The sequence below is a fragment of the Numenius arquata genome, chromosome 10 (assembly GCF_964106895.1).
Source record: "Numenius arquata chromosome 10, bNumArq3.hap1.1, whole genome shotgun sequence".
In the NCBI taxonomy this organism is placed as follows: Eukaryota; Metazoa; Chordata; class Aves; order Charadriiformes; family Scolopacidae; genus Numenius; species Numenius arquata.
In genome coordinates this window covers 51,526,226-51,597,939 of record NC_133585.1, presented here as the reverse complement: position 1 = coordinate 51,597,939, position 71,714 = coordinate 51,526,226, and the positions used below count along the sequence as shown (strand labels likewise).

Here is a 71,714-nt window from a genome sequence, read left to right as displayed (position 1 = left end):
ATTCTATGAAAAGGGGATGTCTGGTGTGGGACCCGAGCAAGATTCTTGTTAATGTTACATCGCCTCCATATGGATTTATTGAGGTCCCTGGCAGAGAAACTGCTGCTGGGGATTACTCATAGCCACAAGAAGCTCCTTCTGGGGTAACTGTGGAAATTGCCTTTTCACCCCTGTGCTACTGGGGATATTGGGGCAGGAGCAATGGTGGCAGCTCATGGTTTGAGGTGCATTTTTAGCCTGTCAGCAGTGAGGGTTTAAATCGCTGCCAGCGGAGGGGAGGCTGCACCGCCTGCCTTGCTGCTGCCCCCATGGTAGCAGAGGTGCAAGAAAAAGGGCTGGTAACTAAAATCAGTGCAGAGAGACCAGCTAGCATTAATTTTCCAGAGCCCTTGGTAATTCATGGCACATTCATTTTGTTTATATTCTGTTCTGTAAAACTAAATAGTTCCTCTCTCTTGGTGGCTTTATACTCCCTAAATAGCTCCAGCACATTTCCCATCCCTAGTTTTACATTTGCTTGCTTGTTTCTCAAGCCAGTTCTTCCAGTGTCTCTTAAATCGTGTCTTCTGTTGTTTGAACCCCTTCCAGTTTCTTGCCATCTGTTCAATGCCAAAGTGAACAAAATGTTCATGGGTTGTAGCGATACCCACTACGACACAGAAACAGGAGACTTGTTTCGGGCCTCCCCAACCACATAACATCAAGATTATTGCATTGATCTTCGTGTCTCTAGTGACCGCACCTTTCTTCTTACGCTTTTAACTTACAAGTACGTAGGATCTCCTCTCCTCTTCTCCCTCTCCTCTCCCTCTCCTCTCTTAGCTTGTCACCTTTTGTGCCATTTCTGATCTCTGCAGAGATCACTTATTTGGATATGCTCTGCTCCTCTTCACGGCATCAGGCAAGTCAGAGATCAGTCCTGACTTCTATGGCTCAAAAACTCCAGGTGGATCTTTCAGTTGCTCTGGACTCAGCTGAGGTCCTGGTTTGTTGCGTCTGATCTTTATTTCGTTTTCAGAATCCCAAGAGAAGCTGTGGTCCTTACGAAATCTTGAGCAAGCCGCTCTTTTGATGGGTCTTCAATCACGTTTTGGTCTTCCCAGATGTTAATAATATAATGTTCACAAAAACCCAAGCCAGCTGATCTCACCATTCACCATTAATTCCTGGAAATCAGGAAAAATCACATAGTTCCTTTAATCCAAGAGGTCCTCTGCCCAGTCACATCTCCCAATATGCGTCAAGGGACCTTCTTCACACCCAGAGCAGCACAGTCTGTTATCCCTGAAGCACCTTTTCAGGAGGATGAAACCCAAGCCTTCAGAGGTGGCTTCTCTTACCTCAGTCAGCTGGGTAATCTTCTCAGCTGCAGGTGAAGCTCCTCAACCAGACTGACTTTCCCACTGCAGAGCCAGCTTTTGTCTCACCTTGCGTCAGGGCAAGGCTGACCCATCAGAGACAGCAGCTTGGAGCAGTCCCAACACCAAGCAGAAGCTCCAGATTTTGCTTTTCTGATAGTCATGGGTTTCATAGCTGTTGTAGGGCCAGGCAGAAGCCTCTGTAAATGCTACGTACCATTAGATCTAATTTATTTGACAGCAAACGAAAGCCCGAATGATAATTATCCCTTCCCTCAGAGGGCAATGCTGATTCTTAAGCCTTTCCTTCACTTTGCCAAGACTTTTCCCCCTTTGCTGTATGATACGTGGCATTTTTCTCTGAGGTAGGTCACTTTACAGCTCTGTTGGCTAACCTTGGTGAAAACCTTTTCCCAGAAAAGTTTAATCATGATTCACTGGCGTCATCCAGAGCCCAGATCCTCCTGTTCAAGCAGCTCATACGACGCTGTCAGCAGCGTGTCTGAACACCCCAAAATTGCCGGGTGATGACAAGCCCGAGAAGGGCTGGTGGGATGTGTTGGCAGGGCAAAGGGTTTTCCTGTCATGTTGAGGTTACGGAGGCTTTGATCTATCTGCTCCGGATGCACAGCTGGAGATCTCCTCATGAAGTGCCTTTTCCCCCCAGTTAGATCATCCTAAACAAGAAATATGGATCAGAATAATGGTGAGAAGGTCAAAGCGGGGCGTCGGAAGAAGTCTCAAGTGAACGTCTGCACTGGCGTTCAAGGTCCTGCAGCCTTCTGCTTTTGTTTCCTCCTGTCCTCAGCTCGGCGAGTGGAAGTGAGGGTTGACAAGGTTCAGTGCAAACATCAGACGCTCTGTACCAGATATAGCCTCTGCGTGTAGGTGGGGAAGGGGCCGGGGCTGAGCTGCTTCTCTCTCCCCGTCTCTATGAACAGCCTGAGCACCTCCTCACAGCTGTCAGGGGCGCCGACTGTAGCATCTCATAGACCTTCTGCAAACCTTGACCTGCGGGTGAATACGGAAGGCACAGAGAACAGGCGGCGTCGGCCAGTTGTGCTCGTTACACCCTCTGACTCAAGCCAACGCCTGCTGCAAACTGGGGTTTGTCTGACCCTACGCCCGTTTTGGTGTATGTCAGCCGATCGTTGGGTAGTCTCACACCCATGTGGCGAAAAATAAGGGCTTGAAGATTAGTTCCCCTTGAGGCCACGCGTTATAAGAGTGATCTCACACAGCCTACCAGGTTACCCTGGGAAATCCTCGGGCTACGGGCTGATAAATCAGGTTTTCTGCGAAAGCCGAGCATCACGACCTGAAATCTTAGAAACGGTAAAAACAATTTGTTGTGGAGGGGGGAATGCAAGTGCCCCCATGGATGCGCGATGGAAGAACCCCCGCGGTGGCTACTTACTGACCGCTCACAGAGAAGCCACGGGAGGATGGAGGGCTGGGATCGGGGTGCCCTGCCACCCCCTGCCACCTCCTGCTCCATCACCTCTGAGTTTTCACGGCACGGTGCTGACACCCAGACTTTCAGAGCCTGCCCGGGAGCAGGTTTTTCACTTTCTGAGGCGTGCAGTGACTTTTCAGCAAGCTTTTCAGCGTGGTTTATGCTTTCTAAGAAGTGAGCTGAAGCGAAGCCCGACAGCCAGCCAGCCACGCTGCTTACCTGCCCTGGGGACACCATGCACTACGTACACGTGGGGTAACAATCCCCATCAAACCACCCAAGAGAGGGAGTTAGAAATTTTTCTTTACAAGAACAACTTGGATGAGATCTCTTTTAAACTTCGCCTAACCCATGATAAGCTGGGTCCGGACATCAGGAAATATCAATCACAAGAGATTTGGGGTCAATCTTCCCATGAGATCCACAAGGGAAAAAATTATAGTTGTTTTTTAATATGAAACTTTATAAATTCGTAAAAAGATGAAGTGGCAGCATGCTTGGGAAGCTAAGGGAAAGGGTCAGGAAAGGTCTTATCCAGGCCTACAATGGGTGTGGAGCCCACTAGAAAGACAGACAAGGACATGGGGGACAGGTTACCATGGACTTAGCTCTACTCTGGTCGTGACTACATTTTTGTAGGGAAAGACCAGGTTATGGAGAAATTATAGCAGATAGTTAGAAACTTTAAACAAGGAAAGGGATCTATGGCTGGCCACAGAGCAGCCAGGTGATGCCTGTCATCTCCACCCGGGCCTTTGCCTAGGGAGCAGGGGTTGGGAGCAAAAGATTTGACTTAATGCCCTCGGTGGCTTCTGGAGCATGTTTCCACCAGGAGCCACCCTCTTCTCCAAGGTGACATGAGCCACATGAGGCAGAAGGGCCATTCACTTCTAGATTAAGGCTTGGACATGTCTTCATGGCTTGATGCCATGAAGTGTAGAGCTCTAACGGCACACAGAGCTGTATTTCAGCCGAGCCATCTACCAACAGTGGCTACACCGGTGTCTTTCAGCTGTGTTGCATCTTCCCGATTTTTTAGTTCATGCTTGGGCTGGTGGGTTTTTCTTTTTATTTGTTTGTTTTAATTTGTTTTAGTTTCTCTTTAAGCAGATGGGGTGAAAGAAGGTGGGACTGTGTGGGAAAGGAAGCCGTTCCTCACCAGAAAGGGATGAAAGAAAAATTGTGAGTCACTCTCATCCAGCCTCAGCCTGTCACTTCCAGAGCTGGATGAAGCACCTTTTATTTTAATTTCTGCCCTGTGCTTTGCTGTGCCCTGGCACCGTGCATGGTGACACTTGCTGAGACATGGCTATCAGATCAATCTCAGAAAGCCATGCCCTGCAAGGGGGGTATTGTCCATACCCTCTGCAAATTAAAACACAGCTCCAAATTCAAGGCATCACCAATTATTTCCATGGGAAGAAGAAATCCATGACGGAGGCTGGAGCACCACCGTGCAACCTTGTTGTGGTGTGTTTTTTTTTTTTAAATACTTCTTGTAAAACCTGTTGCCCACGGGCAAGCAGTTTGTACTCATCCATAACGGCAGCCTCCGAGGTTAGATTTCCCCCTTCTGCAGGTTGTTTCCCTGCCGCCGCCGCTTCCATCACAACAGAAAGGGTTCGGCAGCTCATCACCCTGCACTGAAATGCAGCAGGATGTGGGATCCCTGGCCCTGTCAAATTTAAATAATTAATTGTGCTAGTGGTCAGAGAATTCATTTCAGATGCCACCATGCCCTGCAAGATTGCACCTGGCTCTGCCAGACAGTTACATATAGTGGCAAATCCTGTAATTTTTTTTTCCCCTATTTACTACACACTCAGTGTAACACAAGTACAGCTAATGAGTTGGTTTAGTACTATTTGGACGTTTTCCAGTCCTTATTTCAGCAGACAGGGGGTAACTCAGGGATTTTAGAACAAGTCGTCCAGGAACCTTTTACAGCCTGTGATAAAATACAACATGTGGCAGGGAATTAAACTTACAGCCGTCTCCGGGAAAGAACAGCATGTGACGTCCTCATCTGAACCAGCAGCCTCCCAGTCCAGCCCATTAACACCAGTGCCACCAGCACCCGCTCACTCCGCACAGCGGTGCCTGTTCTGATAAGCCAATATCCTTCCAAGCGCAAAGTGACATATTTATTGCACAACACAAGAGAATTTTCATCAGTCTGAGGACATGCTGAAGTGATTTGGTGGACTGGGACGAAGTTTAGTGGAAGGCAGATAAAATGCTTTAGTTTAATCAATGGTGTTTTTTAACAGGCAGCTTGGCAATTATATATTATGGCTTCATTCATCTTTCAGTAGCGAGTAGCTAATTTAAAAGCTTTGCTCTGTTTTTCAGTTTCTTTTTTTTACACTAGACCACATAAGCGGAGAGAAGATTTAAGTGGTTTTAGTTCCTGTATAAAGACACTGTAGCTGACCTTGCTTAATATAGAACTAATCATAAATTAGAGGATTTGCACGGACATACTCTAGTGTCTGTACCAGCTAAGAAGGAAGAGCACCAGGATAATACCTAGCCCTGGTGAAAATAAATTAACACCATTTTTCACACATACTTTCATTTAAACATGACGAAAATTTGAATTTATATATATTTATATAATTTGAATTTGTGAAAATACATATGTTTTTATATATATATTTAAAGCAACATCAGTCTTTGCATTTTTTTACTCGATTTCAACTTACATCTCTTCACAAATGACTTCTAATTCAAGAAGAGGAAAGTAGACCTATCCTTTCTTTCTCTGAAATACCATCCTGGACATGCCACCGTCACCTTGCGTTCAACAGGCCTAATACCGAACACGTGAGATTTCAAAGTCTTTCTCATACCCGTTATTCTGCAACTCTTTTGGCTGCAAGGACATCATTTTTGGAAGGATGTGGCTGGGATTTGGCCTCCTTATAGTCATCGGGGGGGCAGGACTGCCATGGCTCTCACAGGGGCACCATCACCCCTGCCGTGCTTGGCCCGTGTCTCCCTGTGTTCCCGTGGTCACATTTCCATTTATATTTACCTGCAAGCCTGATCTTCCCAGAGTTTTAGCACGCTTGGTTTTGACAGATAATTGCTACGGTCCCGTAATATGTTTTACTCGGAGTTTATTAATCTGCTCCCAGCTGTAATTCCATCTTAGCCTAGTTTTGGCCAAGGAATATGAAATGTTCTCTTATTCCCCGAGCAACAGATGCAGATACCGTCCGGAGGATGGGAAGTTTATCAAACGCCCAATACAATACTTTCCACTGGTGATTCAAAAAATGTTTTGTCCCTCGTTTCTTTGAGAGGAGACGCTGCTTTCTGACCCCTGGATCACACTGAAGTTTTACCTTATGGAAGCTGCAGGGGAGCAAGTCATAGTTTTTATTTATTTTCCTAAAGAAACTGTAGCTCAGAGCATCTCTTTATGGATTAGTCATATACACTACAGAACAATGCTTGGGTTTATCCCCCTTTTTTCCCTTTTGCAATCTGCAAACAGGGTTTTCTTTTGTGATTAAATTTGGTTTTGACCGTACCTGGGCGATGCAGCGATGACACCAGAGTTAACTTCAGGATCCCTTTCCCACCAGAGCAGAGTCGGCGAGTGCCCGGTGATACCTCCCAGGCCACAGGTACCTGCTAGCAGGTTCTCTTCCCAGAGCTTTAACAAGGATTTCAGGCCAGATTTGCATTACAGTTGATGCCAAAAACTTCCTCAGTCTCTACCGCCCACCCGCTTCTGAAAGCCACGCGGGGCGTGAGCTTTTGCTGCGCTGCCATCAGCTCTCATAAGCAAAAACGATAGGAACTATTCATATGAAAATCAGGCCCACGTCGCTATCGAGTCAGGTGTCTCCGAGGGAAATTTCAGTTGCAAAGTGTGATTTCACAACCGTAAGCTTGGCATTTTTTTTTTTTTTTTTCCCTCTTTCTTTTCCTTTTGGTTTCTTTTTCTGACCTCTAATGCAGACGTGGAAAAATAAAGTGGTATTTCTTTTCAGGCTGAGAGAAGTTTGTGATTTGTCATACTAACCACAGCGGGTGTACAAAGCTGCACCTTCTTTCCTGTGATGCTTTACTAATAAGTCAGAAGCTGAGGCTTAAGCAGTTTTCTTTGGCTAAACTTCACTCCAGAGGTAGTTTGAGACTTCCCTGCACATGGCGAGATACCGAGGGAATGTTTCATATCATAGAATGGTCCAGGTTGGAAGGGACCTTAAAGATCATCCAGTTCTAACCCCCCTGCCATGGGCAGGGACACCTCCCACCAGACCAGGTTGCTCAAAGCCCCATCCAGCCTGGCCTTGAACCCCTCCAGGGAAGATATAACACCAGCTGATATTTAATACAGATTAGTAATTGGAAATAAGGGGTTGAAATTGTTGCACTGAATCCAACCATTCCTCCACAGACCACAGCATGGGAACTGCTCACTGCAAAGTTAGCAAGTTCCTAAAAACAGTCCTTTTTATTTAAATTTCACTTCTTCTCTCGGTTTTGGGATGACACAATTCCAAAAAGAAGTTCCCGTTTCTTTTCTTTGCTCCCTTCCGTCTAGCGGGGCCATGCAAAGCCCGTTCCCCTGCCCATCATACACCAAGATGTTGCAGGGTGATTGCTTTCTACTGAAGGCAGACCAAAACCGATGCCTGGAGCACCTCCTGCCCACGCACAGAGCGAGATGTACCAGCACGAACAAGGAAGATGCCCAAGAACTTGCATGACTCTTCATTGCATGGGGCTTAAGGGAAGTGATAAAGCCTCATGGGGTGCTCTTACCCACTCCTGAAGCGCAAGGAAAGCGCGTGCTTCTCCCTTAGACAGGTAAGCCAGGCTTGAAAACAGGCGATTTAATGCACATCAGAGACTGCTGTGCATCAGACTCCTGTCTCAGCACTGGCCTGGTAAAGTAGGGATGACATCTGATATACGTACCATGTTCTGTTGCGTTTGGAAATTGCCTCTCTGCTGCTGGAAAAAAAAATAATAAATCAATTCAGGCCTCAGCATACGCTCACCAGCTCTGGATCCATGGCACGGCAAGGCAAGAATAAGGGACAAGCTCAGGGTAGGGAGACTCCTGGGGAAACCATCGCCACCGCAGTGCTCCTGCACACCCATCCCTCTGCCTTCATCCTGGAGCATCCGACGATGAACAACAGTCTGTCTCCATTTGGTGCCCCGATGACCTGGTAAAAGTAGTTTTTGTGGGTCTCTGCTGGGTTCCCGCAGAGGTGGGACTGGTTACCTGTGCCCAGGGAGTGTCACCGAAGACTCCCCCTTGCTCACGCATTTGTCCAGGTAACGGAGATTTAACGTATGCCCAAACCATGTGCACGATTTGGGGGAATCTGAGCACATATGGCACGTTTTCACTTCCCCAGCCTGTATGTCTGACAAAATCAGAATTTTTTTTTTTAATCATTATCAGGCAATTGCTCTGAAGTAGCTGAAGAGCAGTACTTACTCACACAACATGTAGCCGGACAGAGAAACTCATTGCCAGGGGATACTGGAATGGCTAAACAGCATCGACATGGTCAAAAAGGAATTAGGCACATTTGTGCAAGGCATCTCCATCACAACTATTAAATACAGTCATTCACATGCAACCTCCAGCTCATAAACTCTCCGAATTGCTGATTAGTAAACACTGGGAACACTTACCAAGGAAAACTTCACTCTAAACTGACCCTGGCTCCGATAATCTTCTCCGAAATACCTGTTCCAAGTCATGGCTGGAGACAGGATACTGGTCCAGTCGGGCCAGTGATCTGACGCACATCCCCGGCCTCCTGTTGTAAAAACTACCGCGTGGCTGAAATAATTAATCAGCTGGAACCGGTCCAAACCCAAAGAACAATGCCACGGCCCTCGGCACATATTGACTCAGTCAGGGGAAGCAACGAGAAAACAGAGTTTTTGCTCCAAGTGGAGCAGAAACATCCACCAGAGACAGACAGAAGCGGGGGGTGAGGGCAGTCCCTGCGGAAGGCACGGTCAGAATTCCCCAAAACTGCTGCCCAAAGTCGTGACGAAAATGGAGCTGAGCCCAGTGCTCTCGGGCAGTGCTGCCCATCTGATAGCATTTGCAGGAGACACACAGTTTAGCAGGATTTTAAATGGAAATGGGGCCAGAGAGGAATGATCTTTAATTAAAAAAAAAAAACCAACAAAAGGTTTATAAATTATTTATACTGTTTTTTTGTAAGCATGAAGGTAAGCAGCTTGGAAACAAAGGGGGTCAGGCTCTGCCCTGGATCTTGGAAAGCAGCGATGATGTGCAGTGTGGGGTTCCTGGTGGAGAAAGTATCAGGGGTGAGTCTCCGGGGCAGCGCTGCGGCAAAAACACCTCCTGGTAATTTTGTGATGCGTAAGGAGAGGTGCAGACTGACGGATGAAGGAGAGGACTGACTGACTGACTGACTCTTAACTCTGTGAAAGGGGCTACTGCTAGAATAAGGGGCATGTAAATGACCTTCAGACCAAGCTGAAGGCCAGAGGACGCTGCTAAGAGGAAGGTCTTCACCAGCTTGGATTCTGCCAACAATCCAGGACAACTGGCCTCAGCCAATGGAGATAAATTTTACCATGCAGATAAAATTCTGGGCATAAACTGGGCACAGATTTTTTTACCCAAGAGCATGATTTACCCTTCCGAGATAGAGGGTCCCTCTTCTTTTCAAGCCAAGACAGAGCATGCAGACAGGGGACCCGGCTGGTTTGTCACCGGGAGAGGTGTCTGGGCAAAATGCAACTGGCTTGTGAGCTACAGCGGTTCCCACCAGCCTGAGCCATCAGGGTATGGCCAGAGGTACCCTGGGCACCAGCACAGCTGGTGTGAGTAGTGGTCCTGGAGGTCCTAGAGGAGAGTGTTGCTAACTAGCTCTGTCCTAACGAGGAGCTTGGGGGGTTACTTAGCGCAGGCTTTAGGGATATACCACGGGAGCTGTTATATCTCTAAGGGACAAGCCACGTTCTTCTCCAGATCAACCAAAGCCATTCAAAAAAAGCAGAGGAGGTGCTGGGCAGGATGTCCTTCCCCAGACCTCATGGCAGCACTTCTCTAGAAACCCTCAACAGCACCTTCCTCCATTCTTAATCTCCAGCAGTGTCCAGGTCCACTTCTGGGCTTCAGAGCCCAACCTCATCCCTGACGGCCTCCCCACTTCCACTGGAGGCAACCAGCCCCGGGGTGGGCAGCTTCAGATCACTCTTTAAAACCGAAGCCTACCCTCCTAACAACTTCCCTGAAGTCAGCACGCGAAGAAACATCCAAAGGATGACAAAAATAAACCAGGCAGCTGCACCCCTGCCGAGCCCAGGCTTTTCTTTGTAAGGCAATCGAGCTGCCCGGCGCCCCACGTCATTTAGCACGGAGGGGGGAAAAAAAATAATAAATAAAACTCTTGTTTGGAGGGTGCCAGCCACCACCACTGATGGACAGAGTGCATCTGGCCACGGTGACCGGCTCCTGGCCGGGCACTGGGGCTGTTTGTGCTGCTGCCGAGGGAAGGGAAGTCACCGCATATCCTGTTGGCTTTACCTGGGGTGACCCAGCGGGGAGGCTGTTCGAGCTTGGCTGGTTTACGCTGTTTACGTGCGAGAGAGGGAGTCTTCATTAGGTCACGATCCTAACGAAGCAGCCAGGGATGCGGCCATCCCGCGCCTGAACGTCCTCCATCCCCTGGAGCAGCGAGAAGCTGCTTACACAAGGAGATGGTGTTTGGTTAATTAAAGCATCTAAATAAAAATATCACCCCTCTGACCCACCAGGAAGGATGCTCCTTTAGCCAATTCCCTTTTTTTCCCCCCCTTTCATCAAGGCTACTTTACCTCAAATTAGCATTTTCTGCAGACAGTCAGAGCGGATCTGTGGGATGGGGTGACTTGTTCCCACAGCTAAGCCGGCAGTGAACTCGATTTAGCATCACCTGTCTGCTTGTAAAGACCTTATTCAGATGGAAACCTCACAGATTTAAGTAAAACTATTTGGAACCTGGTTAACCAGATTTCTGTAAATAAAGGTGGATTTGCCGTAAATGCAATTCCTCGCTGTCTATCCTGCTGCTCTGGTTTTGCTTCTCTTCCATCCCATCTGGAACCTGAAACTGCATAAAACCATGAAAAACAACAGGCTGTAGTGACGGTAACTTCAGCAGAGGTGGCCACAAGGGCTGAAGCAAAGGAAGACTTGCCGTTAGAGTGCCCTGAGTGCCCCCCCAGCTCACATTTACCAGTCGTTGTGCCGGTGGGAAGCACGACTCTCCAGCTGCTGCAGGAGCTGGTTGGGATGCTCGGCTGCATCCTGGTTCCCAAGGGAGGATGCGCTCAGCCTGGCACGGGGCGTGCGGTCCCCAGGAGAGAGGAGCAGGGTAGGCATGGCAGAGTGGGTCCTTTATCTCTAGGTAAGTGATCCTAAAATGATTTTTGGGTTTTTTTCACAAAGTTCGCAGTGAATTTTGATTCATTTTTGGAGAGCCCTTTGAAACGCTCATGACGAGGTCTCGTATCAGCTTTGCTCATGCTCGTTCACCTTTTCCCTTTAAATCTTCCAAACGAAGATGCTCACAAATCCTCTCCGTAGTACCAAGAAACTTGTGTTTCCAAACCCTGCCATGGCACTGTAAGGCCTTCAGGCAAAACAGGAATCATCTCATTTTCTCCAGCAAACTATGGCAAGCACAAAAGGAAGCTGCAGAAAGCCCAAACAGAAGGATGAGTCACGCCGCGGGTGCCAGGGCAGCGGAAACCTTCAGGGAAACAGCTTTCAGGGAAAGGCGCCTCCATGAGTATTGTTTGCAGAGCCCTGCCCTCGTGCCGGCGGTGGTGTGGCTGCGTGGAGCGGGGTACCACAGCACCCCACGGGGTGGGTGCAGCATCCCAGGTAGTCATCGGGGCTGCGTGGGTGCGTGTGTACCCCCACCAAGGCAGGGCTGCTCAAGCTGTGCTCCCCGCTTTGTGTTGGGAGGAGAGAGGCGGTGTTCTGGGGCAGAGAATCATAGAATGGCTTGGGTTAGAAGGGACCTTCAAAGGCCATCTAGACCAACCAGCCCTGCCATGAGCAGGGACATCTTCAACTAGATCAGGTTGCTCGGAGCCCCGACCAACCTGACCTGGAATGTTTCCAGGGATGGGGCATCTACCACCTCTCTGGGCAACCTGGGCCAGTGTCTCACCACCCTCATCATAAAAAAATTCTTCCTTATATCTAGTCTGAATCTTCCCTCTTTCAGTTTAAAACCATTACCCCTTATCCTATCACAATAGGCCTTGCTAAAAAGTTTGCCCCTATCTTTCTTATAAGCCCCCTTTAAGTACTGAAAAGCTGCAATAAGGTCTCCCCGGAGCCTTCTCTTCTCCAGGCTGAGCCCCCCCAACTCTCTCAGCCTGTCCTCACAGCAGAGGGGCTCCAGCCCTCGCAGCATCTTTGTGGGCTCCTCTGGCCCTGCTCCAACAGCTCCATGTCCTTCTTATGTTGGCGGCCCCAGAGCTGGAGGCAGCACTGCAGGGGGGTCTGCCCAGGGCAAAGTAGAGAGGCAGAATCTGTCCCCCCTCACCCTGCTGGCCATGTCTGGTGTTAATAATTGTTGCTGAGCTCTCAAGACCTTTTCTGCTCCTCAAACCACCCCACCAGTGAGCAGGCTGGGGGGGCACAAGGAGTTGAGAGGGGACACAGCTGGGACAGCTGACCCCAACTGACCACAGGGACATTCCATGCCATAGGATGCCATGCTCAGTGTATAAAGCTGGGGGAAGAAGAAGGAAGGGGGGGATGAATGGAGTGATGGCGTTTGTCTTCCCAAGTCACCTTTACCCGTGATGGACCCTGCTTTCCTGGAGATGCTGAACACCTGCCTGCCCATGGGAAGCAGGGAGTGAATCCCTTGATTTGCTTCGTTTGCGTGCACAGCTTTTGCTCTACCTATTAAATTGTCTTTGTCTCAACGCACAAGTTTTTTCTCACTTTTACTCTTCTGATTCTCTCTCCCATCCCAACTTGGGGGGGGGGGGGGGGGGGGGTTGAGCGAGTGGCTGCGTGGTCCCAGTTGCTGGCTGGGGTTAAACCATGACACCTACAGACACCCCGAGCACTGCTGGAAGCTACTTACGAGAAGGTGAAAGCACCAAGCCATTTCATTTACTAACTGGAGAAAATCAGGAGCTGGGGAGGGTCGGTGGGGCCACGCAAACTGGTGGGAGGGCGTGCAGGGGAAGGTGACCGGGGAGGGATAAAGAGGGAGCAGACCCAAAGGGGGATGAAGCCGGCTCCAGCTGCTGGAGTTGCTCCACGCACGTGTGAAACGGTTAAAACCCAGCCAAAGAAAGCAAAAGGAGAGGGGAAGCGAAATGGAAAACAAAAACAAATGCTGGAGGAGGTTGGGCAAAGCGGAAAGGGCAGCTCGGGACAGCCTGCCCCCGGGGGGGTGTGTGTGTGTGTGTGTGAGAGACTGACCCCACCACCAGAGCATTAAACAGGGTTTAACACCCTTTAGCTCCCTGGGAAACAAACCCGCACCCCTGTTTATGCGTCCGTGTTTTCGTGCCCATACGAGATCTGCGTTCAGAAAGGCATCCCGGCTGCTGCGCCCCACAGACCCGCACCCCATCACACGTGACAGGAACAAAATAAAACGGCATTTTAAATGTTACAGTGGGTCAAGCGGCATTACTTTTTTTTTTTTTTTTAGTTCTTTGAAAAAAAGAAAAGAAAAAAAAAAAACAACAAACCAACCTCAACTAATTTGCCTGAGAGTAAAAATACTACCGAAAACTGAAACTTGACAGCATTGACTGTGAGAGATAACGTCTTTAAACGGGCACACGCGGAAAGCAAGTGCTACAGCGAACAAGTCCTCAGCACCCGCCTGGTTTCCTGCTGCTCCCCCCCACCCCTGGTTTCAAGGCAGAAACGTTGAGGGGTTAATAACACAGCACCCTGGCAACCCCACCTACACACACACACACCCCCCCCCCAGGCTGCTGCCCAGCTTTGAATGCCTTAAAAGCTCACCTTCGTCTAAGAAAGAGTCTGGAAAAACATATGCAAAGGTAGGGGGTTCAAAGGGCAGGATGAGGTGTATAAATCAGCTGAGAACCCCTACATCAAAGAAGCAGAGAGAAGGAAGGCAGAGCTATCAGGTATCCTCCGGAGAGGAGCTAAAGCACCAAGGGTCTGAAAGCCATAGTCCTTAAAAAATTAAAATAAAACCAGTGTCTCGGATTCCTCTCCACCATCCCTACCCCAACAGGATCCTGTACAGAACAAGGAGCCGTTTCCCCTGATGTTTCACCCCCTGGTGCCCATCCAAACGGGCAGTGCTGGGAGCTGCAGCTACGGGGCAGCTCAACTGCACACCTTTCAGCCGCTGCTGAATTATTGACTCCACAGGCGCGTAACTGAGAGCAGAACCGGCCCAAAGGAGCCACCCATCACCGGCTGCTCATCAAAAAATAACACCCTGAACTCGGACAGGGCCTCCTCTGCCTCCGCTGATTTATTTAGAGCTGCCACACACAGAGAAAAGCTCACTCAAGGAGCTATAGCATCCAGCGGCTGAAGTTCATGCATCCCAAGCCTTATTGCAACCACCGTCACCTCCTCAGAAAGCCCAGGGTCCTGGACCAAGCGCCGTCCGTGGCAGCAGTCGCTGTTGGCCCCCGTGGTTTCCTTCCTCCCCACCACTATTTTCATTATTGTTGACAGAAAAATCCTGCACCTGCTGCTCTTAGCACAGAGGAGGAAACCCTCCGCCAAGCTGAAAAGGTCACCAGGCTGCTTCTTCTGCCGCAGCATCGGCAGGGAACGGAGTTAAACCCAGTTGGTGGCCGGTCACAAGTGGTGTCCCTCAGGGCTCAGCACTGGAGCCGGTTCTCTTTAGTATCTTTATCAACAAGCTGGACGAGGGGATTGAGTGCACCCCCAGTAGTTTTGCAGGTGACACCAAGTTGGGTGGGAGCGTGGATCTGCTGGAGGGCTCTGCAGAGGGGTCTGGACAGCTTGGATCGACGAACCAATGGTATGATGTTCAACAAGGCCAAGTGCAGGGTCCTGCACCTGGGTGGGGGCAACCCCCGGTATCAGCACAGACCGGGGATGGAGAGCAGCCCTGCTGAGAAGGACTTGGGGGTGCTGATGGGTGAAAAGCTGGACAATGTGTGCTCACAGCCCAGATAGCCCCCCGCATCCTGGGCTGCACCCCCAGCCGCGTGGCCAGCAGGGTGAGGGGAGGGATTCTGCCCCTCTGCTCCGCTCTGGGGAGACCCCCTGCAGTGCTGCACTTGGCCTTGTTGAACCTCATGAGGTTCACATGTGCCCACCTCTCCAGCCTGTCCAGGTCCCTCTGGATGGCATCCCGTCCCTCAGGCCTGTCACGGCACCACTCCGCTGGGTGTTGCTGGCAATCTTGCCAAGGGTGTGCTCGATCCCACTGTACACCCTTCCAAGGCCACCATCGCACGGCCCCATCCCACGGCCACCTCCAGGCTCCCCTGACACAGCCAGCAGTGAGGGAGAGGCTGGAGTAGCACTGATTCCTCATCTCTGGGGGAAGCCCCAGCTGCAAACAGGGTGGGAGAGAATGAGAAGAGAAAGAAGGTGAGATGGACACAAGGGAGGGATGGAGGGGGATGACCAGGTGGTTGCACACAACCGGGAACCGAGGCCATCGCTACAGGCTGGGGGGAAAAAAACAAGGGCCTGATCCTGGTGAATTCTGAGGTGACTCACCCATCGTCATCTTGAACAGGATTGAGCAGCTTTGTGTGTGAGGATCTTGCCAGGCTCCGGGAGGACGTCAGGAATGGCACCCCCAGACAGCAGCGGGAACCTGGGTGACTCATAAGCACACCTGGATAAATTTGATGCTTGGGGCCATTATTTCATTATTTTTTTTTTTCAAGTTTGCCTTCTTTTTTTCCATTATTTCAGCTGAGTTACAGAAAGGATGATCTTGCCTTCGCAGGAGTCCTCCAGCAGCTCTATGGGCCCCTTCCAAACCCAAGAAACAAACAAAAAAAAAAAATCACTTACGTTCGTTTATTAACTTTCCTGCAAAAAAATGGACATTCCTGAACTTAGCTTTCCTGGGCAAGGGAAAAGATCCCCTCCAAGGAGATCTGATCCAGCTTCCCTTAACTCCTTTGTCTGTAAACTCATCTCCTGCACGCAGGTATATATATTCACCCCATGGAAATACCGTCTACCCGCAGGAAGGTACAAGGCCTCCGACACGCTTCCTCAACGCTGCGGGTGAGGAGCAGGGAGCTCAAACCGCTGCTACGAAGGAGGAAAACCTGGCTCCGGCAGTGCATAGTGCACAGGACACGGCCGCCTTCCTGGAGGCCGACGTTCGTGCCAACACGAGCGGCGAGGAGAGAGCAGGCCATCGCGGAGGTAAACAGCGGCCCTGCTTTCGGAGAAGCAAAAAGCCTCGAGTCAGCTCTGTTTACTTTGGAAGATGCTTTCCAGCCCCCACACAACCCTATCTCCAGGCTTTCTCTCAGCCTTAACTCTTCACGCCAAACCCAGGCTGAGCCAGAAGCAAAAGCCTTTCTCCATCCACAGACTAAATACTCCTTGGAGGAGAAGACGAGCGCCAGCACTCAGTTTACATTGCACGATGCTTTCCAGCCCCACGTGACCAGGTTTTCCCTTCCCCTCAGCCCTCACCCTCGCCCAAGGCTCAGTCTCAGCCACAGCGCTGCAGCCCTTTCCTTTCACACAGAATGACAGGAGATGGAAGGGACCTCTGGAGACCATCTAGTTCAACCCCCCTGCCAAAGCAGGGTCAGCCAGAGCAGGTCACACAGGAACGCATCCAGGTGGGTTTTGAGTTATCTCCAGAGAAGGAGACTCCACACCCTCCCTGGGCAGCCTCTTCCAGGGCTCTGCCACCCTCAAAGTAAAGAAGTTCTTCCTCATGTTGAGATGGATCTTCCTGTGTTCCAGTTTGTGCCCGTTGCCCCTTGTCCTGTCACTGGGCACCACTGAGAACAGCCTGACCCCATCCTCTTGACACCCGCCCTTTAGATATTGATAAGCATTGATGATGTTCCCTCTCAGTCTTCTCTTTTCCAGGCTGAAGAGTCCCGGGTCTCTCAGCCTCTCCTCATCAGAGAGGTGCTCCATTGCCCTGACCACCTTTGTAGCCTCCCCTGGACTCTCTCCAGGAGTTCCCTGTCCTTCTTGAACTGGGGAGCCCAGAACTGGACAACTGGAACTTTCCCAAAACAAGTCTTCCCATGAGGACTCAAGCATCAGCGCTCCACCGAGTTTGGCAGCCTCTTCCCAGCCCCAGTACAACTGCAGCTCTGGGCTTTCTCTTCTACCAAACCCAACTCTTCCTTCCCCACAATAAAAATACATCAGGAGATGACTCTTCTCCCCGGACAGCCCCTCTCCAGCCATTCTCCACCTGCAGCTTCCAGCCCCAGCCACATCCCTACCCTGAGGACCAATCGCAGGCCAGAGAACTTGCCACACCAAGAAAGGCTAGAAGAAAGGGATTCATGAAGCCTAGAAGAGAATTTCCTCACTGGAAGTATTCAAGGCTTGGTTTGACACGGTCCTGGATAACCTGCTCTAAGGTCCTGCTTTTAATGAAGGTTGGACCCAATGTGTCCCAGGAGTCCCCCTCCAGTTCCATCTCTTCTGTGAGCCTAAGAGGTCCCCCCCTAACAAACAAGAGCCCGTCATCTTAAAAGGGGCTAAGAGATGCTACAGAGCAACTTCCAAACTTCAGCTGGGAAGTGAGGAAAGCTTCCAAAAACCAAAGCAGACCATGTTAAGAAAATATAAAAATAATTCCAAGTGAGCCTCAAAACCAAGGAAAAAGAAACCCGCCATGAACCTCATAACCCTGCTGGCAAAGGGCCTGGGATGACAAAGGCTCACTGTAACATCACACACACAGAGCGTCTCCTTCAGGAAGACCAAACCTTGTGACTCTGGACCCAGAGGACCACTGGAAGACTAAACGCAAAACCAAATGAAACGGACAAAGACCAGAAAGTTTAGATACGACGATCATAACCATTACGGAGTTTCCAGCCTCATCTCAGTGGGTTGGTAAGACAAAATTGCAAGTTTCACACGAACTTTTGATGAAATTAGGAACAGTGGCATCAGGTTAAGAACAGAGCAAAATCCTACTGTTTGCTTTCCCTTTTCAGTAGCCAGCGAGCGCATCTCCCTGCGGTACAGCCATTTCTGTGCATGTTACTGCTCATCAGCCCCACATACAGGCCACTCGGCTCAGCTACCCCTTGGGTTGGTATCAGAACAATCACCTGAAGGACACCCCGTGTATTTTACATACATCAATCCATTCAACTTCCCACAGCTTGAAAAACTGCAAGAGGGTAAGTGCTCCCCAACTTCTCCCCTGCTAGTGACAGCCCAAAGCGTACAGGACTTCAGAGTCAATGGCATGGCTCATCCTTCACCACCACTGTGAACCCTTATTTAGATACTCAGCAGCTTCCCTCAAAAGACCCAGAGGAATCAGAACTTGCCATCGCATGCTAGATGTTGAAAGCTTCAAGGAACGTTTATTTGACTTCAGATTCATTCAGTTATTGCTTGAAACTCTGCAAAAAGAGATTTTTCTGGACAAGAAACCGCAAGCAAGCTAAAGACAGATCTGCCAGGAATGGGGCAAGCACAGCTGAGCCCCTGCATTGGGCGAGGGATGGACTTTCACAAGATCTCTTCCATGAGGCGACTTGCTCAAAGCCCAACCACAGAATAACAGCGGAAGGGGTGCCCCCCCCAACTCCCCACCTCTGCACGTGAGGCCACCTTTAAGCTTTAGTTCCTCTTTCCACCTCGAGCTGCCTCAAGGACGGTACTTCCCATCCTCTTAGATGGGTACTCCAGAAATTAGCAGCTCACGCTAATTGCTCACTCCAAGAGGTCACATTCACCTATCAAACCCATGCCATCTGGGGCTTCTGAAAGATGAAAAAAAAATAAAAAGAGAGACAAACAAGAGGATTATTAAAAATTTAACTATATACCATATTTATTATCAATCCACAGGATAATCTGATTGCTACATAAGCTCATAAAAGCTATTTCACCTTTACAAAATTAAAAAAAAAAAAAAAATGTGCCACAAGGATGTAATAACTGCTGATAACCAAGGACTGAATCTTAAAATTATAAATTTGCTGTAGAAAAGATTAAAAAAAATTATATTCACTTTAGAATTTTACTTTGAATAAAATATTCCCCTGTATAAAAAATAAAAAAGCTTGCTCTGGTTAGAATTAGAGTATTTTTCTTCTTCTTTTAAATCTGGGAATTTGCATAATATCTCTGTAATAGGTTTCTTTTTTTTTTTTTTTCCTATTGTACCACGCGGCATTCAAGCATAGCAGATTAGAAACAAACATGAGAAAAGCAGTCTTAAAACGTATGAAATCCACATGGGAAGTTTTAACTTCCCTTCCTTTCCTCTATTCTTTAAAGACACATTAGCAAGAATAGCCTTGGAAAAGAATTCAGGTGGGGAGGGACCTTCAATGTGCCATTAAGTAGAGCAAGGTAATAAAAGGCCTTTCGTAAGTGCTTTCTTAATAAGGTGCAGAAGCAGACTGCAACGTTGCTAGTACTGCACTATGTACAATATTCACAATAGATTTTTTTTTTCTTTATTTAAAAATATTCCAGCTAGTTCACATTTTCTCTTCCATTCCGAGGCTTTCAGTTCCATCACAGCCTTGACAGCAAGAAGCGCAGCAGCACCACTTCCCTTGTGGTCGGTTGGTCCTCTTATGAAACACTGGAACCTGCGAGTGGGCCAAAGTTCTTGGGGTTGTTTTTCCCTACACAGCAACCTTGGAAATCCTCCTGGGTTCAGGTGTTCGTACTGACGGCTGGAGTCCTGAGTTAAAAAACACTCCCGGCACCGGAGTCGGACACAGCAATGTTTTTTTATATTGCCAAGGTTTTTACCTTAGATTTGTCTCGTGTGCGTCAAGGGATGAACCTCTCCTAGAGAAACGTAAAAATACAAACCCAAACAAAACAAAGCTAAAAAAAAAACCAAAACCACACCGTCAAAAGGCTTAGCAGCTCTTGACTCTCGACTGGGTGATGTCTGACGTTTTCTTGATGACGCTGGCCCGTGTCTCGCGGTCCGGCCGGCTGCTGCTCGTGGAGGCTGTGGACGCTACTTGTGGCAGAGGGATGTCTGGGAAAGGGGGCCAGGAGCTGTTGTAAGGCAGTGGGCAGCTTTCCTCTTTGATGGTGACTTGGAGGTCAGGCTTGTTGGCTACAAAAGTTGCCATGCTGGGAAGCATATGAGAAGTGTTCCTCATTCCCAGATTGCTGAGATACTGTTTGCCTTCAATGTTTTTCTTCTGCCAGTGAAGTCGTCCCTAGAAAAGGGGAGAAAAAAAAAAGGAGAGAAGACCATAATGAGCAAACACGACTTTGCGAAGTGCTCTGAGTAACTCCAATATTACCCCATCTCCAAAAGCCCGAGCCTCTAGCTGCTGGCTTTGAATGTCTTTGCTCTCAGCCATGTCTCCCTTTCTGAAGTCGTGTGCCTAAACTTTGGGGGCTCTCCAGCACTCAAGTGGCTCTGCCCACTCTTCTGACGGAAAATAAAGGCCTTATTCCCAGTATGCGGGGGACAAAAGTGGACAAGGATGACCAAACGCTCAGAGCTCCAACTGGAAGCGTCTCCTCTGTTACCAGAGAGGCAGTGTTAGGTTGATGGTGGGACTCGAAGACCTTAAAGGTCCCTTCCAACCTAGAAGATTCTATGATTTTATGATCCTCCTGCCACCAGGCAGGCACAGAGACCCAAGACCTCTCAAACAGCACCACCCAAACCGTCAACACAGGTGAGGCTGCTGGGAAAACCACTGTCACTCAATGGTGTTTCCCCCATTCCAGAGAGGAGGTTCACCAAGGAAAGATGAGCATCCGGTCTCTTCCCCATCACACGCGCCACAATGGCATGTTCTGTTAAAGGAGGTTTGAGGCGTCATTACTGGTAGTCTACGTACGGGCTTGTCCCTAACCAAGGCACGAGCGACAAACCCAAGAGGGTTCTCCATGCTGTTATACAGCTGCACAACCTGCAGTTCTCCAAGGAGGAGGATTCAGAGGGCTTTCTAGGGGGCACAGCAGGAGAGAGAGATTTGCAAGAGGCCGCCTTTGAAAAAGCAGTTGGAGCATCTAAGTGCTCTTCCACTGGTACTCATGGAGATCGGTAGGTTTGGTCACTTGATGGCAGCCCCAAAAGCAAAGGCAAGCGCTGGTTTTGCATAGGTGCAGCTCAGGAAACCTTCATGGGGTGGGTATTTTCTCCACGGAGTCCTTTCACCTGGCAATACCCAACTAACTGCTTGGGAAAGTTTTTTGCCTCACACACCTCAAACATTCAAGTTACATTTCTGTCATACGTGAAAGCATTTCCTCCAATTGTATGAGTTCAGGTGCCATTTAAGGAAAACAAAGCGCGCTTTCAACCAAGATAAAAATACTCACTACCCAGCAATGTCAATGCATCATATTAACAAACTAGCTGGCACTGCTGATGGCTCGCTAGAACATCTTATCACGCAAATTAATCTCCTTGTAGTCTGGAGAGATGAGGAGGAAAGAACTTGTAGAGATATCCATTCTGTGACAATCCTCCAAAAGTCTGTCTTCCTTGAGAGAGAGATATTCTCCCTTTGTTTTTATCCCCCAGCTGTTATTAAAATGAATACTCCACTGGTAGACGGAGTTGCAAACAGAGAAGAGGGAATGTCCTCAGGACATTGTTCTTGAGACCTTGCTCCAAAATGCTAAAAATCCAGAAAACACTCACCTCTGCATTTTCTTCATCGCTTGGAACGCTGTCAGTCGTTTCACTTTCTGCCAAACAAAACAGAAGCAAAAATGAAACTCACTCTTCCATCTACGGTAGCAAAATCCAGCTCAAGAGGCCTGACCCACTTCCAGCAAGTGGGAGCAAAGAGTCAAGCCAAATACCCAGTAAACAACAGAGAAGCATGGACCCCTTGCCACAGCAATCCAAGTGCTATACAGCACAGCTGCACCGAACAACTGGAGTAAATTCACATGGTTATCACAGTTAACATGGCTACAGCCTGGAGAAGACAGCAGCAGAGGGGCAAGAAGTAAGTTTTCTGGGCAGAGGGAAGAGCCTCCCACAAGCTGGGGATGCCCCTCTCCCTTGCCCTCTTTTGGCAGCTCCAGGCCTGGCAAAGAGCAAAGTTCTGTCCAAATCCTAAGTTTTATCTCCCTGCAAAACCAGCAACAACTCCACCCCAGAGAAGATAAGTGTGGTTTTGTTTCACGAACTGTTATCTCAGCCTGCCGCCTCAAGGGCTTGTTGTCACTTCTGGTGCTTTATTACTGCTGTTATACTTTGCTCTCGTTTCGCTTTTGCCACCCGTGCCCAGCCTCCCCCCCTCAGCCTCTCTCTCAACCCTTCACTCACTGCTTGAGCGCGTAGAAATGCTGCTATCTCCAGCCCCATCACCTTCCTCCGCTGCAGATGGCCTCCCTCACCCTCATCACTTCAACCAGGGTGCAAAGGCAGGGGCACAGCTCCAGCAGGATGGCCAACCTCCTGCAGCTGCATCCCTCCATTTGCAAAAGAGCCTGAAATCCAGGTATTTTGACCGTTTTCAAGCAAGCGTGTCTGAATGCAGGTCTCCCAGTATCTGAGAGTCAGGATCCTGGCCCATGGGCTGGTTGGGAGCTCTGTGCCTCAGATACATCCCAGATGGGGCACAAACCCCTCTTTTCAGGACTGCTTCATGCCTTCCTGTCTCCTGGGAGGACAACCCCAGGCATCCAGTATCTAAAGGGGCTACGGGAGAGACGGGGAGGGACTCTTGATCAGGGAGGGGAGCAATAGGACGAAAGGGAATGGTTTTAAACTGAAAGAGGGGAGATTTAGGTTAGTTCTTAGGAAGAAATTCTTTGCTGTGAGGGTGGTGAGACACTGGCCCAGGTTGCCCAGAGAAGCTGTGGCTGCCCCATCCCTGGAAGGGTTCAAGGCCAGGCTGGATGGAGCTTTGAGCAACCTGGTCTAGTGGGAGGTGTCCCTGCCCATGGCAGGGGGGTTGGAACTGGATGATCTTTAAGGTCCCTTCCATCCTGAACTATTCTATGATTCTATGATCCTCTTATCTATCAGGCTTCCAACGGCATTCGGAAGTCTTTCTCCAACCAACCCCCACCAAGGCTGAGCTGACAGGGCTCATCCACGCTCTGAGCCAACGGAAGCCCAGAAATTACATGGCTGAAGGAATGACGTGATGAGTTATTGCAGCAGGTCAAGGAGCTCTCAAATCCCAAATTTCCACTCTCTGCTCTGCATTACACGTTTTAGCCCACGCCAACTGCTTTGCACAGCCCCTTAGACCGTATACCACGTTCCTGCCTTTCTGAAGAGCAACCTTGTGCTCTGCACTGGACATAACGTGAGTGCTACAGGTGCATGGACTGCACCTCATCGATCGTGCCCCTGCAGAGAGACCGGCAGCACCTTGCCTTTCTCTCGAGTCTTGGCTAAACATTAGGTTTAGGCAGAGGGATGTAAACCAACAGTCTGAATTGCTCCTTCAGATCCCAGGAGCTAAAATGCACTAAGAAAGTCTTTCTGAAGCAAGAAACTGAGCAGTTCAACTACTCCAGACCACTGCTTCCAAAGCCAGCACCTCCCCTGTGCCAGAGTCTCTGATGCAGTAAGCAGAGGAGCAGTCCGAAATATTAAATCTAACCACAAAGCCCTGCGAAGTTAACACTCTGCAGGGCTTCTCATCCACTGGCCCGGCTGGAGACAGATGTGCCAACATGATTAAGCTGGCTAATTAAGCCATACTCATGGGGAGGCAAGGGGGAGGAGAGGCAGAAATTAATCTGTGCAAAGGAGAAACGGCCCTGGAGATAGAATCAATAGGAGGAATCCACACAGAGACAAGAAGCAGATATTCCTTGACATGAAGAAACATGTGGCAACAAAAAAAGAGTGATGCAGCTGAAAAGGAATCCATCCTTGGTGTTTATACATAACAAAATGCTGAGCAAGAGATAGCACTATAGTTAGCAAAGCCAGGGAAGCTAGCCACTCGGGCATGGAAAGTTAGAGAGGTTATTTCAACCAAGAAGGTTATTTGAATCAGAGTCAAAGAGAAGAGGAGGCTGACAAGAACAGTCTCAGACTAAAAAAAAAAAAAAACCAAAACGATTTCATAGACGTCAGTGGAAACATGAGAAAACTCACAATGGCCACTCATATCATTTGCCTGAATAACATCAGAAAGGAACTAGAAGTGGTTTTGAAATAAAACAGATTTATGTAGGACAGCTGATACCTCAGGCTGCTTTTTTGTTGGTGGTGTTGTTTCAGAAGGGCTAAACTAACTGTTCCTGCACAGCTGTTATGGTCATACTCCTTCTTGCCGTTCAGCAGCCAGGGCTCCCATGGTTCTCCTGTACGGCTTTGCATGGAGCAAGACAAAACCAGAAATAGTCCCAAGAGTATTCTACAAGTTTCAGGGTTCTGACAAACCACAGACCAATCCTCAATCTTGCCTCAAGGGCAAATGCATGCTATAAAAATAGAGAAGTTCATAGAACAATTCGGGTTGGAAGGGACCTCAAGAGGTCTACAGCCCAAGCACTTGCTCAAAGCAGGACCAGCTACAGGACTGGATCAGGTTGCCCACGGCCTTATCCAGTCAGGTCTTGAAAACCTCCGAGAACGGAGGCAGCAGAACCTTTTTGGGCATCCTGCTCCACTACCTGACTGTCCTTGTGGTGAAAAAGGTGACATTTTTTCTTATATCTAGCTGGACCAAGTTCTCTTGTTTCAATTTATGTCTGCTGTTTCTCATCCTCCTACCATGCACCGCTGTGAAAAGCCTGGCTCTGCCTTCTCAGTAACATCCCTGCAGATAGAGGCAGGCCACTATGAAGTCGCCAAAAACATCTCTTCTTCAGGCTGGACAGTATCAATCTGACACTTCAGTCCCTCAATATCTCCTCAGACAGCGAGTGCTCCAGCCCTTGATCATCCTGGTAGCCCTTCCTGGCACTTCTTCCCATTTGTCTCTCTGGATAGTGGCCCTGCCCTCATGCAGGTGTCCCCTCCTCTTTGGGGTCAACTGTAAACTTCTCAAGTGTGTACTCCAGCACCTATTGATGAAAATATTACATAGGACTTGTCCCAGGACACAACCTTGCAGTACTCCACTTCTTACTGGCCTCTAGCGAGAGTAACCAGGATCCTCAAGACCTGCTGTGAGATGCATCCAAAAGCATGTTAGTGGCATGAAACCATCTCTGTGTTACCTGAGTTACAGGCTAGCAGGTCATGCTATAAGTTAGGACAGCTGAAGGCCACCAGGATACTAAGACAACATGTGGGGTGAGCAGAAGTGCTTCAGTCATCATGCCTCATTTTCCTTCTGCAGGCTTGTTGCGTTGACTTTAGGGGAGGTAGATCATGACTTAGAATCACAGAATTACCTAGGTTGGAAGGGACCTTTCAGATCGAGTCCAACCATCAATCTAACACTGACAAAAAACATCACTAAAACACGTCCCTCAGCACCACATCTACCCATCTTTTGAATACCTCCAGGATGGAGATTCCACCACTTCCCTGAGCAGCCTGTTCCAATGCTCGACAACCCTTTCAGTATAAAAATTTTTCCTAATATTTAATCTAAACCTCCCCTGTCGCAACTTGAGGCCATTTCCTCTTGTCCTGTCGCCTGTAACTTGGGAGAAGAGACCGAACCCCACCTGGCTACAACCTTCTTTCAGGGAGTTGTAGAGAGTGAGAAGGCTCATTGCAAGTGAGTTGAGTGACTTGCTCACGTCAGGGTGGTTCTCCTGTCACCAGACCACTCCTCTCTATCATTCCAGCCCAAGCAACCACCAAGACCAAGACAGTGACTTTTGTTTTCATTCCAAAAACTTAGATCATGTAGCTGAGGTTAAAAGAAAGCATCACTTTTGTGTTCACACAGACGGGAAAAGTTTTGCATGAAGCATTTGGAAAGAGGACAAAGGTTTCAAAAGGCCCTGTCTCCCAGCTGCTGATAAGTTAAAGCGCCCTCATCCCCCTGCCTTACCCTTCTGAATGCTCTGGCATTACAGACTAAACACATCAGGAAGCATAATCATTTATCAACATGTGTGAGACTAACATTGGAGGCTATTCAAAAGAACATCATTCTATTCACCCGGACCCAAAGATAAAAATTCCTAAATACATATTTTATAAAAACGTGTCTGGAAGTAATTTCAGCCTAATGAGTCAAAGGCAAAACCACGTGTAAAATAATAAATTGCGTGGGGAACAATTAATACTTAAGTTTGCCTAAGAAGATTACATTTATGTTTCTACCCAGTCTCTTGAGACTTTTAAGTTAGCAACATGTTAAAAAAAGGAAGGACAGGTTGGATCTAAAACTTTCCTACTTTCAAATGTGGCTTTGCCCTGCTTCCTACGGAAATCAGGCTTACATGATTGCAGGGACTCTACATAGCGAGCCTACATGTGCATTTGTGTCTGTTCCCCCCTAGCCACTTCTGAACACACTGTCAGACCTGGATAAGGGATAAACGAGCGCCAAAGACTCTTAACTTCCTACCCATTTCATGAAAATAAGGGGCCGAGACAAAAAAAAAAAATGAGAAACCACTAGCATCCTGACTTGGGGAAAGGCTTGTTATCTCACCCCATTTCAGATATCAGAGAATCCAGATGGGAGGCAGCCGTTGGAAGGCAGCCGTCCACAGTTCTGCTGCTTTGCAGGATAACTTCTTATCAGTGGCTACACGACTGTTCTACTCTGCAGACTATTTGTAACGAGACAGATCCGCTCCCCACTGGGGCCCTCAGCTCCACATCTGCATTAGAGACCATTAGTGCAGCCCTCAGCGCTCCGTGACCACCGAGGACATACGCAGCAGAGAAGACCTTTAATCTTTACTTAAGTCAGAGGGCAAGGGGGACACGCTGTATTTGCAGCACATTACTTGTACCCACTGAAAACGCCGCTCTAATAAAAGACGAAAAGACCTCGCCGCATTACATCTGAAAAGGTTCTTTTTCCATTAGTCACAGGCTAAAATCTGCAGCTTACATTTCCAACATCAGATCTGCCCAGCTGTTTCGCAAGGTGAAATGAGCAGAGGATAGTGAGTTTTTGAGTTTCATTAAAAATGCAGAAGGTGGCCAAATAGACATTTGTGGATCTTTGCCAGCTACCGTGGAAGAGCCCCCTTGTCCCCCAAGTGTTTTCCAAACTTTTCTGAAAAAGAGAGTGTAAAGAAAGGCCAGGATGCTTACCTGCATAGGACGAGACGGGGGAGATCTGTAGGGGGTACAGCTGGCTCATGCTGAGGGGCTGTTCGTCGCTTTCTGTTGTCACCTCTACTACCTGGCAAACGTCAGGAGGATTAGCAACTATCACCTGCTCCTCGCTGCTGCCATCAAGGTGCGGCTGTCCTACAACTTGGGGTTAGAAATAAAAAAATTGATTACTCCTAACACCTCAACCCTGCTGCATCTCTAAGAGCCTATCCTTGGAGCCGCCCTGGTACTTGAGTGAGTCTTCAATACCCTCTCAGCAGTTCCTTCCACGCCCACCACCTGCTTTCAATGGGACTTCTACAGGAAACCCGTGTGATTTGCTTAGTTTCCATGACCTTCAGAGACATTTTCCCCCCCCACACTTCTACAGGGAAGACCACAGCCACACTCCTCCTCCACCCACAACTGTGGTCTCACCAGGACATACAGACCACAGCCACCTCTCCTAATCTGGGAAAGCATCCTCACCCAGCAAGATGCCCACACCCTTTGGATGCTCTCATGTAAATTATGCACCAGAAAGAACAGAGCTGGCATGCAAAAACACAGCCACATGGTCATGTAAAACATGGTGGGACTCCGATTTATACATGACGTTAATCTGTGAAAAATTTCTCCTCCAATTAGACACTTATTCTCACTGATCCTTGCAATGGCAGTGATGGTGTGTAGAAATACATGGTTGTACCTGCAGTCTGTAATCCCTGCCGTCTATGACTGAAAGCTACACTCTGGTTAGTTATTAACAGAGGGTCTTCCTATTCCCCCAGCCACATGGTATTTAATACAAAGGAACATTATTTATTTCTACAAAGTGAAGGCACCGTGGATGCTTTGCAAGTGTCCTGAAATGCTTTGCAGTCGTTACTTGTGCTACACAACATCCTTTTGAAAAACGGGAATAAACCGAGGTACCAAGAAGCTACTGAGCAAAGCGAAACTATGGTGAAAGCCAGAATCTTGCTTCTCTGGAGCTGCTCAAGACAATCCCCTCTGCCTTGTACAGCTCCCCTGTCGATCCCAGCAGGATGAACTGCATGAATCCAGCATGGAGCTGAAAGCCACTAGCTGGATTTGAAGAGGAGACGGGGATGGAGCTGTCTCAGGGGATGGCTAACCTGAATCCACATCTGACCAACAGAAAGCGAAGGCCTATAGATATTCTTTTACTGGAACACAAAGCTTCAAGAGGGAAAATTTTCATACAGACAATTTCTGTGCAAACAGGGTGCTGTGGTGTTAGAAATTCAGACAATACATTTTTTCTGTACCCATGATGAGAAAAAAATCTGGGCAATGAAACACAGTCGATCTAGAAATTCTTCTGTTAAGTGACCTAATTACTCTGATTTTATAAAAGGCAAAAGATAGCATCTATTCCTGGATCAAGTAAGATAAATATACATGAATGCCACACACAAGCCATTCCTGCCTTCTATGTTTAGACAGGGCTAGAACACAACTTTATGAAAAAGGAAAGTGACAGGTTTTTTCTTCCAGAGAAAAGCTGCACATCATTTTGCTTTGTGAAGTGCCAGGTAACCACTGGAAAGTCCCCCAAAGCTGGATGTGTATTTTACGAGACAATTCCAGCATAAGGAAAATTACATAAACAATGGATAATCTTTTTTTTAGAAGTTTAATCACTACAATTACTACTATTTTGTTCCAGATATTTCATTTCCACTGTATTTCCATCTTTCCTGGTTCCGAAACAACTTGCTCTTTATTGAGTGGGGTGTGGGGTCAAGAGCGCACACACACACACACACACAGAGTTAATTTTTATCTGGGAGAAACCAATATTGTGCAACCCTGTCAGGGTATGAGCAGGCCATCTGCACTGTTTTATCTTTCTTCTCAGTACCTGATGAATTTTTACCCGCCCCGAGAGCTAACTTGCACAGCAAAAATTACTGTTCACTTGGGCAATATGCCACCACTTTCTTGTGAGCTGCGCGTCTGTCAGAAATGCTGCAGGTGCTGTTTGTCTTTCCTCCCCTCCAGCTGACTTCCCTCCTTTCTGCAGAACAAAGCTATTTTACCCTTTTCTCCCACTGTTTACATTAAAATCCTGCTTGCAGTCCTAAATAAGGACCTCTCTCTCCCGTCTGGATAAGCAGCACACTTCACAAGCCATTAATTAAACACCACTGGCTGACAGTTACCCACCCGAGCCTTGCTGTCCTACCCCCAAAAATGGATTCTGTGAGTCCAGAGAAAAATGAAAGCCCTTAAGGTGCAAATTCAGTTCTGTTCCTCTGAACCTCTTGCTCGGTTTCCACAGCAGGCCTTTGACCATTTTTAGATGTTGATGTTGTCACTATGGGTCCTGTCCTGTAAATTAGTGAGTTCTAAGGTGCAATGTGCATTCATCTCATCATAAAATCAAACAGGAGTTCAGGATACACTGCAGTGTAGAAAATCAAGACTGCAGCAAAATTATTCTCTCTGATGTTAGCGGATTTTAGGGAACACCAGTTACATTCCAAAGACCGCTGTTAATTGATCTCTGTTTGAATTTAAGACGATAAAATAAAGCAAAAGTGTATAAAGTTCTTTCCTGGGACTGCATATTGGCCTTGGCATGCTTCAGATTTGTTTATGAGTCAGTCAGTAAACAGGAAGCACTAATAGCACCACAGTGCTATTCCTTCAAGTTATAAACCCCTCTGTAATAGTAGGAGCAACAATCGCGTTCTAACACTCTTACAGAGCAACAGCTGATTAAATGAACTGCCATAAAGAGAGGAAAACGACTCACAAACTCCTCAGCCACAGAAGCACTCGAGGGGAATGACTATGCAAAGCCCTGCGACCTAAGGCACGGGCGTCAAAAACAGTCACTGCACAGAATTTCTGCCCTCTCTCCAAACAGAAGACTAACATATTTTTCAAACACTTTTCTGACATATATAAAAGTGGAATACTAGAGAAAACGGTATATGGGTCACATTTTAGGAGCCCTCGCTGGCAGTGACAACCTCAGCCAAAAAAGAGCTGTCAAAAACCAGCCCAATTATTCTACCAAGAACCAATTATTCACATGCTGAGATGACAGCTAATTCCTCATCTACTGGTTTCTAAATTCAGTCTTTGCTGATCCTTGCTGTTAGTGATGTTAACAACTAACTCTGCTACCGAGCTACCAGTAAAAAAGGACCAAGTTCCTCCATTTCATCTGCAGGTTTAAACTTCCAAATAAAATGGTACCCTATACAAATCTCTGCTTTGAACGTTGGGAAACTGCCATCCAACTGGAGTTTAACTCCTAAGTGACACTGGCTACAGTCTTCTCATAGCTGAGGACAACCCTGTGGAGTAAGCTCACGTCAGGAAAAGCTACCTGAGCACCGCTGGAAGTGCTTTGCTCTGAGGGGAACCACCACACTGACACAGCGCTGCTCGGGGTCTTTGCAAGGTGGTGGTGGGACCTGGCATGGCTTGGGCTAGTGAAAATTGTGTCGACCCAACTGTAACTGTGGTGTTCTCCAAAGGGCAAAATGCTGATGGAAAGCTGAGTTTGGCAGAGTCAAAAAGGTTTTTGAAGCCACCTGTATGCTTAGCATATAAGAAAAGTATAGAAGTACTTACCTACAAAGTTCACTGTACTGTCAACTTCATTTTTTATACTGGAGGACAGGAAATAGTCAGAAGTGACATCATTTAGCCCATTAATCCCAAAAGATGATTCAACTGGCTCTTGCTAGAATGAAAACAGTACACTTGGATCAGGTTTGATTTATTTTAGGAGCCTGGACTCAGTTCATCTTTTTGTTCTGAGACAGTAATAAATCATATCTCTTCTGCCTGCCATATACCCCCTGCTCTCTGCTAGACACAGTCTTAGAAGTAGTATTTTGGTTCTCTGAGAAGAAGCCAGAGTCTACTCCATTTCCAAATCTTCTGCTTTGAAACGAAAGCTATTTTTAATTTTCAGATTCAGAGTGATCTTCAGAAAGCAAGAAATTAGTTTGCTATTTACTAAAAGAGATTAATATTTGGAACAAACAAGGAAGAAACACTGCTTCAAGATGGTACTCTATTTAAACGTTCATTCTCATTCCCTTCCAAACATGCTCTACCTCTTAGTGCTCTCTGAAAGGAAGCCTCAGCTTCTGTACAGAAGTTACTAAATTCTAGCTTTAATTTTTCTCTGCAGCAAGCCTTAAAGCAAACCAAAGTGTTTACACTAAATACAGCCTTTTAGATCACATCATAAACATTACCACAGGGCAATAACGTTGGGAAAACACCACCTGTTCTACACAGACTAAGCTTTCCACAAGATGCATCTCTGTAGCTCTGGTACGCTCGAGTGGGAATCTAAAAAACTGCCTTCAGAAATAGACACCAAAAAGTTTAATTCCAGAAACTCAGGATTTCTTTAAAAAGCTATAAACACATTTAAAGGATTATCTACAGGTCCAGCCTCCTCCCCGGTACTGGCTCTTTTACAGGGTTATCGGTTAAAGTCTAAAGTCTTCTGCTCTTACTCTGGGCTGGCCGTGCCACCCTGCAAGGGAAGTTCTACCTCACTGGTGATCCAGAGACACCCGCAGAGAGGTGTCCAGCTGCCAGTTGGCTCCGATGCCACCCGTGCCCGTTTTCACTGCTCTAAAGCACTTGGGCAAGGGCAGGGCAAAGGCGAGCCTCAAGATTCGTGGTGCCAGCCCTTCATGGTACTAACTGTATGAACTATTACCACAGGGACAAAACACCAGGGATGGCACGACACATCTTCCTCCTGGACACCACATGCCGTAACTCAAAAAGAGCTGTCACTTTGACACAAGTCTGTGCCTTCCCAGCCATGAAATAAGGCCTTAAATGCAATCACAGAATCACAGAACGGTTTGGGTTGGAAGGGACCTTAAAGACCATCCAGTTCCAACCCCCTGCCATGGGCAGGGACACCTCCCACTAGAGCAGGTTGCTCAAAGCCCCATCCAACCTGGTCTTGAGCACCTCCAGGGCTGCGTCCAATCACCCACCCTGCCCCAAGACCCCTCTGCCCATCGGAAGGGTGCAAAATTAGTGCTAAGGGCAACTAGGTCTTTGATGAGCTGCACTGGCCCATGTCAACCCACAGGAGAAAGAATTGGAGAGGTGGAAAAGATAAAATTAGCTGTTATTGATCCACTGAGGATCACTGACTGCAGAGACAGGTTAGGGCTGCACGCTGGAGCCCTGACCATCTCGTGTTGTGCAACCCCCCAGCAAACACAGAAGCCCCCATGGGAACCCTGCGCGCCCAGCACCTTGCTCAGCTTTACTTGGTTACTGGGAAATTTATTTAGCAGCCCCTTTCAAGCTGCAGAAACAAATATGCATCCTAGGACCTCGGGTGATGGTGCCAGATTGATGAAGGGTGTTGGACACTGGCACAGTTGTTGTTAAATCACCTACATTTTCAGTGTCCAGATGCCTGCTGGAAGCATAACCTAAATGCATGGGGAAAGGTGTCACTTAGATTTTAAAAAATGTCTCAATGAGGAGCTGCACGCATAGTCAAAAGGATAAATCTAGGATAAGGTAGAAATTAAGCCTCAGGCAGGCAGTTCAGGCCTTAATTTTGTTTCAAAGGAAAGAGCCTATTTTTATCTAAGCTATTCAGACACTTACATCCTCCTCCCATTGCTGAGAATTCACATTTTAACAGAGAGACCCCGTTTGCCCCAAAGTTCACTCCCACCAGCGGTTGCTGTGGGTGCCCGCAGGGTCCGGCAGTGGCAAAAGAAGGGAGGTCTCCGTGAGACTCTTGCTATGCTGGAGTCCCTTCGCAGATCTGCACTGGGATGCTCAGCTTCTTCCTTGGCTGATATTACCCCATTACCAGGCAGATGGTGGAACAGCCTCCCACTCACCTCCGCTTAAAGAGAGGTTTTCAGGCTAAACTGCAAGGTGTTCCATGCAAAACACGCAACTCGGATCTCGGGAACTCACATCCCCAAGCGAAGCAATTATAAGCAGCTTTCAATGCTCAGAAATGTGCATTTGCATTAGTTCATCCACCGCCCCTCCCCGCTATTATTGCCTTCAATGTTCAATAGTCAGGCAAACAGTAGCTGAGCATGGAAACAACATCTATTTTAAAAAATGCAAAAATTTAAAAAATTTTAAAATCCAGGTGTAACTGGAGGCCAGCTTGTGTACATATTTGCCAGAATAAGGGGGAACAGACACAGGCTACCACCAGAGTCACGCTGTAACAAGCACAGGTGGCCACGGGATCCAGATACGATGGTTAAAAAGTGGTTCCTTTAAGATAATTTAAAAATCACATCACAGTTTTCTGACGTGTAACTCCACAATTCACAACCGCAGGGAGAGCGCCTGCCTTCCAAACCTGATTTCAGCGGAGTTTTCCCAGGTTCACCTGGCCCGGAGCATCTCCCGGCCAGCGGGTGCAGGACCCGTGCCCAGGCGTGGGTGGCACAGCCCTTCATGAGCCAGCAGCGGGGGACCAAGCTGCCCTTCTGCTACAGACACGGCTGCTACGAGCGACCCAAGGACACCGAATTTACTGAAGGCTGAATGTCCAAAACCTCTGCAATTTGCTTTTTGAAAAAAATCGAAGGTAGACCAAACCCTGCTGATATGTCATAGTGGCCACCTCAAAGAGGCGCTCAGAAGCGTGCCAGCTAGGGGACACCGTGCTTTGTATGGAAAGCACTTTTGGTCCTCAAAAAAACGCTCAGGCAGCGACCGAGGAGCTTTGCAACTGAAGCCTTACAAAACATGAGCAGAACGTGCAGCTCTGACAAAACTTCTCCCCCTCGCCCAAACGAAAATGAATTTCCAATGCTTTACACGCAGAAATTAACTGCTTCAAAAGGTAGCTCTATTGTTCAGAAGCATTCCTCCCCTAATTACTGTATTTCTACTTACACAGACAAACAAACGGCAAATGTATTGCCGAGGCTGCCAGTTTTCCAACCTCCAGGCGTTGCAACACAAGGGCTGTGTCGACTGATGACGTCAGTCGCGGCTCTAACAGCCTTCACGTTTTTGAAAAAAAAAAAAAAGAACAAAACCCAAAACCCACCCCTAAACACTCAATGTAACTGTAGCTTCTTAACCAAACCACAAGCACGAGAGATTTGCAAATATCCACCACAATGTACTATTGGGGCTATTAAAAAAAAAATTGCAACACATTGTTTTCACAAGCTCTCACACTATTAAACAGCCACTTCTTACCTTAATTTGTTTGAATTTGTCATCCTTCTCGCACTTCGTTTTTTTTCCTGCAACAACAGAAGGAAGATTTCTTAAAGTCCTGCGTGCCACAAGTTATCCTCCAAACCTTCTATATTCACTAGGAAGCAGACCCAAAACGTGCCTCAAACTCCTACAAAAGGGTGAACACATTTTGCTTGATTTTAAACCCCTTAGGGAGTCAAAAATTTACCTTGAACATTCTGGCTTTGTGATTCCTTTTGAAAGGGCTATAAAAAAAGAACTAGGATGGGACCAAGAAAAGCAATTGCAGTCAAAAAAATCAAGGTGAAAAATATATGAGTGACAAACTAAGCAACAAGGCCTGTTAAAGAAGGAAGGGGGAGAAAAATACTCTTAAAGGGAAAAAAATCAAAATATACGTCTCGTCACATTTCTGACACTCTCACTGTATCTATAGGAAAAAGGAGATTGTTCATTGATTTAATATGTGACAAGACATCACAATAAACTTCAACAAGTATTTCTGTAAACAGTTGGAACCCGGGCTGAGGGGGAATATATATATATATTATAATTTATGCAAAAGGAGTTTCTGTAGTCATGCTGGAATTGAGAATCCAGAAAGCTGCATAGCATATGACCCCCACAAAATCCTGTGTGCCTTGGCAGACCCCAGCCTTGCCGCCCCTGCTCTGACCCGACGAGAGCCTGACGTGGAAGCTCAGACCTGCCGGTGCAAGCTCAGCTCTACCCTACTGTTTGCACAGACGTGTCCGAGGAACTTCTCCCATCTCTACTGCAAGACAGCACCGAGAATTAGAATTGTTTGCAGCCAAATTCTTTTGCTCTCGCTCACACGTAATTTTAGCCATGTGCCACGTAGAAAGGGCATGTGAGAAAATATATGCAGCCCAAAATATGCCAGGGTTTTATAGTAACTGGCTGCAGCATCTTCTCCTGCTACAGCCCCATCTCCAGAATCTCAGCTTTCATTATGAACTTTTCTAGTTCTTACAACTAGGAGAGGAATCTGCCACAATGGGACAGGTTATGGTTCAGGGAAATATGCCCGAATGTACAAAACATATCATCCACAAGAGACTGGAAACAGCTTCAAAGCAAATGTTCTACCTTTTGCAGATTGATCTCCCTTTCGTAGCATGATTCTGCCCCAAAAATGCCAGAGTTCATCATTTCCAATTACACTGACCTTAAACTGAAGAAGTGCCTTTCACATCTCAATTTAAGAAAATGGCAAACTGAACATGTGAATTGAAATGGATTTTAGAGGAACACCATGCGTTTGGTTTGCAGATTATCTTTTGTCCGCAAGTCCTAGACACCACCGTTCTACTCCATAAACCAGTAAGGGAGCCATAAGGAAGCCAATGAGCCATAAAGAAGCCAATGTTTCTACTTCATAAGAAACCAAATACTCATGAGACTGACCTGGTGGTTAGGTCCTCTCCTGGCAGGTGGGAGACTTAATCCCTAAATTTGGGGATTCAAACGTAGTTTCCCATTTCATCATTATCATGCTGTGGGGGCTGGTTTTTCATGGCCTAGTGTAGCTACACAACTAACAAACTGGTTTCACAGTTTAATGTTCTGAGTAGAGTGTACTCCTGCTCAGCTCAACAGAGCGCCAGCTGATTTCTATCTGTGCTTGAAAAAAAGAGACCAAAAGGTCTGCCACCATAATGTGAATGAGGCGTACTGAGTTAACTGCATTGATCTTTAATATTCCCTAATCATTTTCCTTGACTGAAGAACACCCGGGACCAGCATATGAACATAACTCCATCGGCTGTAACAGAACTAACACAATTTACAGACCACCAGGTTGGGGGTAGCACATCTCTTTGATCCTCTTTCCGAGCAGCTTATTCTCTTAACTGAATGGAGCCCATTTTTCATATGGGTGTTCCTAAGTTCTGGGGAAAACCTGGGTAAAAATGTGCAGTTTCACAGCAGAAGTAGAACAAGGACATTTTGTGGGCCCCAGGATAATAACAATGCCCCCAACACCGTTTTCACGTTGACAAGCTCTCCTCTCTACCTTTTTTGGAAGGTCTTTCCGATAATGGCAGCATCCGGTACACCCTGAAGGCGTTGTTTCCTTTCTTTATACTTTTGTCCTTCACTTCTTCTATGTCAGGCAGAGAGTTCATAGCACAACGGAAGTTTGCCTTCCACGTCTTTGGATCGGGTTTATCTACTCCTGACTGGTATTTTCCTAAGCAAGAAAAGAAAGTTAGGCACACATGAGGTGTAATTGAAAATCTAAGGTGAATTAGTAACAGCATAGGTATCGGCCTTTGGTTCCCATGACAAGCGCTCAAACAATAGCTGAGGTTGCAAGAGAGTGAGTGTCGTGATCTCATTCTCATGCACATTTCTAGAACACATGATGAAGAGTTTCTGCTCAAGAAAGACCCAGGGCACTGCCAAACAGATGCGACTCCACACCAACGTGGAAAAGCTTGCACAGCATTTACCTTTATTATGTCTGGCTCAAATCCATAGAAAGGCATAAAAAGCCTAAGGGCCCAAGTCTACAAAGTGCTGAGCACGCTCTACTCCTGACAATTTTGAATCCAATCTTGTTAACGTTTAAATCAATTAAGTTTTACTGTGTTCCTCAATGTGAATGAGTTATGGCACTTCAATAAAGCTGGAGAGTATCGCAGACCTTGAAAAAAAAAGCACTTAAGCCTGCCACAAATTTAGAACCTTAAATTCACTGTGTTAGTAAAAGCAAAGACAAGAAAGAAAACACAACTTTAAAAGGGGAAACAATGTGAAAATCTGTCCTGCAGAAAGAGAGTTCCAATACCTGTGTGAATTGCCCAGTTTCTAAATAAGGGAGCATCTTTTTCAACATCCCACCCATGTCTTGCGGCATGCATCCAGGGAATCTGAAAAATCTTCTTCTCCTGGAAGGGAAAACAAACAGGAAATGCCAACGCTGATTGACTTGAGGGATCTTCTGATGACTTTAAGTCACTTATTCAAAAACACAGTTCCAGCATCTGCAAGTGTTTTGCTTCCTTCTAACCCAGTGCCTGTCATTGAACTCGATAGGAAAATATCCACTGGCGTCACCGAAAGCAGAATACGGCCCTAAGTGTATGAAATACTCGGATGCCCCTTCACGGACGATGATAAGCCTGGTGGCTTTCCAAGCTGACACATGGGTAAAACACGCAGCACTACATATTTCTAAACATTCAAATCAAGGCTAGTTTTGGCAGCACAGGCACTTTCATGATTAGAAAAATTAGATATGAAACAAAACAACCACAGGAACAGAGAAATTCAAGGGATTTAGAATTCACGCAGTAAAATACTAGCACAATGAAGGAAAGGGATCTCTCAAATTTATACACCAAGCAAACAGACATAAGAATATATCAACTATTAGACATTTCTCCAGTGGGGATAAAAAATACAGGACACCCACGTGAAGGGGTGGCATTGAAGATAGTTGAATGTATTTTAGCTTAAAAACTTTAGGCCAAAGAGAAGTGAATTTAAAGCAATCCAAAGGAAGGTGCTTTTTAAACACAACACATAGTTAAACCAGAGCATGCCTTATGTGGTGGAGGTATAAACTGATTCCCAAAGGGATGAGAAAAACTCATAGAAGACACTACACTGGTGACAAACAACTCTAGACAGGCAGCTCTCACTTATATAACTGCATTGTAGATGCCTGTGGTCGGATGAGATTAATCCTTTGCCCTTTCCCCTTCCTCCAACAACCACTTTTCTTCCTTGTCAGCCTGGTTAATATGTCACTAATGTCAAGGTGAGGTTTATTTCCCTTCCTTTCCACGTGATCTTTTCTTTTTTTGAGCCTGCGCTTTGTATCGTCCTTCAGCTCTTTGTCTTCAATCCTTTCTCTCATTTACGTCCACTTGCTCGGAACTGCATTCTTCCCTTCTCGCTTGGCTTCACCTTTGGTGCCAATAAATCTGTTGTGGTTTAGGCTGGGCTGGGCTGGGCACTAAACAAATGACAGATGCTCTCTTTTAACCTCTCTCTCCCTGGGGTCCACAGCACTTCTCTGAAGAGAAGGGAGAGAGAGAATAAGGGAGAGACACTTATGGGTTGAAAAGAAACTAAAACTACTTTAATGAAATATTAATAATAAAAGTAATATCAATAAGAAAATAATGAAATATCTACAAAACCAGTACTGAGCTCCCAGGATGACGATCATGTCACCGACAGGCACTGGGAAAGCCCCAGACTGGAGTCTGGAACTGGATTCTGGAACACACAGATCAGGATCAAAGTCAAGTGCATGGACAGAGTCCTCCTCGGACACCTACTGTTGAAGAAAAGAGCCTGACCCCTTTGATTCTTCAGTTTTTATACTAAGCATGGGGCAGATGGGTTGGAATACCTTGTTGGTCAGTTTGGGGTCATCTGTTCTGTCCCCTCCTCCCCACAGGTGTGACCCCTCTATGTTTTTCTGCTTCCAACCCTCCAACAGGGCATATAAATAACAAAGTGAGCTGACCTTGGTTGTTACAGCAATAAGAAAGAGCCTCTCTGCATACCATTCTGTGGTATTAACTATAAACATCAGGTCTTATCACTCTGGAAGCAGATACTGTCTGAAAATTACGCCGTTAATTTCAGAGAGTGCAGTTACTTAGAAAAGACTTAACTGAAAAGTAAAATTACTGAAAAGAAAATTGGTGCTATTCTGTCTCAAACCAGGACCTCTTTAATTTGGTAAAACCACAGATTTAACATGTTTCTCATTCCCCTTCAAGCCCTCACACTCTAATTCTTCCCCTTAATCTATTCCCATCATTTCTTTCACATACCTTTTGCCTCCTTACTCTTCCCCACTCTACACAGTTAAATCATCCCACAGAGATGGTCTCCTCTTTCCCCAAGTAGAAGTGGCCTAAAGAAAGCCTCAATCCCACCATCCCAGGGTCCACAGCACTACAGCATTAATCAGAGTGAGAATAAGGTTTCTTGCCTTGACTCTCCCACAGACTATAATCAGCATGGAAACAAATTCATACTTCCATAAAAAACAACTTCTATCAACAAGAACTTTAACAATTGACTAGATTAAAAAGTCTTCTCATGCTTGGTGATAGGATGGAATATATGGAGGTTATACCATGGATTTCACATTCCATATGATAATTCAAGAAGTTCTATAGGAACTAGCAGACCGAACACGACTCCAGACATCGCATCCTGGCATCATCAATCCTACTCACTGCTCCAAAGGATGGTGCAAGAACGCTCCCAACAGCGCTATAAGTGTTCACTATAGTTTTTCTGTCCATTACACAAAGTTCTTCCCAATCCCAGATGTCTTGAAACACATGGTCTTATAGCAAATTATAATACAAGTAACAAAATCATAGAATCCACGTGTATTTTAACTTTATAATACATGTATAGTCTTACATACCTATATAGATACTACAGTTTTTCTCATCAACTATCAAGTATCTAATCATCTCTGAAATCCCAAGAGACTGCTGATTACAGCAACGCCATGCACTTGTGTGTTCTGCTCTAGTTTACGTTATGCTTTCTATTTAAATCCTAATTTTTGATTTCACGTTATGAAACGTTTACCTATTTCCTTCGTCATTTGATGCTTCCTAATAATGACCTTATTAGGAAAAGGCTCAGCAGTGCTTTCTCTTAGACTTGGAAAACCGTGTGCTGTCTGGTACAGCGCTCCATCCCTGGACATTTTAGCCTCACCTAAAGTCAAAAGTACAACCCACAGAACTTTTGCAGCGTAACAGGAATTGCTACCAAACTCCAGTGGAGACATCAAAAAGCAAAAAGGTGTCACATTCTTAGAAACAGGCAGGAGGAGGCAAATAGTATCGAACACTTGCAACCCCAGCATTACAAAATGCTCCAAGCAGGTGAATGAGCATGAGATCACATATTAGCTGGAAAGTCATAGGACAAATTTTAAATAGCGGCATCTGTCTGGAGGGTAACACTCCAAGCATCCATCAAAGCAGCAGGTTGCCTCTCGACTCCTGTTACAGCTACTCTGAATATTTCCACTCTAATTTCCTTTTCCAGACCCATGAGGGACACTGACCTCCCATTATTCCCCTCCTCACACCACCTCTGCCCTCTACTGAACTATGTAATTTCCTTCACACCTCCCAATTTTGTCTCTCTGGGAGGGAGAAGAAATTCCCTTCCTCCCTCATGCCATGCAGCAGGGTAACATTTTCACCAGGAGGGTACACAAGCACTTATTTTCTAAGCTCTATAGAGAGGGGGTTGTTCTGGAGGAGAACACAAAGCAGGAGGCACAATGTGATCAACTGACAGCAAGGGAAGGAATTAGGTAAGTTAGCAGCACCTGATTTGTCATTTTTAACTGAGAGAGGTTTAATTCCGCAAGAAGAGACAGCCAGTGACAAACCCAGAATGGTATTCGTTTCCTTAGTATTTAAACCTTATTTCCTTAAAAGCTGTCCACACAGACGAGCGCAATTCTCTTGCTAATCTGATCCACCTTCTTTTCTATACCGTGAACTGGGCTTTGCCAAACTCCGATTGAAATACACAAATCCAAAAATCCTGCAGCCTCCAGAGTCAGTTCTGTGGGTACAGAAGGGGCTGCGATACACAGAACACTGTATCATTGATTCCATGCATGCCTTTGTTTATGGTCAGGATTTACAGTAAAAATAGAAATATTTTTGGTTTAATGATTCACTGTTGGAATGAATGTTTAAACATTTTTAAACAGAAATGCTCAGAAGTGCAATTAACTTGTTGAGCACAATAAAGGCAATCCAGAATGATGCCAAATCAGACAACAGAAATGGGGAATCAGAGTTTAATAAACCTCAAGGCAGGCCACACAGCCTGGTATCCTCCTTCCGGTAGGTGCCATGGCTTTGTTGTAGAAAAAAAAAAAAAAAAAATCCATTTCAAAATACTTTGTGAGATAAGCCTTGGTCAATACAGAATATGCAAACTAAGGGCAAAATCTCCTGCCAGCTCCTGCATGCAAACAGTTCACGCCAGAAGCACAAGGCAAAAAACGCTGTAACAACAGGATCAGAGGGCTGCAAACATTAAACAACGTGACGTTGCCTTGAAAACTGCCTTTATGAGCTGCTGAGCTTAACTTGAAAGAATGAAACCCTGAGCACAGTGGCAGCATCTTCACACTGCAGAGCAAAGGAGGCAAGTACGTCCCTGGGATGTACCGAAGAAGGTTACGTGAACAAAACCCACAGATGACATTATATTTAAGAGTAATATGCTCAAATCTGAAATACTGTGCCCTACTAAGCACAGAGGAATTATTCCAGGATTGGGCGGGAATGGCCAGCGAAGAATGGCAGAGATGGACTGTCAGCAGGAGAGACCTGACACCAAAGTGGAGATACTCAAGGAGAAGAATCCGTAGGGACCCGAATGTGGGATTCAAATTACAAAGACAACAGTAAAAACCGGTCTCTTCCTCCTCTTCAGCTGTGTCCCCATTATGCAAGAACAAGGACCTACTCAAATTCACAGGGCAGCTAACCAGGGAATGGATAAAGCAATATTTATTTACCCAGCCACAGCATGTGAGAGTCACTGATGCAGGAAGTTCCTGAGAAACAGAATTCGTAGCTGTAATTTAAAGGGCTCCTGATAATTTTACAGTCACGAGCGTTTCTAGCTTTGAAAGCTGCAATAAAAAGTAGTAATCTTAATTGCCACTCTTCAGCTCTAAAAACGAACACCTGAGCACCACAACTACTGCTACAAGGAGGATACCAGACTAACTGCGTTAGTGTCTTAACCAGAGGGGCAGCTCCTACATCTCCACACCTGATTTTGTGCATTTCCACCCATTTTGATAATGAGGTAGCCTCTTGTAGCCAAAACTGCTTTGTGCTTTTCAGTGTGGTGAATTACTCTCCTGCGTACCACAGAACACATGCAATATTTCCAGGGTTCATTACTGTTCAAGGTCTCAAATACGTTCCTTGGTTTTACTGAGCCAATTTAAAAAAAAAATAAAATAAAAAAAAAATCAAGTTAGGCACTGACATTTTGGAGCCCCTGCTCATGCTCTCAAAGTGTCTAGATCTCTCAGTAAGATCTCAGGACCAGGAATACTAGGTTTGGGTCTGGCATGGGAGAAGTTACCCCATCTTCTCCCAGGTTGAGAAGCATCAGAGAAGTCACAAAAGTCTGAAACAAGAGATTATTGCTTCAACCCACAGTCTAACACAGAATATAGCCTTCCCCCTCAGGAGAGCATGTTGTTCACCTCCTTCTGACACTGCTTGGTGAACAATCTGTTCCCAGCTTAAAAAAAAACAACTAGCAGAGTCTCCAGAAACGCTCGCTCCAACAACAAAGAGCTGGAAAATGCTTTCAAAGGAGCCACAAATCCACCAGGCCAAAGCAGGGCGCTGCTGCAGATCTGGCAGGCGAGGCCGGAGGAACAGGTTCAGCAGGAAGCATTCAGCTTTGCCCTTCCTCCCCATGTCACCCCTTTGAAAACCAGGAATGAGCTGATTTACCTATCCAAACCTCAGGCACTGCTATAACGTCCCTCTTCAGCACACGTACACACGTGTGGATGCACCCTCCTTACCTTATTTAGCCATTTCAGCCCCGGTATCGTGTTAGAGTTGATCTGCTCTTCCAGCCAGGGGCGCATCCGCATCCTTTCGACAGGCATTGTCACCCAGCCGGGAAAGAGCTGCAGGGAACAAGGGACATGTTTACTTGTTTTCCAGGCAGAACTCCCAGGCTGCTCCCCCATCTCTGCACAGCACAGACTTATTAAGGCTTTGCAGGCATCCAACAATTATAAAAATAATAGTGACTTTGGATCTGTGCGGGAGCCTCCCCTAAGAGCAACTGAGATGACAAAGCCTTCTCTATGGCAGAAAACACTTTTCCCGTACACCTGGATTAGGAAAACCTTCACCTGAAGAAAACACATCATATTGGCAAAAGCTTGTCTGCTGATACAGGTGAGATACCAGAGGCTGCAAATTAAAACAATTATGCTCCTGAAGAGACCTCTTTTTGGCCCACATACCTGCATTTGCACAAGACCTTTTTTTGCCAACACAAAAGATGTAACCAAACCAATTCACATGCAGGAGGCATCACTGTACGAGCTAAAATGATGCACCTGCTAACAAGAGTGCTTTCAAACGGCTGTGTCTGTCCCATACACTTGACTAAAATTAAGCAAAATGCATTTTACATCACAGCAATCATCAGACCACTTTGGTTCTGGCTGAGTAGTTTGACCCCCTCCCTCCAGCTTTCTCTGATCAACCCAGTCTCTCATTTGTTAGCTGCTATTTCACATTTTGATACTGCTTAGCTAGAAACTAAGTGCTTTACAGCCCCTTCAGCTGCACCACGTCACACTGTATAATTCAGCTTAGACTCAAACTGACTTTTTTCTTTTCCCCCCTCTCTCTTACACACACACGTGACCCCGATGCCACTTCCCTGTTTAGAGCTGTAAATTATTGACATAAGAGTCCAAAGTCTTGAACTCGAGGCAGAAAATTTTAAAAACATTAACCTGCCTCAGGCACCCCTCTGAAAGTGCCAACAGGCACTAGATGCAGATTAAAACACCGCATTAAACTCCTGTTAAACAGCCTGCAACCCATCATTTCCATGTTCAAGTACTTGCATTTAGGCTGCTGCTTCTCCTCTCCCCCTCTGCACCAGGCTCAGCTCCTTCCTCTCTCCTTTGTTCTTCACATCTGTGTTCTCTGCATCATTCTTAACTTCTCTGCTCCGCTATTCTTGTCACCTTTGATCTTAAAAAAAAAAAAAAAAGAGAAAGGAAAAAAAATTAGTAGGCCACGTATTTGAAAGTACGCAGCAATGACACAAATGTAAATGGGTTTGTTCTTGCTTCCTATGGGAGTACAGGCATCAGACAGACTAACAATTAGGCAGTACCAAGCCCACACCCAGCACAAGAGGAAGAAAAACGTTCAAAGTTTCCTCTCTTTGCTCTGAGGACATGTATTTCCTGAAACTAATAAGGAATTAAAACCTGAGTGCAACAATACAGCTCTTTGATGTGTTCAGAGAATTTACCAGCAGCCGTGCTCACACTAATCTCTAGGCAAATATATTGGCATTTTATTTACTACCGTGTGGAGCTGGTGACCCGTGCTTCAGCCACAGCCTTTTCCAGCGAGTACGAATTTCTAAAATAGCTCAGAAAATGGTTGCAAGTGCTCAGCTCCCTTTCAGGTTCAGGGCAGACACGAAAAAACAGCCAGCCTCAGAACCCGACCTTGTGCAAATCCCTTCTCTGTACAAGAGGGAAGCTGTTTTCCGGGTGAGGGCAGTGCGGGTGCAGTTGTTGCAGCCCCCTCCCCTCCGCTTGGCACCCAGGATTCCCATCCAGGTTGCCGAGTGCATACGGGAGATCGGTACCATCTTCCCCTACTGCATCTTGGGTGAAAGCTGAAAAATGCAAATGGCAATGTACTCAAAACGCAAGCGGATTTCAATTCATCTCTCAAGGAAGAAACAAGCAGATGCAACCATCATCTTAGATGCGTTTCTTTGTAAGGTATCTTTAAGTACACATACACTTTGAGACAATTCCTGGAAACACCGTGCATCATCTCCAGCATTCGACACGTGAGAGGTCCCATTTAGCAGAGGGACTCTTGTCTTCCAGGTAACAAGCCCCTAAGACAAATCCCCAGCCCATCTGAATGAAGAAATCAGACAGAAGGCAGAAAAGTCATCTTGAAGGCAGCAGCAACGAATACCACTTGGGACAGGCAACGCGGGAGAAACAGAAGCTGCCTTTGTGCAAAAGCAACGCATTTCAGGAGACGAGAGAGCTGCCAACATCGCTACTATAAGGAAGCCGGTCTTGCCCAAAACAGCTCTGTGGAGCCAGTCGCCTCTTCCCTCCCACGTCCCCAGGGCGCTCCCCCAGCTGCTCGCCCACAGATGCTGTGGTGCTTGTCTCCTTTTCAGCACCCTGGGACTCCTCCAGGACTGGCACCCGCAGCTGCCAGTACACACCTTCATATCCATCACCCACACCAATTAGTCCTGAAGTAATCAGAAAAGAGGTTTGGCTTGTGAGAAGGGAGGAGTGGCTCCCAAGATCTGTTTATCCGAAAGCAAAACCAAACTCAGCTAAAAATAACCCTCAATGATGTTCAGCTGGAGGGATGGTGGACATCTTCTGGGGGATTGTTCTTCATGGGGGGGCAAGCACAGCATGCTCCTACTCGTCAAAACACACCCCGAGCTCCTCGTGCTGCAGAAAATAAAGCCTGACATCTTCACAAGACACCCCAGACCCATCTGCCTCAGGACAGCACTGACCGCAATGGTGCTAAAACATAGCGGGGTTTTTTGGCAGTTGCACCTCAACAACATCCTTGCGATGAAAATACCAAGTCAATTCTACCGGGTAATTGCCTGTGGGAAATGAAGGTGCCACCTCTCCCCTCCTGAGCTGTCAAACACATGATTTATTTTTACAGAAAGAAACATCATCTTCTGCAGTGCCTTAAAAATAGCCTCTGTTGGTCCCTAAGCAAGGTTAACGGGTGCACTTGGGAGTCTTATTTTGATGGCTCTGGGTGGGAGAACCCGAAGTCCATCCATCAGCGAGGAGCAGGACAATCACCTCCAGCCATTAAGAGTCATTCAAGTCTGCAAAGACCTTTGAAATTCTCCAAAATAGGTGGAAAAGGCTTGTAAAGTTTCAGGGGCCACCATCTAACATCAAGCCAGCTTCACCCTCCATCAGAATACATTAATTATAAAGGAAACCTACAAAGCCAGAAACTAAGGCGAGCCATACGAAACAGCAGACATGCCAGGTTCCTCCACTCCAACTTCTCTCCTGTGTACCCAGTGGAAAGGAAAATGCAGAAACAGTTGATCCTTGTAAGGAGAATGAAACATCAACATTTATAATCTGAAGCAGGCTGTAAAACCAGGAGGACCTATGCACCTATCTCCCATTCCTGGTCCACATTAACATTGTACTTCCTCTACACATTTAGATGTAGAAGAAGCTACGTGCAGGTGCCTCGGGATGAGTTGACTCCTACCGGCACTTGCAGAGCTGCCAAGGCATCCAGTTCCCACCAGCTTCACCATCACCATGAGCTCCTGAGCCATGGGCACCCATCCATTGTCCTGAGCAAACCTCTCCAGACCTTTGCCCGCCTGAACCTTCTTGCTCGGGTTAACTGGGAGAAAAATGGTTTAATGCCTGTCTTGGGGTCACTTGGCACCATCTTCCTCTGTCTCAGAGAGACCGTGGATGGAGATGGCTGGGCTGGCAGGGGAGAGGAGCAACTCCAGCTCTACCAGCAGCAAAGGAGCACCTCTCACTCCATCACCCCCACCCTTAGGTCCCTTCTTAATTTTGTCAGACGCTAATGCCACTCTTCCCATAGGCAGCTTTGTGAACAAGAACAGGGAACCCAGCAGGGTTACAAGCAACACCTCTTTCCATGAGGCTTTTTTTGTCTGTTTGAACCTGGATCGTGGCTCTCATCCTGCTCAAAGACATATTGAACAACACAACCGAGAGGGGAGGGCCCTCCAGCATGAGAGGACAAGGAGGAACCCCTTAATCCAAAATTGCTCATGAAGCCCCTCTACTTTTAAACAACAGCTTCAAACCTGGACTCTACTGAACCCCAGCGTCTCTTTGGGGAGAGCACAGGGAAAATGCTTAATGCTCCCAGAGACCCATGCTGGAGTCAAACTTTCTGGCATTACATCCAAAATAATTGTTTGGTTTTTTCTTCTGGTTTAGAACCGTCCCAAGGTGGGGGAAGGGAAGAATAACCACCAAGAAACACAGTCAACTGCTAATGCAGAGGGGACCCAAGAAATCAGTTTTCTACCCTGCAAGAAAAGGGGAGCTCATTTAGACATGGAAGAAGGGTTACCTGCCGGGAACTCATTTTGTGAACGCTTGCCATTCTTCACGCAACCTTCACGAGCCACAATTTTGAACCATACCTCCTACAAATGTCTTGAGGCTGGTAGCTCCGTGAATATAAATTCCCCTTTTTTGCTCCATTTTTATCACCCGCCTCCTTTTTAAAGGGGCCCATAGTCAGGGGCGGTTGCCTTTTCGGTGGTGGGAGCTTAAATGTATCAACAGACACTAAGATATCACTAAAATTATTCCCAAACAGGCGCCAAGCATGTGAGACACTAGCTCCAACTCAATGGCATTTGTCTGGAAGGGGAGGCCACCGGCAGCCTGTGAGAAGCCAAGCCCTACACAAGAAGCACAGATGTGCTGACACCACATCTTATGGAGGGATTATTTCAACTTTTTTCAAAGGTTTATTTACTGTACCATTCCTGCTAGTCCTGCAGTCAGTTCACCCCTTATTTTTGCAACTAGATACCACAAAAACATGGTGGCGGCTACCCCCTGACAAGCTGTAAACTCTCCTAATCCTGCAGACGTGACTCAGAGGAAGACTCTGCAGAGGGTGGACTACAGCACAGGATCTGCTGAAGTCCGACCAGAATAACCCAGTAAGGAACAGGGAGACTGGGAGGAGGCCAGTCAATAATTTCACTCCAGCTACTGCACGGTGCACTTGAAAATGAGCTTTCTACATGCGAATGCAGCCTAGTGTGAAGGATGCAAGCCAACTTTCTAAGACACAAGAAGAGTCACAACGGCGTAAGAGGGAAGCACAGGTACAATGTTTTTAGGAGCAGTCACACAAAGGGCATTAAGCAGGTAGATGTCACCACAGCATCCTCGAGGCGCAATAAATCATACAGAATTTCAGCTCTATACTACTTTGCAAGATGTATTTTTCTAAAGATTCTTTATGCAAGACTCTTCAGAAGGAAGCTCACAGCACTCATTTATTTTTAAAGAGATATTAGAAATATATTAGTTATTTTCAATAGCTATTCATCTTAAAAGAGATGTGTGATGGCTGCAATCTATATGTAAGTATTTTCACTCAATAATGTTCAATAAAGAGCTTGTAGTCCTCCTTACTCTCTGCTAAAACATTCTAGTAAGTCTGACTTCTGTTTTTTCCCTGACAGAGGAAACACTCCTGCCATAGAGAAAGTGTAACCTTTAAGAATGAAGAGCTCTTCACCAGAATTATGGCAGCTGTAGACAGAAAGTGAAAGCAACGGCATGGCAGGCATTAAATCTGAGCAGTGCGAGATGTCCTCTTCCCTTCAGTTTCACTCACTCTGACAGAGCCTGGATAACTGAAAAGGCACAAAGGTTATCCCCAAAACACAAGCTACTGTATGCCTACATAAAAAAAAAAAATGTATTTCTATGGAAATAAAAAAAAAAATAAAATCTGAAAAAGCAATTATTCTTTCCCTATCACAAAGCACCCAATTAAAAGATTTGCCAGTACATGGAAATGTTATTACTGGTTGTGAGAAGGGAAGGTGGGCTAAGAGACTTTGAGGTGCATTTCTGGAGTGTGTCACAGCCTTTCTCCAGAGCTGTGAAAAAACATCTGTTCCCCAGAGGACTCCTGCAGAATATTGCATGAATCCATTTATCTTTTTTCTGCAAGTACAGAACTGACAATATATTTTAAAAAAAAAAAAAAAAAAAGTTATCTTGTACTTGTGCTTTGCTGATAAACTTTTAAACTATTCCCGTTGTTTGTTAACGCTGATGCAGTTCAGTAAAGCATCAATCATCCTGTGTGACCAAACAGATATGCTGAAATGAGACCATACGCTAATTTTAGGATTCAGAGAACTGGGTTCTGTATTTGTCCCCGTGCCAAGACTGTTCCAGGATACATGGAAACATGATCTTATTTTAAGGAACAGTACTTGGAGCAAAATTCTGCCCCTTGGTCACGGCTCAGACTCTGCCTTCATATAGGATTTTGCATATAAGACCACTTTTTTCAACTATTCCACTGTGGATGCCCTTTCAAAGGTAAACAGGTGTTTAACTGTACGTACTCTGAGCAAAGCCCTGCTTGGAAGTCAAGCTTGCCGGAGGGACAGAGACTTTTCCTGGCTAAGAAAACCTGGTAGCCTCACCTGCTCAGAAATACTTCAGAAATGTGAGATCGATGCTGAAACACGGACAACTGAACAGCACTTTAATCAGCTGCTCCAATTTTGGACACCTGAAATCCTCCCGCCCCGTGTATTTCCCATCACTACTGATGCTGCAGAAGCAAAATTAACATGCCTTCTTTATGATAACACCAAATTATGCAAATATACGTATCTTTTTTGGAACTGACAGCAAAACATGTAATTAAAGTAGGATTAGAGGTGCAAGGGTTAAGGGTTCAAAATAAAATCCTGAAGCTCTTGGTGTTGAAAACATATGAAGCAAGAAAACACACATAAAACCCTGTTAAGAGACTTTCCGGATTCATGGGTAGTTAGACAGCAAAACCTACCCTCCCTGGTCTTTTAATTGGACTTAACGGTATCTCTTTTGTTTCCTAAGAATATTCTGCCAGTGATGCCCTATTGAACAGGGAGGGATGGGGGAAACATCACGATTTTGCTGGCGGATTTACTTACCACTAAGCTTCTCTTGCCTTGTCCTCTCTTAAAATATACCCCATGGCCGACCACTCCTTAGACCCAGCTCCTGCATTGGCTGTAACTCTTGATCCACACTGTAGCAATGGCAGTATTTTTCCTGCTCTTTCCTAACACATTGGTGGCAGCAGCAAAGATGCCATGAGCGTACTATATCCTTCCTGTCCACCACCAAGAAAAATAATTCACCACGGGCAGGAAAGGTGGTATCTTATTTGCTCAGGTGCCCGCAGGAAGGAGGAAACTCCATCAAGACAGGCCAGAAAGCCAATAATTGGAGAGCTGGGAGGGTGCAGGTCCTGGGCAGGCTGGTGTAAGGCAGGGCCTGGCTATTAGGAAGAACCTGTACAGACAACCAACGAGCAATAGAATCACAGAATGGTTTGGGTTGGATGGGACCTTAAAGATCATCCAGTTCCAACACCCTGCCCTGGGCAGGGACACCTCCCACTAGACCAGGTTGCTCAAAGCTCCATCCAGCCTGGCCTTGAACAGGCATCCCCTCCAGGGATGGGGCAGCCACAGCTTCTCTGGGCAACCTGGGCCAGTGTCTCACCACCCTCACAAGTAAAAAATTTCTTCCCGAGATCTAATCTAAACCTCCCCTCTTTCAGTTTAAAACCATTCCCCCTCGTCCTATTGCTCCCCTCCCTGATCAAGAGTCCCTCCCCATCTCTTCTATAGGCCCCCTTTAGGGACTGGAAGGGGCTCTAAGGTCTCCCTGGAGTCTTCTCTTCTCCAGGCTGAACAACCCCAACTCTCTCAGCCTGTCATCACAGCAGAGGGGCTCCAGCCCTCTTATCATCTTTGTGACTCTCCACTGGACCTGTTCCAACAGGTCCAACATGTCCTTCCTTGCGCTGAGGACTCCAAAGCTGGACACAGCACTCCAGGTGGGGTCTCACCAGAGCAGAGACCAGCTCATACTTCACCTGCTTCCCTGGGTTCCCAAACCAAACATGGCAGGGCTACAACAGGACCATGGCTAGTAAAGGGAGAGCTCTGTGGAGTGGCGAAACACCTGGGAACCCAAGCTGCTGTGCGATGGATTCAAGCCAGCAATAGCTACCCAACCTTCCAAGCCCCTGCTTGGTAGGGGCCAGGTTGTGCCCACTTTGGGCTGTAGGGAGATGCAAGGCAGGTGGAGGAGGGGGGGAAGGTTCAGCATTCTCCTCTTGTGCTGCTGTACCCAAGAAAGACACACAAAAGTAGAAGGAAGAAAAGCCCTTGTGTCCTCAAGGGACAGAGGGCAAAAACCACTCCAATCAACCCAACATTCCCTGCAAAAAAAAAAATAAAACCCCCAAACAAAACAAAGGCAGCAAATACCTCAAACACGTATTGAAATCAGCACTACAGACTGCATGATAAACATGCCCAGGAAAACGTACAATGGGAACTCGTACTGTATATAGAGTGTGTTTCATCAGCTCTATAGCATTTCTGTTCCACCCAAAGGGTGTTAACGTGCCCTGGCTGGGATTCAGACATTACACATCAAAACAGACTCTTTCCTTTGGTTTCCATGCGAAGCTTATTCTCCCTCAGCAGCAAAGACGGGAGTTGTTATTTTGCAGTGATCTCAGGCATCATTAAAGGTAGCCCTCAGATTTGCAGACTAGAAGCGTGCTGAAGAAAAGCCATCTTATTTTAATACAACAGAACCAAAAGGCTGGGGTTTTTTTTTTTGCTTCTGGATTTAGCCACAATGAGACAACGCTTCAACCTCTCAATACCTACAATAAAATTTCCCTTGCACTGGCTCCCGTGTCAAACGTTATCATGACACTTGAGCAACACGATGTCTGCAGCTGAGACCATTCACTTCTCTGGCATCCCAGTGACTTACATCAGCTGGGAACTTGGCCCAGGCTTCTAACAAATAGATTGTTAAAGATCATCTCCCCAGCACCCCTACCACGATGATCACCTGCACACACATGAACACCTGCAAGTCTGGGGACAATACAGAGTGACTGCTTTACTTTCAGCTTTAAAGGAATACTTTTTTTCCTGGGGGTTTCTATCATTGGTTTCCCATCTCACTTCTTCCTGGAGGGAAGATGGAGATGCCAGATTCTGGTGGCAACAGGATGACAATGCAAGCAATGATCAACAGCATGTCATTACAGAAAACTCTTCCCCTGCCACCTCCTCAAAGAGTCTCAAATGCAGCCATAAGTTTTACCTCATTTATTTCCTCCTTCAGCTTCAAGTCTGATGATTGCTCAAGACTTGTCTTCAGTATCTGGAATGTCTAACTATTTTTCCCTCAAAAGCTGCCTAGAAGAGAGACGGTGGTGACTTTTCAGTAGTAAAGCTGTACTTCACTCAGACAAGTTTAGGAAGGGCTTGTTTACAACAGGAAAATTGCTGGCATGGTTGTCAGGGAATAATTAATTACTTGGGTTGGGGAGCAGTTATCCCCCAATAAATCAATTTTATTCTGGAATTAAGTGCTTACACACGAGAGTCCAATCCTGAATACCCACACATAATAGCGGCTGCTGCTTAGCTGTGTCACTCGGTATCCCCGGAAGCCAACCCCTGTGTGTTCTTGAAAGATGTCGAAAACTCAGCATTTGACACCTGATTCATAAAGAATTTTCCAGCCTAGTGAAAACCAGAAGGCTATTAAGGCTTAAACAATTATCAAGGATCACTTGCTTTCATCATAGTTATGCAGCTCAACAGCATTTTTTTAAAGTGTTTCCATGGCTCTATTAGTTACATGCTCTGTGACCAGGTTTGCGGGAGACATCCCTAAAACTTTTAACAAGCACAACATGTCCCTCTGAAAGCAGTGGAAAAAATCACAGGTGCAAGTATCTGCAAGATCAGGATCCTAAACTGTAAAAATACTTTTAAAAGCCTGGGCAGACCTCATCTCCCTGCCCTGTGTAGCATTCTTCTGCCCAAGTACTGGGTCGGTGCTTTATAGGTTGCTATATATAAAAAAAAAAAAAAGCAGCCATCGCAGAACAAAAGTGCTTAATCTCAGCATTCCCACACTGGTGGCTTGTGCGGCTCAGGCAGGATAGCAGAGAAGACAATGACATTTTAGAGGCACTCAGGGAAGCAGAAAAATTATTCCAGATAGCTACCATTGAGAAATGTGCTCAAGGAAGGGTTTTCACATTCACCGGCCATGACCTGCACCTGATGTAATCCACCTTGCTGGGACTGGGCTGGTTTCTCACAGCTACCTTTGTTTGTATAACATACTGTTCTGCAACACACAGCAAAAACTATTTGCACACTACACTAAAGTGCGATTTAATATTTGCTTAAAGCTTTCATTTTATTGTCTGGGCAAGGGCAGTTTCTGCCACTGAAGTTAATAGCTAACCCACACCTACACTTTTGCTACCCAAAACTCCTCATGGCGAGCGCAGCACCCAGAACCGAGAGCAAAAGACACCAAACTACCTCTGCTTAACCTCACAGCGAGCACCAAAAACAGCCCTTTCAAGAAAGCAGCTTCTCCTCGACTTGCAAGAGAAGGTATTAAAGAAAAGTATACGCCGTTTCAGATTTGTAAGAAAACACTCTCCCGCTTGCTGAGACATTGTGCTTTACAGACAGACCACAGCAGGCAGAGACTTGGGGGCTGGGATCCTCTGAATCATCCACACTGCGCGCTGGAAACATGTCTGTCACATGCACTTATTTACGGTTACAAAAATAGCACCATGAAAGAAGCAGATGTGTTGAGCACAAAAAAAAAAAATAAATAATAAATTGAATTAGTTATTACAGAGATATCGCTTGACACTGGAGAAACGTCTCTTTTATGCATACGCTTTAAAGGCTTGCGCTGAAAGAGCACTAAGTATCAAATGCTTAATACTGACGCTTGTTGAAACGGTATGATGTAATTCTCCTTTTTACCAAAATGCTACTCTTTCCACTGCCACAGGACACACAGGAACTTCTTAACTCATTTTCATGTTGAGATATGAATAGTTAATAAGATCGGTTACAAAATGTGCTCTTAATTTAAAGTTTGTGTGTTCACCACAGACCCACAGCAACGAGACAGCCTCAATTTCTGATCTGCAGCAGCTATTTCTATCTTGCAAGTTTCCTAAAATACTGTCTGAGCTAGAGCGAGACTACTGAACTCATCTTCATTTCTCAGCTAAGCCGGAAAAATACTATTAAATTAAACAAAGCTCGTCTTCGTCAGCTTCCCTCATCAAACTCAAATCTCCAGAAGAGTTTCGGCATCCAAAGAATTTAGTTCCGAGATGCTCAAATGCAATGTTTGCAAATGGGTGAGAATTAGACCTCTGGCATTAAAGTCTTTCACGTCACCCTGAAAACTTCAGCAGAGCAGCGATTGTCCAAGCTTCTCCTCAACAACCCAACCAACATTTTGGTCAATACAGCCCAGGAGGAAGCGTCTATACGTATGAGAGGGATATTAATTCAAGATTCCACAGCCACCCAGTGTTTGGCCATCTTTTGACTTAATTCACCAGCTAGTTCTCAAGGTCAAAAAGGACGTTCTAGCTGCTGACTGATCCGTGGAAATGGAGTGAAACCATTTGCAGTCATTTCATGTCATCAGCAAAGCTGACATCAGATAACATCTTTTGGTTGCTGCTGATCTGACCTACATCTAAGTGGACAACGCCAAAGGTGGGGAGAGCAGAAAAACAAGCCCACCATGTATTTTACACCAGATCCTATCAGCAATTCGCATCCTGAACAAATTTCAAGCGCACCTACCAGCTGAATGGCTTGCTTTCATCATATGGGATGTCATCACCTCCACCGGCCTTTCCGTACGCGTTTTGCCACAGCATTTTGAAACGGTACTTCCGTGACTGACGAAGATGCCGCTTCCCGTACTGCGGGGCCGTCACCCGGACCACCGGGTGGGAAAAGCGGTACCCGGATAAACCGGGGAGACCTACTCCCACTCCCCGCCGTGTAGTCTTCTAAAGGAGTACTGCTGTGCAGAAGTCAAATCTACCGGCAGATTAAGTAAATAATAAAACTGAAATAATTTCTCAAGTTCGGCTCTCGTGCTTCTTCGCTCTGTGTTTATTCTTTCATTTTTGCCAACTGGGAAATGAAAACCGATGGAGTCGCTTTCACTTTTGTTTATATTTGGTTTCAATTTTATCCTCAAGTTTTGCTTTCATCTTTTTCGTGTAACACTGTTGGGATTTCAGGTCCTGCTGGAAAGCTTTCAGTAATTTAAAAACATTACTCTCCTATCCTGCCTTTTTTCCTACTGTGGAATTATTTTTATTTTAGATCAATTTTATAAAATGCTGTCACAAATCTGGAATGCACCTGGGGGCAGGGGGTGTTTGATTTTGATTTTACAAATTTATATGCCACATGCAATTCTATTCAGTAGTTCAGTATTTTCCACTGGATTCATCTCTCAGCTGCATTAAAGCACATTTACATGAGTCAATAAAACACCTTAAAAGAGCAGCCAGTGCACCAAATGCACAGAAGCTCACATCATGCACCAAATGCACGTTATATATAGGCATGAAATGCACATAAAGACCTAAACTTACTGCTACTGAAACTTTTTAAAGAATTAGAGCATTATCATGCTTAGCTTAAGCTATAGTTCGCCTGTTATGCTGTCAAGCGATGTCCAATATCAAGAGAAATATTACAGTACAGACTTTGTCTCCTGTGCATTCACCAGCCCCTCGAGTCCCGTGTACCCCTCCGTACACATCAAAAAGCAGAACTTAACCATATTTAACCGTAAGCAACACTTCCTTCTTTTGTGCTATACCGATGTTAAGCATGTGAGCCTTTACATTAAAAAGTACTTAAAATAATTTTACAGCAAAAGGGAAACGGTTACACAACATGCACTGTTACACGCCGTTCAGGTTAAAGGACAAACGTAAATAATTTTGTTTTTGCTGCAGCTTAACTCCGTTCCTAACACCAGATATGGGGCTACAAACCAAACCTGTAAAGGTTAGCTCAAAAACTATCAAACCGTAATCTGCTCTACTCTTTAGGTGGCAAGGATATGGAAATTACTACTTCCAAGCTCATCTTGAAAGTTAGCAACTTACATAGCAACAACTTAACGTTAAAAATCATTTAAAGCTAGAATTTAGTGCTGTACCTTGCGTGAAACAACGTGCCACATGCAGGCGGATTTGCTCCTGGATGCCTGTGTCCGAGCTGCAAAAAGACACAACCTCTGCCTTGTACTAAAGACTGCTGAATGTTTGTCGCAATCTGCCCCCGAGCAAACAAAGGGGTCAGAAGATTTCCAGTATACACAAAGCTGGGCTTGCAGTATATTACACATTAAGAAACCAAACACTGCTTTACTGCTTACCACTTCTTTTTTCCCTAGCTCATTCAAAAAAAAACAGTAATTTTTCACCAGCTTCCAAGAAATTGAAAACATACCCGGCACTAACTGGAAGAGCAAGTTTTAAAACTGTTTTACAGTCTAGCAGCGAGAAATGCTGCACAATGTATTAATTATGCTATACACAAAACATCTAATTTTACATGTATATATGTGCAGATGTGTATGTGTGGACATATCCATCTGAAGACATTAAACTCTTAACTGTTAACACACATTCCCTTCCACTAAGTGTTAATAACTGTTAATTGCCGATTGCAGGTATTCTGACTGGCTATCTTAATGTATTTTAATCTTAACATGAGAGTTCACACATAGTCAATTCAAGGAAGAACATTCCTACAGTTCCAACAAATCTTCTGAAAAAAAGCAAGGGGAAATTATTTAATTACACTTAATGATTTTTTTTTTCCATAATGTTATTCATACATGAAGAAAATGCAACTTAATAAATCTGTTCCTGTCATTCACCGTACCCAGAATCTTTCTGGCTTGCTTACTTGTTTTGCTTTTTGCACTTGTGATCTCAAAGGACAAACCAGAAAACGTTTTACACTAATTACAGTTTATAGCACCATAAGCTATAATAAAACTTCTGTAAACATTACCTTATGGTTTATGCCCTCAATATCACAATCGTTGTAGGCCTTTGAAGAATGGAGTTTCAAAAGGGCAACCTTTACAAACGAGCCATGGAGATAAGTAACGGCAACACGTGATTAGTTTTACTTCTTTACCTACAAATGGACCGTGACTTTCAATATAAGAGCCACAAAATAGAAATTGAGGTTCTAATCCTGCAAACATCAGAGGAATTTTGCCGGGGTACCACTCCCACGCAATGTTAAACACATCCAGGATGCACTTAAACTGACTGTAACTTGTGTCAGGTTAACAAGTCCAGGGGTAACAAGCACAGATTAAACAGGATCATCGTAGAAACATTTTTTTGCTGGAAGTTTTGTAAAATCTTATGCCACGATTCACATAACAAAGGGCAATACACACGGTCTTGCTTCGTTGTGTTATCTGCAAATGGACTGTAGCTTATGTTTCTCCACGGTGAAGGTTTCCGTTTGCAGTTTTCAGCAATAATTCCTGATCAGCATCTGCAGTAATCCGTGGGCACTCAGTGCCCAAAATTTGATACTGAACTGTTCTGACTGCTAAGCTGCACAGCAAGGTTCTCTCCCACAGACCGCCTAATCGCTCGTGAACCCACTTACACTCCTGACATACACGCAGTGGCCACAAACACCGCAATTTCTGTACTGCAGGACAAGCACCTCCTGTTGTTTCGAAGCTGCCTCCCAATTGTTCTATTTGGGTCGCATTTATCTTATCTGTACTGTTACCTATTCGCTTTCTTCAGGACACTAACGACTTTAAAGAACATCCCCACATCCTCTTCAATCACTTCTTTTCCAAGCTACTTACTCTTTCACAAAAGCTCTTTCATACCCTTGATCGTCTTTGATGCCCTCTTCTGTAGCTCGTCAACTTTCACTACGTCCTCTTTGAGACGGGGAACAAAAACTGTTAGGGCTGCTCAGGAGATGGGGAGTAACATGAATTTACAGTGGCATGATAGTGTTTTCTATTTCTTTTTTTACTCCTTCCTAAGAATTCCTAACCTGCCCTCTCCTTTCTTAGCCATTTCTGGGCACAGAGCCTGTTTTTCCATAGCATTATCTGTGCTGTATGGTAGCAAAAACTCAGTTCAAACTTCATCCTTGTGTACAGAACATTAAGATTGCATTCCCTTCCACGGGCATTACACTCACATTGGTCTGTACTGAATTCCATTTGCAAACTTAGGTCTTGACTTTCAATAGAAGACCCTTCCGCAGTCCTTGCAGTTCAGCCTCTGGGATTCTCATGCTCTGAATGAGTTAATACAACCAGCAAACTTGTCACATCACCACCCATCCCTTCCTCCATCAGTTGGATGGCACCGACCCTGGGCAGACTCGGGGACACACACACAACTGGCACCTTCCTTTCATTGAGCAAACTGACCATGACCACACGCCCCGGAGCAACCTGATCCCGCTTTGAAACTGGCCCTGCTTTGAGAAGGACTCTATCAACCAGACCTCAACAATAGCTCAGTGATGGCCTTTAGAGAACGCCAGGAGACTGGTGACGCACAACTCCTCCTCAACACAAGTCAGGCCTAGTCTTTGTCAATGTATCACATTTATACCAGTGTTCATTAATCCCATTCACTAATCCCTGGCAAACAAACAAGCAAATAAAAAACGACCACCCCGAAGTTCTCAGCCTCCCCAGAAACCTTGAGAAACTGACAGCTCATTTGCCACCTTCTATCCCTGGAGCACCAAGGGCAGACCTGCGCAACGACTTACACACAACAGGCAACGTATCAGCGATTTCATATTTTAAGTTCCTTCAAAACTCTTCAACAGGTACCCCCTCCTGCCATCTACTTCACCCTCAACATTTAGTTCTCTCTTACAGACACTTCAATTTGGGAGAAATCCTCCAACGTGCTCACTCCTTAAAAAAAAAAAAGAAAAAGCCTCCTGCAAGGGAATCTCCTTAAACTCTTCCTCAGTGAAGCAAGGCTCAAAGAATGCGTTTCACTCTTCTGCTATGACTTTATCTTCCCTGGGCACTCCTTCTACGCATGGATCACTTATCAGCAGGCTTCCTGCTTTTGATGCATTTCAAAGAGGATTTACTAATTGTTTTCATGCCTTTAGCAACTTGTTCCACGACTTTCTTTGGCCTACCTTATTGTGTTTAACACAGATTTTACGTTCTTTCCCACCTTTCCCATCTGGAGACAAAGCTTTAACTTTTGAAAGATGTCTTTTTTACTTCTGCTGAGCCTCTTTTACTTTGCTTGTCAGCCTGCTCGGCTTGTTTGGCAATTCTGACAGATGCCATGCAATTGCTCTGAGCCTTTACTACAGCGCCTTTGAAGAATTACATGCCACCTGCAAGTATTTTACACTTTTGGCTGCCTTTCACCATCTTATTCATTTTTTTTTGTTATCCTTGCCTTATGAAGATGTGCTTTGGAAAATTAAACACTGCCACAACATCCCTTGGGTTTATTGCTCCTGAAGCAACACCGAGTCTAAGGACATTATGATCACTGTCACATCACAGCTGGCTGGCATTTTTAACGTAAAATTCTGAACTTAACTCTTGCTGGCCAGGACTTTGTCCGGAGTTGCTACCCACAGCGCACCCGTACAAGCTACACCTAGGAAGTAGGTTTTTTTGGCATCTAAAAAGTTAGTACCTGGGCAAATTTCATGTTGGAGCATGACATAATCCAGGTGGAGGCAACTGAAGCCTCCTATTATCATCATATTTCCTACTTTTGTAGCTTCTCTACTCTCCCTTAATACATGACAGTCGTTGTCAACATCTTGGTTGTTGCAGACAGTCATACAGCCCTCATCTCTACCCCTCCTATGCAGGCCTAGAACATCAATTTATGAGATCCCATGTTACTTCCACGAACAGTTCTCTCTTCTTTAACAAAAGGTATCCCACTCCACACACGTGCAAGACACACTGTTCTCTGTGCCTCTATGTCTGTCTCTAGAGTATCTTCCAAAAAAACTGCTGATACTCCAGGTAATTTATCACAGAGATGTTTTAATAGCAGTTTTAATACCACGGGGATGATGCTCCTCTTCAGAGAAGATGCGTCATGGCAAATTTTACGTTCTTCATCTGTCAACTTTTCGCCGCCATTTGGTTTTTGAACTTCCATTAATTTATACACAGTATACATAAAAAAACACATGTTTTAATTTATGGCATACACAGCCTGGCTGCAAATTTATTTACATAAAGCCCATTCTTTTAATATAGATTCTTTCTATTCCAAAAATATTTCCATTTCCTCTTGAATCTTAGCTATGCATCATTTCATCAGCTGTGTATTATGACTCTGCCTCCCTCTAACTCCACCTGGTCCCACATATCAAAGACCTCCACCCAACGGAGACTGGGGGTCTTTAACCCCCCTTTCTCAATAGCTTGTTACTTCTCATACCTCTTAGCTACCCCTTTCCATGCCAACGTGGCCTGTGATGAACAGCTCTTTGAGAGAGACGGACTTGACATCTTCTGTCTGCTGACCATCTGGGACCCCCAGCCCCAGAGGGACACCACTGGGGTCAGCAGACGACACCTCACCATGCCGGTACCCAGCTAAAGAACTGTCAAAGCGATACCCTGTTGAAGGAGTCGGTGCTCTCAGACCTTCCACCACCATTTACCAGGGACAAGGAACCGCTGCACACAAGGGGCACGGGAAGTAAATCCCCTGGGAGATGTTACCAACAGGGGCCAGAGAAGGATGCCGATGCCTCCGAAGGGGCTGGTGGCACGGAAAGGCTGCAGTTCAGACGGAAACCATCTGCCTTACCGATCAATTCTGCTACTTTTATAATTATGTCACCATTTCCGTATTAGGGTGAATTTAAATGTTGCTACCCCGCTCAACTCTCTTTTTATGGTACCGACGCAGGCATTCAGCAAAGGTTATTATATGCAAACCCTTTAAAACTTAAATAAAATAACTATAAACTTAAAACAAGCGGTATTTCACCTCCAGAAACCGAGGCTGTAGTTTACAACCGCTCCTACATTCAAGAGACTGCCAATCTTAGCAAGATCTTAGCAGGGTGAACTGGGCTGTAAGTGGGAACCACGCACTAACTGGGAGCAAAGTTCTGCGCTCCCAAATCGCTTTATCTGAGCTCCCTGTCGAAATAAACAAGCCTCAAACACTTTGCTGTGTAGAGCCATAGAAGAGGCGCTCGCAGGAAGCCAAACGTGAATTAAAGACCCAAATATCTCTGGGAACCTGGGCCGAGGGGTAAGATTCTTGCAACTTTGACCCCAGACGTTACGAGGAGCTTGGCATTTGACCCTCGGACACAAACAACACACACACACACACACACACACACACCCCCCACACACACACTCTTCCTCAATCTCCTCCATGGGAAGGCATCCAGGCCTCAGCCCTCCGCTCCCTGGCGTGGAGCGGCTCTGCCAACCGCCACGCAGCGAGCAAGAAAATAAATATATATTAAAAAAAAAAAATATAAAAGGGGGTTATTCCTACAAAAAAAAAAAAACAAACCAAAAAAAAACCAAACCACAACAAACCAACCCACCCCAAAACACAGAAGGCAGAGGCGCGGTTTGAGGCTGTCGGGGGTCCAAAGGGCGCACTTGCTACCGCCGGATCCACTGAGGGCCGTACAGCGGGGGGGGGGGGGGGGGGGGGGGGGGGGAGAAAAGCCCCAACACAAATGGTTGTTTTGCAGAGGTGTGTTTACCCCCAGGTCTGGAGGAGGCGGCGGCGGAAAGGCCCCGCCGCGGCTGCCGGGGGAGCGAGGAAGCACCGCCGCCCATGGCCGGCCTGCCCCGCCGCCGCTTCACGGGACTTCCTCCTTCCGCCGCTCCCTCACCGACACCCCCCGCCCTCAGGCCCCGCTCCATCTTGTGGCGCCCACCCCTCCGCACCCCCTCACAGGGGCAGGACCCCCCCCACCTACCCCCACCTACCCCTCCCTCCACACACATCCCTCCCCGGCCGCCATGGCGGGAGGTGTCCCCTCACACACCCCTCCCCGGCCGCCATGGCGGGGGTCCCCTCACATCCCTCCCCGGCTGTCATGGCGGGGGGGACGGGACACGGGGAGAGGCGGGAAGGCGCCGCCCCGCCGCTTGTGTAACGGACCGCCCCGGCCCCCCCCCCCCCCTCACGGCGAGACCCCCCGCCCGCAGCCCCTCCGCCGTTTACCCCCCCCCCCCCCCCCGCACCCGGGTCTGGCGGCTGCCGGTGTCCCCGGTGAGGACGGTGCCGGGGTGTGTGTGGGGGTGTCTCCGCCGCCCCGGCCTTTGTCTGCCCGGGGGGGGACACGACGACACACGACACGACACCCCCACCCCGCCTCTCCGCCGCCTTATCTTTAAAATAAATTTAAAAAAAAAAAAAAAAAACAAATAAATAAATTTAAAAAAAAAAATATATATATATATATATATATAATTTTTACCTCGGCGGCGCGTTTCGGCGGCCCTTCTGTAATTCCTCAAGGTTACCGGCGTTGCCAGGGGACGCGGGCTGGAAATGAAAACCGGCGCTGAATAATCGCGGGAGCAAAAACGGAAAGTTCCCGGCGGCCGCCGCCCGGGCGGAGGAAGGCCCGGACCGAAAGCAAAACAAGGACGGGGAGGGAGGGAGGGAGGGAGGGAGGGGGACGGGGACGGGGAGGGGGGGGGGGGGGAAGAAGAAGAAGGAAGCGGCGAGGCCGCCCGGCGGCGCTTGGAAATCCCCCCGCCCTCTCCGCCGGGCCGGGCCGGGCCGGGGCGGGCCCTGCGCCCCTCACCGCCGCCCCGGGGCACGGCAGCGGGGACAGCGGCGGCCACGGGAAGGAGGGGGTGAGGGCTTTGAACCGAAAGAGGGAAAATTCAGAGTAGGTCTGAGGAAGCCAGCTCTTTGCTGGGAAGGTGGTGTGGCCCGGGTTGCCCAGAGAAGCTGCGGCTGCCCCATCCCTGGAGGTGTCCAAGGCCAGGCTGGATGGGGCTTTGAGCAACCCGGTCTAGTTGAAGATGTCCCTGCTCACGGCAGGGGGGTTGGAGTAGATGGCCTTTAAAGGTCTCTTCCAACCCAAACCATTCCCTGAGCCCAGCAGCTGGGTTACTTCAAGAGAGAGCTCTTGGATTTTGACAGGTTTTTACAAACTGCCATTGCTCATGGAGTCTGTGTAGAGACCAAGGGTGTTACCCAGAATTTAGATCACCCCGGTGCAAACTACAGCATATAAAATTGACTGAGGAGATGTTGCAATATGTCCTTCCTGACCTTACCCGTAGATCTCCCGCAGAGAAGAACTTTGGGATGTTGCTGGGTGACAAGCTGGACATGAGCTGTCAACGTGATCTCACAGCCCAGATAGCCCCCCGCATCCTGGGCTGCATCCCCAGCAGCGTGGCCAGCAGGGCGAGGGGGGGGATTCTGCCCCTCTGCTTCGCTCTGGGGAGACCCCCCTGCAGTGCTGCCTCCAGCTCTGGGGCCACCAACATCAGAAGGACATGGACCTGTTGGAACGAGTCCAGAGGAGGCCACGAAGATGCTGTGAGGGCTGGAGCCCCTCTGCTGTGAGGACAGGCTGAGAGAGTTGTGGGGGTTCAGCCTGGAGAAGAGAAGACTCTGGGGAGACCTTAGAGCCCCTTCCAGTCCCTAAAGGGGCTCCAGGAGAGATGGGGAGGGACTCTTGATCAGGGAGGGGAGCCACAGGACGAGGGGGAACAGTTTTAAACTGAAAGAGGGGAGATATAGATGAGATCTTCGGAAGAAATTCTTTGCTGTGAGGGTGGTGAGACACTAGCCCATGTGAGGGTGGTGAGACACTGGCCCATGTTGCCCAGAGAAGCTGTGGCTGCCCCATCCCTGGAGGTGTTCAAGGCCAGGCTGGATGGGGCTTTGAGCAACCTGGTCTGGTGGGAGGTGTGCCTGCCCAGGGCAGGGGGTTGGAACTGGATGGTCTTTAAGGTCCCTTCCAACCTGAACCATTCTATGATTCCTAGCCTTATCCGTAGATGATGAAGGAAAGGCCCCAAGCACTGGGGGAGATAAGAAATGTAGTCATCACAAAAGGTTGTATATGGAGAGAGAGAGGTGTGTACACATCTCTCTTACATGCATACATATCTATATGTATGCTGTATGTTTTTATATACATACATTCAGATAAGCAAGTGGTATAGCTGCATGTGCACTAAAGAGACCATAATCACAGAATAATTTAGGTTGGAAGGGACCCATGGGTGTCAGGAATCCACTGCCTCTCAAAAAACGCTGGGGCCTAGCAGGTGGCTGTCGTCCACGTATGCAACAGTGAAGAAGGAAAGGGCAAGGGAGAGGTTTCAGAAGTAAGGCAGGATGGTAAAATCAAGCATCTCCTCCAAAACTTGTCCAGAAACCCTCACAGTAGGATGGAGAGCTCCACACCCATGGGGAGGGACACAGGTCCCTGGAGCAGCTGTGAAGGAGCCACAATGCAGGGTCATATTCACGTGGCAGATGCTCCCAGATACTTCCAGAAGAGAAGAGACCAGAGGGACTGATTTCCATGAAGCCACAGTGGAATGAGGTTGAGGGACCTGGGACGCCTGGCCTTGAATTGGCCTGTTGAGCAAATAGATGTGCAGGGAGAGAAGATGATCAGCAGAACACGGTGGTGACAGGACACAGCTTATGTAGGAGGGTCAGAGTAGGCTGTGGCTGGTGGGAAAGGGGCCATACACTCCGTGCAAAAAGCGGGAATCAAATCAGTTAACTCCAGCCACTAAAGCTGAATTTTTATAGACTTAAGGTCTGACTATGAAAGTGATAGTATTAAGATGGTATTAATGACTGTCTGGCCAGGATGGAGGTGGTTACCATGCCAGGTGTGATTAGAGAGCAGTAAAGCGATTGAAAGTGAGAAATTTCTAAACAACTTGTCCCCACTCAGAAAGAAGACCTTACAGTTGTAGTAACTCCAGGGAAGGATCGGTTCGGTGCTCGGATACTGTCGCAAAGCTGGTGGGATGTGCCAGGATGGAGAAGGCTGCAGGGTCCCTGCCTCTGGCAGATCTGGCCCATGTGTAAGAGAAATGGCAAAAACCCAGGGAAGAGCAACAATGATGACTAAAAATATGGAGCGACCTCCATGTTAGAGTGATTCAAGGATTCGAGTGACCAGGATTATTTAGGATGGAGAAGTGATAACCAAGAGAAAATGGCCGGAGGAGAGAGAACACACAATCATGACTGGAGAAGAGGGGGGATGGATTATTTGCTTTCTTTTCTAATATAAGAACTAGAGAGCATCAAGTGAAACTAGCAGGTGGCAGATTTAAAGCAAACAGGAGGAGGTGGATCTTCACGCGGCAGGTAGTTAAACAGCAAGACATCCTGCTGTGAGGTGCCAAAAGTTCACAAGGGGTCCAAAAAAGCACCCATACGCGTTCACAGAAGAAAAAAAAAAGGTAAACCATGAAGTGCTATTAAACGTAAAGACACCAAATGTGCCTCAAGCAGCCCACTAAGCCATGAATTCCTCGGGGCTAGAAGCTGTTTGGAGGGTGTCCTTGTCCTAAGCCTCGCAAAAGGTCTGGCTGGGGGTGGCTGCAAATGGCTCAGGACATGGGAAGGTGCCCGATGCTGCCCCAACACCTCCCTCCCAGGTGTTTTGGAACACTGGGTGGCTGCTGTCGTTTCTCGTAGGTGCTTTTAATTAATTTGTTTTACAGAATGAGCCAGCTGTGAAAAAGACCGTAGTTTATGTATCAGCAGATATCGTAGGGGGAAAAAAAATATGCTTACTATCCTATTAATAATTTAATATCGCACTCAGAGGGCTGCTTATTCACAAAGCGGCAGCGCCGTGAAGGACATTAATTGGTTTTGGCCAAATAAAACACAGTTGGCTTGCTCGAGAAGCGCTAGCCAAGCCATCGAGCGGAATTTGCAGATTGCTCTTCCCATTCCTTCCCACCGCCTTCAGCTGATCTCAGTGGGGCGCATTCGAGGCATTAACAGAGGCATTTCCCTCCACCTCTGCTAGCATCACAAGTTCGCAGGATATACCAGAAGTTAAATCTTCTGTGGCGATTCTTTTTTTTTTTTTTTTTTTTGATGTTGAAAGGTAATGGGAATGGGCAGGTTTTGTTTTCTAAACTTAACTTTCAGCAGTGACTCATTCCCTCCAACAAGAGACTTTTACCTCTCGTGACTTTGCTGTTTCAGTAAGACCTGGCAGCTTTAAAATCAGAAAATTTAAACCAGAAGCATCAAATATCCACAGCTTTTTGGCTGCAGAATTGCCAAAGTTTGCAACTCACTCTTTTATTCACCTTCCCTTAGGGATCCATCTATTGGAATCGGTTATTTCCATTAGCATCCCGCCCTTCCTTCACAAAAGATTTGCTATTCTGGCCTGGCCTTCGTCTCTGTGAGAACCAAGTTGAAAATGGGAATCCTTTAAGTTCCAGAAGGTAAATAAAGCCATCCATGCTTATTTTTAAAGTTTAGTAATATTGTTGAAAAGGTTAATGATATTTATGAAATTTTCTGCTGTTGTTGCTGTTGCGGGGCTTCACACCATGGCGTTGACTGTACCATCATTTTGGTTCTTGAAACCCCCATCGCAGGCATCGTGACTTTTTACCTGTAGAATTGGAGTAGTTGAATTTTCTCATGGAGTTGGGCCCCAAGCTTATGTACTCACCAGCAGCCGACCTGTTTCTATTTTGGGTACGTTACAGGAGGAAAGCTCTCCAGCAGAAACCGTGTTGGTAATTTGCATTACAGGCCAGTGCTTATCAAGAAAATAAATGGGTTGCAAGAGTCCTATAATTCTTGCTTTAATAATATTACCCACGTCTTCCTGAGCGCCTACACCCATTTTTAATCATGATGCACAGTGAAATTTATTTTCAGCTGTCATTTGTCCTGCGAAAAACATTCTGGTGCTGATGTAATCTGCAGCACTGATATTTTTAGATACTACACAGTAATGGCACCTTTCTTATAAAAACAAACAAACAAACAAAAACAAAACACGAGATTTCTGATTATAGTTAAGAAGTTAAAGTATTTGCATATTGCTGTAACACAAATAATCACCCAAAGTATAATGGAAAAAATGTTGGCTAACACTTTAACAACTTGTAATTAATTTCTCCTCTGACATCAGTTTTATTTATTGGAGGTTTGGTTTTTTTTATTTGATTTACCTTGTATTTATACTGTTGTAAATAAAAGGACTGTCTGGTCTTTGGTGTTTCATAGGATCATAGAATGGTTTGAGTCAGAAGGGACCTTAAAGACCATCCAGTTCCATACCCCTGCCCTGGGCAGCAACGCTTCCCACCAGACCAGGTTGCTCGAAGCCCCATCCAGCCTGGCCTTGGACACCTCCAGGGATGGGGCAGCCACAGCTTCTCTGGGCAACCTGGGCCAGGGTCTCACCACTCTCAGAGTGAAAAATTTCTTCCCTATATCTTATTAAAATTAATAGAAACTGAAGCTTGTTTCTCCTTTGTTACTTTTGCTGTGCCTGGGGCTGGGCAGAGCGGTGGCCATCAGGAAGCATCTGCGAACCATCGCAGCTGGAGCCCTGTAGATATGGCTGGGTCTCTTCTTCCTTAACCAACATCTGGGGGGAAAAAGCTAACTCACTGAAGTCCAAATTGAGCAAATGTGCCCTTAAATGCAAGGACATGAGCAATTCCTCTCGAGTTCAGAGAGAGGAGTGTGGATGGGGAGGGGCTCCCAGATCATCCTCTTTGCCTTCGTTTTGCCCAGGTTCCTTAACCTTTTTTTGGTCTTTCCTCCTTTTGTTTCCCGCTCTAATGGCTGCAGGGTGACGTGTAGCTTGCCCAGGCTGCTTCCTTGGGATGTGGACCCCTGCCCGTTCCTGGTGGGCTCAGCCCTGTCATCTCGGGGGACAGAAGCATGGCCTGAGGGCCTCCTCCCCACAAAGAGGGAATTTCCTTAACGCATTTCAGAGCAAATCCGTCCATGGGATAATTGTCTTCGGTTGGGTTACACCAGCGGGGAGAGCTACCCTTGAGAGGCTTAACAGGGTGTCTAAATTAGTGAGTTCTTCTCAGCTCTCTTATTCCAGCGGTGCTGATTGCTGAGAATTTAGATGGTGGGAGTGTTGCTTTGTTTTCGTTCGTAATAATTACAGTAATAATTACAGAGAACTGTTCCAGGATGGAAAAATCTATTTGCTCAGACCAGATCTCTGAGCAGTAACTTCTCCAGCTGGCAAAATAAAACTTTTCCAGCCCAACTCAAAGCCTCTTACGCTTTTGGTAGAGGCAAGTGTCCTCATGAAGGTGCTGCTTTATCCAGCCTGTAGCGAATTTGGTCAGAAAGAGCCAAGAGATAAAATAAAAACCCACGACAGACATTTTTTTTCCACTAAGAAATTTATATATATATATATATGTGTGTGTGTACCTTCATGATCGTATTGGTCTGGCTGCACCCAGGTCTTCCAGGAGGACAAGAAGGTGAGGAGAGACTGTCTTCTGAGCCACCAACATATATACGATGGAGAAGAACACCGTTGAGGTCTGGAGTGCCTGTTCCTTTTACTTGTCACTGCTTTTACTTGGTGGCAGTACTTCAGCCCCTCGCTCTGCCAGCTCAGCTGCTGCACACAGTTCCTTTTCTTTAGCAGGAGAGAAAAGAAGGAACAAGGAATTTGCTTAACATCAGCACTGTGTGACGGTTTTTGGTTACTCACCTCTCTTGGCCCTCACAGCAAATTTTAGGGAGGAAAGCAAAGTCCTTTGAAAACATGTACAGCATCTTGACATTTCAGGGCTGGAGCGGAGCTTGGCAGAGGGAACCTGGAGAGGAGCCAGGCTGCTTCAGCAGATCCTACCTGAAAGCGATCCTGCTTAGCCCTGCTTTAATAGAGCGTTTCGCTGAAGTGGAAGCTTTTATGGCAATTTTCCCAGTGAAACTGAGGTAGAATAAAAAGATAAGTGATATTTCACCTATTGGCTTGACAAAGCAGAACAAATACTTTTTCTTCTGGATAATAATGAGATATTAAGAGCTTTGCTTCAGACCATGTGTAAACACAGGCTTTGATGTATTAATTCAAAACTTATTTATTATTAAAATCAGGTCAATTCTCTTTGTTGAGAGGGAAGGGACTTCTTTTCTCTTTTCACTTTCTGTTTGTAGTGGCTTTTCACATACTAAGAAGACTTTCCAGGGATGCTCATTGCAGAAATGCTCACCAGGCACGTTCCCCCATCAATCACCATCTAGAGCAGACAACGCTCTTCCACAAATCCTGCCAAGGTCCCATGGCTCTGGTGGGGAGAAAGGTCCCACCCCATGCTAGGAGTGCTTTCCTCCCCTCCAGAGCTGGAGGACGGGAGGACAGAGGGACCTGACCCACCTGTGGGACCTTCTCCACCCATTGCCTGGCAGATGCTCCCACATGGGTGAACCAGTGTCCCACCTCCTGTGGTCCATGCCACGTGCTGGGCAATGGGGATTGGCAGGGACTGTTGCCCAGCTCAGGAGGTGCTGGGACATAGCCACCTCACCAACCCCCTCAAGGTGCCAGTAAAGGGGTCCCCTGCCCAGGAGGTCTCCTGCTGGCAAAACAGGCAGTGCTCTCTATGCTCCCCCAGCTCATCTCCAACTCTATGTGCCTGGGGGGCTACTTAAATATAACTCCAGCCTTTCCTCTTTGGTGCACTCCCCAGCTCATACTGCAACACAGCCTGGGTGACAGCCCAGTCTGACTCAAAACAAAACAAAAAAAAAAGAGTAGCCAATTATAAACATTTAATTTAAGGTTCTTCTACCTTAAGTTAAAATGGCCACTGCAAGTTGCAAATCTCTTTCCAAGTCAGCACTCTCTTTAAAGCTTTTGCCTTTCCTAATCAGTGTTTAATTATTAACAGGAGAGTAATTTTTGGATAATGAATCCCATCTGCTGCCTGCCTGCATGTAATTGGCCTGGCAGCACGGATCTTCTCCAGGGAGCTTCTCTGTAGCCTCTGCACACCCAACTGACCGCCCTCCCAAAGCAAGAGCAGATGCAGCTTCTCCTGAGTGCAGGGAAGGAGCTGATGCTGAGCTCCTCTGTTGCACCTTTGGTGGTGGCCCATCAAGTCCAGCAAGTTCGTTTTCTGAAAGGCGGCAGCTGGCCCTGCTGAGCTGTTTCTGGAGAGCAGTGACTCATCTCTCCTGCAGCCCATCTCGCTGCACTTCTCTGTTGACGACTCATTTCTGTTGCTCTGGCCGTTGCCCCGCTCTCAGGTTTGCTAAGCCCACAGCAACCATGGGGGGATAATCAGTGTCGGAGGCTGAACGAGAAACCTTTCATGGCATAGTAAAAGCTGACATCAATTTTAAGTCATCTGTTCCCAGAATTTACCATCATTACTGGGGTGTTGATGGGGCATATTTAGGGGGAAACTGTCTTGGGGAACCTGAAAAGGTGCTGGGTTGGTATTCGAGTGCAAGGGATCACAGAATGGTTTGGGTTGGAAGGGGCCTTGAAGATCATTGAGTTCCAACCCCCTGCCCTGGACAGGGACACCTCCCACCAGACCAGGTTGCTCAAAGCCCCATCCAGCCTGGCCTTGGACACCTCCAGGGATGGGGCAGCCACAGCTTCTCTGGGCAACCTGGGCCAGTGTCCCACCACCCTCACAGGAAAGAATTTCTTCCTGAGATCTAATCTGGGCAGGGTTGCTTTATCGCTTTAAAAGAAAGCGGTCGTGGGAGGGGAGGGAGGAGGAAGACTGTTGGCTATTAATAGAGAGTATGAGTAGGAGCTTTATTTTGAATGGCTTCTTTAATTAGTGACATGCAATGCAGAAGCAAGGCCGGCGAGGCTCTCTACCTGCTGACTTCCCAAGCGCAGATCAGAGAGAGGCAGAGAGATAAAACCCCATTGTCCTGCAGGGGAGTTTTAAACAGGCCAAGCTAAAATGCCCAAATTAAAAAATAACCGGGAGATCAATCAACTTTGATCTTCAGAGAGACAGTCTCTGAACACGGGCTGGTGGAGTCGGTGCCAGCTCAGACTCAGGAAATTTAAGTTACCTTCCCAGCCCTTACCTCCCCGCCATGAGGTTTCCCCATTACTCTTATTTCTCTCAGACTTTGTCTTTTATGTCCGTGGGGACGATAAGCTCCTGGAGATAACAGCTGTCTCGTTTTATTCAGTTTTACAGTGCCTGGTACAAACGTGTCTCGCTTTCTCAGGAGCCCTGCTCTTGTACGGTGCTACAAGAAATAATATCGCTCTGTACAGCGGTTTGCCGGTAGCACAATGTATTTGTACTTGTGTTTCCAGTAGCTCAAAGAAATAAAGAACAACAACAACAACCAGAATCAGCTATTTAGGGGATTTAAAGTTAGGAGAAGGCTTGTTTCCTTAGCTCTGCCTGGAGAAGAGAAGGCTCTGGGGAGACGTTATAGCCCCTTCCAGTCCCTAAAGGGGCTCCAGGAGAGATGGGGAGGGACTCTTGATCAGGGAGGGGAGCCATAGGATGAGGAGGAATGGTTTTAAATCGAAAGAGGGGAGATTTAGATTAGATACTAGAAAGAAATTCTTTGCTGTGAGGGTGGTGAGACACTGGCCCAGGTTGCCCACAGGAGCTGTGGCTGCCCCATCCCTGGAGGTGTCCAAGGCCAGGCTGGATGGGGCTTTGAGCAACCTGGTCTGGTGGGAGGTGTCCCTGCTCAGGGCAGGGGGTTGGAGCTGGCTGATCTTTAAGGTCCCTTCCACCTCAAACCATTCTATGATTCTGTGATTCTCTGTAAGTCATGACATGAC

At 46.7% G+C, this 71,714-nt stretch overlaps 1 protein-coding gene across 3 annotated transcripts; it reads right to left on the bottom strand.

Annotated features, from left to right (window-relative positions):
* Positions 1-18,333: 18,333 nt before the first annotated feature.
* Positions 18,334-62,688, bottom strand: IRF2 (interferon regulatory factor 2). 3 transcript variants are annotated; one of them, XM_074154398.1, is made up of 11 exons: positions 62,394-62,533; positions 44,059-44,188; positions 42,991-43,098; positions 37,204-37,303; positions 36,427-36,603; positions 34,386-34,432; positions 30,777-30,888; positions 27,159-27,323; positions 21,648-21,694; positions 19,880-20,202; positions 18,334-18,771 (listed from the first exon to the last, which is right to left on the bottom strand). In XM_074154398.1, exons 3-10 carry the CDS (start codon positions 43,075-43,077, stop codon positions 19,891-19,893), a joined length of 1,047 nt encoding a protein of 348 aa, XP_074010499.1. In that variant the 5' UTR covers positions 43,078-43,098; positions 44,059-44,188; positions 62,394-62,533; the 3' UTR covers positions 18,334-18,771; positions 19,880-19,890. The 3 variants fall into 3 exon arrangements, with proteins under 3 accessions (XP_074010499.1, XP_074010497.1, XP_074010498.1); XM_074154396.1 differs by lacking the exon at positions 62,394-62,533 and adding an exon at positions 62,158-62,241; XM_074154397.1 differs by lacking the exon at positions 18,334-18,771 and having other exon boundaries at positions 18,820-20,202; positions 62,394-62,688.
* Positions 62,689-71,714: the final 9,026 nt, after the last annotated feature.

Coding starts and splice junctions, on each gene's coding strand:
- IRF2 (XM_074154397.1), bottom strand. CDS start 43,077: ATGCCTGTCGAAAGGATGCGGATGCGCCCCTGGCTGGAAGAGCAGATC. Junction 34,433..36,426: donor GGAAAGACCTTCCAAAAAAG/GTAGAGAGGAGA, acceptor CTGTTGTTGCAG/GAAAAAAAACGAAGTGCGAG. Junction 30,889..34,385: donor ACAAATTCAAACAAATTAAG/GTAAGAAGTGGC, acceptor TTTTCATTCTAG/CAAGAGCCAGTTGAATCATC.